The 72,089-nt window shown below is 42.4% G+C and overlaps 1 protein-coding gene, 1 long non-coding RNA gene and 1 other non-coding gene across 4 annotated transcripts in view; 1 reads left to right on the forward strand and 2 right to left on the reverse strand.

Annotated features, from left to right (window-relative positions):
• Nucleotides 1-41,722: 41,722 nt before the first annotated feature.
• LOC110521412 lies at nucleotides 41,723-49,101 on the reverse strand. Its single transcript, XR_002473133.2, has 4 exons — nucleotides 48,815-49,101; nucleotides 42,286-42,346; nucleotides 42,148-42,198; nucleotides 41,723-41,976 (listed from the first exon to the last, which is right to left on the reverse strand). It is a non-coding gene; the product is annotated as an uncharacterized LOC110521412 (long non-coding RNA).
• LOC118945895 lies at nucleotides 48,969-49,109 on the reverse strand. Its single transcript, XR_005041050.1, has one exon. It is a non-coding gene; the product is annotated as a U4 spliceosomal RNA (small nuclear RNA).
• Nucleotides 49,110-61,559: 12,450 nt separating this feature from the next.
• LOC110522748 (plexin-B2-like) overlaps nucleotides 61,560-72,089 on the forward strand; it is a 237,112-nt gene continuing 226,582 nt past the window's right edge. For both annotated transcript variants that reach the window (XM_036968738.1, XM_036968737.1), the window contains exon 1: nucleotides 61,560-61,996. The gene's annotated coding sequence lies outside the window, so the exon portion shown is untranslated. The remainder of the gene's footprint in view (nucleotides 61,997-72,089) is intronic.

Consider the following 72,089-nt stretch of genomic DNA (forward strand, 5'->3'; position numbering starts at 1 on the left):
GGCCCTTCAGATCCCTCACAATGATTCCTCAACGTTTTCCCGCAATTCCTGATAGCCATCAGTCATTTCCGGGCTGAATGAGTGTAGCAAAGCGGGCGATGTGACAGAGACTACTTCAATGTGGAGACTTATATCAAGGCCTCATTGATCCTTAAGGTCCAGTACAGGGAGGCACAAAGGGGGAAACCAACATCACATATCATATTTGATACAGTGCAGTAGAACAATGCTAGACAGATTTGGGGACCAATTCATAATGGGTCCTAAAGAATGAGAGATGTCTCTGCAGCCATTATATTGCTAATTCCGACATGTTTGATTTACATGGGTGGGAAAATGTACATGACTCATATGAATAAATAACTAAATAAATGGGTTTTCAGCACTGCCAAAAGCAGTAATCTGTGTTCCATTCTGCGTCATCTAGTCATTCTCATTGTTCAGTTCAGTTACTGATTTGTACAGGAGTTTGCCTGATTGAAAATGGCTGTAGAACGGCTGAATGTAGGAACCTCACTAATATATGGAGTTTGAGCTTCACAAATCAGATGTCAAGTGCTCAGAAAGTCAGCCTCTGTCTGCACAAAGTCAATGTCTGTAAATTATTACCAAGACTCAAAGGTCAACCCACACACACAGGGGCACATTTATTCCAGAAATGGAAGAATGGGTCATGCTTAGATAAATGAGCAGGGTCTGGTGAGGACTGCCTAACAGGTTTTAAAGCGGGTGAATGGTGGGAAATTCCACTGAATAGCACTAAAATGGAAACATACAGTATGATGTAATCCACAATTTTTGTCACTTTATATACCTCACACTGCTTTCAGTTTACATGAAGAAGCCGAACTCAAGAGTTTTGATGATTTTAAGTTATGCTTGTGATATTTTTGGTTTTGCATTAGAGTTTCAGATTCTTATAGGATTTGTTGGCACTTAAACTAGGGGTGTTTCTCAATATGCGTACTATTTGTGCTCCGAGCATGCAAATTGGAGCACCGAAGGTTATTTAAATCAAAAACATTTGTAAAAATGTACCTGTATGTAACTAGGCAAGTCAGTTATGAACAAATTCTTAATTACAATGATAGCCTACCCCAGCCAATTGTACGGCACCCTATGGGACTCCCAATCACAGCCGGATGTGATACAGCCTGGATTTGAACCAACTGTAATGACACCTCTTACACTGGGATGCAATGCCTTAGACCACTGCGCCACTCATAGCATGAGTCCAACTCAAAGTATGCATTGATAAAAGCTGAAAATATTCCCAGGATTCTTTGTGAAATATGACACGACCACGTAAAAAAAGAAAGAAAAAAATGTTTTTGAGCTGAAGCAAGAGAAAACAATCTCAGACTTGAAATTAAATGTTGCTCATTTACATCTCATCTGTTGCCTTACTATAATATGTTATCTTTATGTGTGAATAAATACATACTGTGTCCATTTTGGCATGTTTATTAACTCCCTAAAATATACAGTGCATTCGGAAAGTATTCAGACCCCTTGACTTACAATACACAAATACACATTTTGTTACTTTACAGCCTTACTCTAAAATGGATTACATTGTTTTTTTCCCCTCATCAATCTACACACAATACCCAATAATGACAAAGGAAGATGGGTTACCAGTGCGTGTACTCCAAGCATGCGTTGACCAACTGGCAAGTGTCTTCACAGATATTTTGAACCTGTCCCTTACTGAGTCTGTAATACAAACATGTTTCATGCAGACCACCATAGGCCCTGTGCCCAAGAACAGCAAGGGAACTTGCATAAATGACTACCGACCTGTAGCACTCACGTATGTAGCCATGAATTGCTTTTGAAAGGCTGGTCATGGCTCACATCAACACCATTATCCAATAAACCCTTGACCCACTCCAAATTGCATACCGCCCCAACAGATCCACAGATGATGTAATCTCTATTTCATTCCACACTGCCCTTTCCCACCTGGACAAGAGGAACACCTATGTGAGAATGCTATTCATTGAATACAGCTCAGCGTTCAATACCATAGTGCCCTCAAAGCTCATCAATAAGCTAAGGACCCTGGGACTAAACACCTACCTCTTCAAATGGATCCTGGACTTCCTGACGGGCCACCCCCAAGTGGTAAGACTAGGTAACAAAACATCCGCCACACTGATCTTCAACACGGGGGCTCCTCAGGGGTGAGTGCTCAGTCACCTCCTGTACTCCCTGTTCACTCATGACTGCATGGCCAACACCATCATTAAGTTTGCCGATGGTCCTAAAAATTGTCAAAGACTCCAGCCACCCTAGTCATAGACTGTTCTCTCTGCTAGGCAAGCGGTACCGGAGTGCCAAGTCTAGGTCCAAAAGGCTTCTTAACAGCTTCTACCCCCAAGCCATAAGACTCCTGAACATCTTATCAAGTGGCTTCCCAGACTATTTGAATTGCATTGCATCCTTTTACGCTGCTGCTACTCTCTGTTAATTATCTTTGAATAGTCACTTTAACTCTACCTACATGTGCATATTACCTCAATTACCTTTACTAACCTGTACCCCAGCACATTGAATCTTTACCGGTACCCCCTGTATATAGCCTCGCTATTGCTAGTTTAGTACTTTTTTAAAAACTTTTATTTGAAGTGTTTTCTTTTACATTTTTTAAACAATTCTTTTTTTTAAACTGGATTGTTGGTTAAGGGCTTGTAAGTAAGAATTTCACCGTAAGGTCTACCTACAACTGTTATGTTTGGCGCATATGACAAATAACATTTGATTTTAAAAACATTTTTTGAAATATTTTGCAAATGTAATAAACATTTTAAACTGAAAAATTACATTTACATAAGTACTCAGACCCTTTACTCAGTACTTTGTTGAAGCACCTTTGGCAGTGATTACAGCCTCAAGTCTTCTTGGGTATGAAGCTACAAGCTTGGCACACCTGTATTTGGTGAGTTTCTTCCATTCTTCTCTGCAGATCCTCTCAAGCTCTGTCAGGTTAGATGGGGAGTGTCTCTCCAGGAATGTTCGATCTGGTTCAAGTCCGGGCTCTGGCGGGGTCACTCAAGGACATGCAGGGACTAGTCCCGAAGCCACTCCTGATTTGTCTTGGCTGTGTGCTTAGGGTCGTTGTCCTGTTGAAAGGTGAACCTTTGCCCCAGTCTGAGGTCCTGAGTGCTCTGGAGCAGGTATTCATCAAGCCACTTAGTTATCACTTTTGCTTTATGGCAAGGTGCTCCATAATGCTGGAAAGGCATTGTTCATCACCAAACTGTTCCTGGATGGTTGGGAGAAGTTGCTCTCGGAGGATGTGTTGGTACCATTCTTCATTCATGGCTGTGTTCTTAGGCAAAATTGTGAGTGAGCCCATTCCCTTAGCTGAGAAGCAATCCCACACATGAATGGTCTCAGGATGCTTTACTGTTGGCATGACACAGGACTGATGGTAGCGCTCACCTTGTCTTCTCCAGACAAACTTTTTTCCGGATGCCCCAAACAATCGGAAAGGGGATTCATCAGGGAAAATGACATTACCCCAGTCCTAAGCAGTCCAATCCCTGTACCTTGTGCAGAATATCAGTCTGTCCCTGATGTTTTTCCTTGAGAGACGTGGCTTCTTTCCAGCCCTTCTTGACATCAGACCATCCTCCAAAAGCCTTCGCCTCACTGTGCGTGCAGATGGACTCACACCAGCCTGCTGCCATTCCTGAGCAAGCTCTGTACTGGTGGTGCCCCGATACTGCAGCTGAATCAACTTTAGGAGACGGTCCTGGCACTTGCTGGACTTTCTTGAGCACCCTGAAGCCTTCTTCACAACAATTGAACCGCTCTCCTTGAAGTTCTTGATAAATGGTTGATTTAGGTGCAATCTTACTGGCAGCAATATCCTTGCCTGTGAAGCCCTTTGCCTGTGAAACCCAAAGCAATGATGATGGCACGTGTTTCCTTGCAGGTAACCATGGTTGACAGAGGAAGAACAATGATTCCAAGCACCACCCTCCTTTTGAAGCTTCCAGTCTGTTATTCGAACTCAGTCAGCATGACAGAGTGATCTCCAGCCTTGTCCTCGTCAACACACTGTGTTAACGAGAGAATAACTGACATGATGTCAGCTGGAGCATATGAAAATTGCCATCATACAAACTGAGGCAGCAGACTTTGTGAAAATTTATATTTGTGTCATTCTCAAAACTTTTGGCCAAGACTGTATCTTTTTTTTTTTTTGTTTTTTTGCTACGTACATTTTTCCTCGATGCTGACTAGTCTCACTGCCGCTGAAGAACATCCCCACAGCATGATGCTGCCACCACCATGCTTCACCGTAGGGATGGTGCAAGGTATTCTCCAGACGTAACGCTTGCCATTCAGGCCAAATAATTCATCTCGGTTTCATCAGACAAGAGAAACTTGTTTCTTATGGTCTGAGAGTCCTTTAGGTGACTTTTGGTCAACTCCAAGCGGGCTGCCACGTGCCTTTTACTGAGAAGTGGCTTCCGTCTGGCCACTCTACCATAAAGTCCTTATTGTTGGAGTGCTGTAGAGATTCATTCTGGAATGTTCTCCAATCTCCACAGAGGAACTCTAGAGCTCTGTCAAAGTGACCATCAGATTCTTGGTCACCTGCCTGACCAAGGCCCTTCTCCCCGATTGCTCAGTTTGGCCAGGCGGCCAGCTTAGGAAGAGTCTTGGTGGTTCCAAACTTCTTCCATTTAAGAATGATGGAGGCCACTGTGTTCTTCGGGACCTTCAATGCTGCAGACATTTTTTAGTACCCTTCCCCCGATCTGTGCATCGACACAATCCTGACTCGGAGCTCTTCGGCCAATTCCTTCGTCCCCATGGCTTGGTTTTTGCTCTGACATGCACTGTCAACTGTGGGACCTATGGGATCTTATATACTGTAATCAGATGCGTGCCTTTCCAAATCATGTCCAATCAATGGAATTTCCTCAGGTGGACTCCAATCAAGTTGTAGAAACATCTCAAGGATTATCAATGGGAACAGGATGAGCTCAATTTCGAGGCTCATAGTGAAAGGTCTGGATACTTATGTAAATAAGCTATTTCTGTATTTTATTTGCAATACATTTTCTCAAATTTCTAAAAACCTGTTATTGCTTTGTCATTATGGGGTATTGTGTGTAGATTAATGAAGAAAAAGGTGTACTTAATCTATTTTAGAATAAGGTTGTAACATAACAAAATGTGGAAAAAGTGAAGAGATCTGAATACTTTCCAAATTCACTGTACGCTGCTGCTACTCTGTTTATCATATAATCTGATGCCTATTCACCTTAACCCTATATATACAGTGCATTCAGAAAGAATTCAAAAGCCCTTAACTTTTTTCCACAGTTTGATGTGTTACAGTCTGGATTTAAAATACATTGAGATTTGTGTTATTGATCTACACACAATACAGCATAATGTCAAAGTGGACATTTGTTTGTAGCACATTTTCTACATTAATAATGAATGAAAAAGTGAAAAGTCTTGAGTCAATAAGTATTCAAGCCCTTTGTTATGGCAAGTCTAAATAGGTTCAGGAGTAAAAATGTTAACACAACAAATCACATAATAAGTTTCATGGACTCATTCTGGGTGCAATAATAGTTGTTAACATGATTTTTGAATGACTTCCACATCTCTGTAATGCACACATACAATTACCTGTAATTATCTCAAAAGCAGACGCTGAATATCTCTTTCAGCATGCTGAAGTTATTAATTAGTCTTTGCACGGTGTATCAATACACCAAGTCACTGCAAAGATACAGGCATCCTTCCTAACTCAGTTGCCGGAGAAGAATGATTTTTATAGGATAATGGACAAATATTGTAAAATCCAGGTATACAAAGCTCTTAGAGACTTACCCAAGAAGCCTTACAGCTGTAATCGCTGCCCAAGGTGTTTCTGACTTGTATTGGCTCAGGGGGGTGAATACAAATTTAATCAACATAAAAATATATTAATATTGGCATTACAAAAATTACAATAAAATTGATTTTAATCCCAATTTGTAACACAACAAAATGTTTGATAAAGTCAAGGGGTGTGAATACTTTCTGAAGGCACTGTGTCTACCTATATCACTCCCGTATCCTGTATATAGCTTACTTACTTCTCGTGCTCTTCTTATTTTTTTACTTATTGTGGTTTTTTTTGTTCTACCTTGTTATTTGTACTACTACATTGATATTGATTACTGCATTGTTGGGATAGTAGCTGGCAAGAAATGCATTTCACTGTATTTATGCACATGATATGAAAACTTGAAACTCTCTTGTGTTAAACCCTGAATCCCAAGGCTTGAGAGATCTCGTAGTAAGCCCTGATTGTCAGTGTAGCTTTGCATTCTTAGAGCACAGCTAGCAGTAGAACCGGGCTGGCGGTGTGTCCCTATTGTCTGGCTGAAAAGCTAAGAGAACTTTCAGACATGGGTTATGATGGCTTAGGAAAAGCTAAGGCTAAGGGAATAGAGGTTGGTAACAGACAGGTCTAGGGTGCAGCTTAAGCATTACACAAAGTATCAAATTATAATTAACAGGCCTTTAAAAAGTTGGGCAATATTTTGCAGTACAACAATGCAATGTAACTTTTTTCTTGATTCTCCTCTTAAGGCTTTCTTACAATTCTCCAGCTGCCGCCTTCGTATTAGTCAATGTTCTTTTGCACTTTGGAAAACTCAGCCGTTTTGCAAAAAAATTCCATGGTAGACTAGTCATAGCTATGAATTGGCTTTCATGTGGTAAAGTTTATTAGTCAGTCTGTGTAACGCCTCACTAAGACACCTCTATAGACATACACATTAGTGGGCACCTCTCGCACCAGCAGTAGGATGGAGAAAGGAGATAGAAAGGGGATCAAGTCCTGGAGAGGGCTCCACTCGTCTCATGACACCTAGTTACTGGCACTGGCATTTAGATAGGCCAGTAAACAGAGAGATAGGTCTGAGGTGCAAGAATAATAGATGGACTTAGGAACTAGATAAGCCAGCAAATAGGGTTCTGTCTCCTCTCACTTCCATTAGTGTTCCTGGTAGGGTGTTTTTGCCAGGAATTGGGTTTTCAAAATGGTTCCAACAACATAAAATGATTTTCTGTCACAACATCGTATATCAAGTGTACTCGTTTAAAAATTGGAAGACCACTTGTAGCTTGGACTGTACATAATGTGCAGCCCTTTTAATGCCGTACAGCTCACTGATTTAAAAGTTATTTGAATAATACTCTGTAAAACAAAGAATGAACTGCATTTTAAAGTCACTGTTCAGAAGAGTGATTGGTCAACATTGTAGGTAATGAACCATGTGAGGTATACATAGATGGTCAAGGCTGAGTGGGCTGCGCAGCCAACCCTAACTTGGACACAGGCAGACAATACTGACACCAGACTCAAATTGATTTACCAGGGATGGATCACTGGCTGACAAAACAATTAGCACAGCTGTGCCACGGAAATATGGCCGCCCAGTTTGAGTTTAGTTCTTCCTGCCAGCCTGCTCTTCTCCTCTCTTCCTGCCTGAAGACAGATTCTACGTCCAAAATGGCACCATTTTCCCCATATAACGCACAACTTTTGGGCCCATATGGCTCTGGTCAAAAGTAGCCCACATTGTATGGAATAGAATGCCATTTGGAATGCACATACAGTGATGGAGTGATGGAAGGAGCGGGTGAACAAGTGGCCGCTAGAGCTGCCACTTAGTTGGTTAGTTCACCCTGTCTGTCTGACATTCCCCATCCGGCTCATTAGAGCCTTCTACACTTTGTGTGCACCCCAAATGGCAGCTTATTCCCTATATAGTGCACTACATAGGGAATATATGGTCAAAAGGGCCCTGGTCAAAGCTAGTGCACTAAATAGGGAATAGGGTGCCATTTGGGATGCAGTGCTGATGAGCTGTAATTAAAGCGTGTCTGAGTGTTTTAATTACTTAGTGAAATACCTCACCAGGACAAGGGTTACTTATGTTAGCCTCTAATACGTCCCAAACCTCGATTCAGATGTAAAAAAACAACTCGGGAGTACAAGAGAATTGGGCAGAAAGTAGACAATGGTTTCCAGACTAACATTTTGGGCCCACAGTAATGTTGATCAATGTTGATTCTTCCCTTGAAAGGACTCTCAGAGACAGGATATAGAAATGTAATTGTTCTCGGCAGGATGATTCATGTTAACGCAAGGGTTGTTTGTGTATGTTTTGTTATGAAGCCTGAAGCCCTTGCACAACAACATAAAATACATTAATTCAATATCGGGACGCAAAAAGGCTGCTCAATATCTTGAAACTTGAATCACAAATAACATATCTCAATGTGCAGGCACTCAGGGTTGAGTGTGATAATGTGGATGGGGTCGGGTTAAACTAACCAATGTGAGTATGGTTGAATACCCTCCTCATGTTCCTATTTGTTTCCCTGTCTTGGCAACAATCTACTTCTAGCCTCAAGGCCATTGTCACTTTGTCTCTATGATGATTTGTCTCCATGTCCTCCACATACTTCATATTAAAGGTGAAGTAAAAATAAATAAATAAAATATTTCATATTATTTCAAACTCAAATTCTTATTATCACGATTACAGGGAGGCTCTGCAAAAGCAGATACTGTCAAACAGATGTGTCATAGAGGCTGAATATGTAGTGATGACTGTCTGAACACATTCTCAGTAAGATGCACTTTGTTTTTGGCTGAAGTTTGGGTAATGTTTATATGATCCCCTTTCAAACAGCTCAATCTTTACCTCTTTCTTGCCGGCATTCACCTTTTATGTAGCCATTACTGAGGATGCAACTGAGCAAGAGACAATCAACTTTGACCCTGTTGTTGCGACCATTGTCGTGGTAACCTGATGCAGAGATCAATGGAAAACAGACCGTCGGGGGATAAAAGAAAGACGCGGGATTGGCCCACATTCAACAAATCTGATCTAACAAAGTGGATATTCGTCAAATCCGTCATGATTTGTATTTAATTTGTATTTAGTCTCACACTCACACACACTGACACTCCAACACACACATAACACTCATTCATACTGACTATACACATACACACTTACATACAATCATAATTTAATGCTGCTGCTACTAGACATCATGATGCCTAGTCACCTTACCCCTATACATATCTGTAAGGGGTGCGTAACCGATGGCAGGGAAGTCAGACGCAGGAGAGCAGAACTTGGTAATAGCCGGAGCAGTTTAATAGCAAAACCAACGGCATAAAAATAACAAGATATTGAGTAAAAAAACCCGTCGCGCACCAATAAACACGTGCACAAGCACTTAAAATAAACAATCCCACACAAAGACATGGGGGGAACAGAGGGTTAAATACATAACAAGTGATTGAGGGAATTGAAACCAGGTGTGAGGAAAAACAAGACAAAACACATGGAAAATGAAAAGTGGAAGACCAGCGACGCAGACCGCCGAGCGCCGCACCAAACAAGGAGAGGACCCGACTTCGGCGGAAGTTGTGACAGTCAATGAGGAAGAGACTTATTCTCTCCTTGTGACCCCCCTTGGTCATCATACCCAGAGGAGCGGTGGCTTCCCTAATCAACACTGACCCTAAAGGTTGACTGTCTAAGGCGTGAACGGGAAAGGGCACAGCCACGGGAACAATGGGAATCCCTAAACTAAGGGCGAACGATCTGTCTATAAAATTCCCAGCCACGCCTGAATCGACGAGCGCCTTATGCCTGGAATGTGAGAAAAACTCAGGGAAAGAAACATACAAAAACATGTCTGCAACAGAGTGCTCTGGGTGAGAAGGGTGCCAGCTCACCTGGGATGACGCCAGAGTGCCCTGCCTGCTGCCTCGATCCCCAGAGGAACCAACCCGGCACCGACCGGCAGTGTGACCTCTGCGGCCACAGATGGTGCACGAGCCGGAACCTCCTCCGGTCTCCCTACGCACAGCACCACCCAGCTCCATGGGTACCGGAGCGGCGGTGCTGGGGGATGGAACCAATAGAACCCGATCTGGACGTCAGGCCAGCAGGTTATCCAGCCGAATGGACAGGTCCACTAGCTGGTCAAACGTGAGGGTGGTGTCCCAACGGACGTCCTCGCGCAAACTGCTCGATCAGGGCCCTATCGTTCCATTCCGTGCCGGCGGCCAGGGTCCGAAAATCCATGGCGAACTCCTGGGCGCTCCTCGTCCCCTGCATCAGATGGAAGAGACGTTCATCCGCCGCTCTACCCTCGGGTGGATGGTAGAAGACTGCCCGGAAGCAGCGGGTGAAATCCTCGAAATGGTCCAGTGCCGCATCTCCTTCGCCCCACACGGCGTTGGCCAACTCCAAGGCTTTCCCAGAGAGGCACGAGACGAGGGCGGACACCTTCTCACAACCTGAAGGAGCCGGGTGGATGGTTACCAGGTAAAGGTCGAGCTGTAACAGGGAACCCTGGCAGCGTGCAGCCGTCCCATCATACTCCCGAAGAAGGGCGAGACGAGTCCCACTGGGACCGGGTGAAGGGGGGGCGAGTAGTGGAGACCATGGTTGTGCTGATGGAGGCGCTGGAGGAACTCCCTGTCTCTCCCAGCAGTCCATAGTTTGGACAACGCGGTCCATGGCGGCGCCGAGATGGAGGAGCATCGCCACATGCTCCCGGACACGCTCCTCCACCCCTATTCCAGTGGCACCTGCTCCCACTGACTCCATATAGTGGTGTGGGATTCTGTAAGGAGTGCGTAACCGGTGGCAGGGAAGTCAGACGCAGGAGAGCAAAACTTGGTAATAGACGGAGCAGTTTAATAGCAAAACCAACAGCATAAAAATAACAAGATATTGGGTACAAAAACCAGTCGCTCACCAATAAACAGATTGATTGAGGGAATTGAAACCAGGTGTGAGGAAAAACAAGACAAAACACATGGAAAATGAAAAATGGATTGATGATGGCTAGAAGACCAGCAACGCCGACCGCCGAGCGCCGCCCGAACAAGGAGAGGACCCGACTTCGGTGGAAGTCGTGACAATATCTACCTCTATCACTCCAGTGTCCCTGCACATTGTAAATAGGGTATATGAACTGAATCTGTATATACTGTACATCTTGATATTTTACCACACACATCAATCACAAAGATGTTTCCACTCTAAACCAGCCCAAATGTTCTCTGTTTTAATTAAAATTTTGTTTTGTCAATGATTAATGCCACACCGGACACAGAGTCCATTAAAATAAGTCTCAGACCACTGCAGGTGTTGTCCAAGGGACGCTTTTATAGAGAGAGAGAAAAGGAAAGCCCCAGTTAAGTTGATTTCCCTGTTGGCTAGCCTCAGATTTGGAGGGAAGTTCCCCAGTGACCGATGCTGCCATTTTAAATGGCATTTATTGTTCTTCTCAAGATGATTGTGAGCTCAACTGACTCATCCTGCAAATGAAATCCCACAGTGAAAGAGGGAATTAGAATATTATTCAAATAGTAAGGAGCTGTTAAAATTCAAGCAGACCACCCTAGTTCCTGTGCCCAAAAACGCCAAGGTAACCTGTTTAAATGACTATCGCTCACACAGTGTTGTAGTGGTGCCTGGAGAAGTGGGTATACTCTAATCTTGCCAAATGTTTCCCAAACGGCCTGCCAGGTGAAGGAAAGGTGGCCCGTGTGAAAGATTCTATGAGAAACATTGACATACACTCTAAAAGTCCTAAAATAATGAATCACACATTGGTCATTCAGTCAGTCCAACATCCCAAGCTGTAGGTTACTGTGCAAGTAAGCTAATAGTAGGCATATTATTGAAACAGATACATGAGTCTGTCAGCTGAGTCAGAAATTCACAGTCTTCAGTCACACTTTTTTTATTTTCAGAAAAACAACAAAATTGTATTTTCTAAGTTCATAACAATGCTTAAACCACATCAGGAGACCACTTTTGAGGTCTGGGAAACATCTAAGAAATGAATACTTTTTTTTAAAGTGTGCTAGTTAACATTTAGTAGAGAAGGTTTTTGGGAAAGCCTTTCCATCTACCAGACAGTTACGCCTAACACTGCTAGATTTAGTTTGAAACCTGGACATTTGACTTCATACTGAATTACGAGGCATACCTTGCTTCAAAGTAGCCAATAGCAAAAATAGCCCACCATAGAAATGTGGAGGCAATTCCTTTTATAAAGACTTACTCATATGCTGTTCTAATGGTTTTCTTTCAACTGTCTTTAATTGTCTAGCAGCCAAAGGCATTATCCTACTCATATTAGCAACCCCTGATGATTGTTGAATCTTTAAATCCCCTGCTCTTTTTATATTTCTAACAGATAACGGTCCAAGGAACCGTTCGCATGCGCATTTTAGAACAGTGTTTTCCCGCAAATTGCATTTTGGAACATTCACAGGTACCGCCGTGTACATTGCTGCGCCTAAAATATGAAGAAATAATAGTTTATTAACATGTTAAACATTCTGATCTGTTCCATCAGCCTTATTAATTGATACAGTGTATACCCCCACTACACTATTTTGATACATATCAGTGGGAATTTAGAAGTGAGTAGGCCTATATGCAATTCCCATTGAAAAATAAGTAGGTATACGGTGTTTACCTCCCTATTAGTGGTGCGAGGGTCAGCTGTTTGTTCTCCTGCCCCCACCTGCAGTGTTTACCTCCCTATTAGTGGTGCGAGGGTCAGCTGTTTGTTCTCCTGCCCCCACCTGCAGTGTTTACCTCCCTATTAGTGGTGCGAGGGTCAGCTGTTTGTTCTCCTGCCCCCACCTGCAGTGTTTACCTCCCTATTAGTGGTGCGAGGGTCAGCTGTTTGTTCTCCTGCCCCCACCTGCAGTGTTTACCTCCCTATTAGTGGTGCGAGGGTCAGCTGTTTGTTCTCCTGCCCCCACCTGCAGTGTTTACCTCCCTATTAGTGGTGCGAGGGTCAGCTGTTTGTTCTCCTGCCCCCACCTGCAGTGTTTACCTCCCTATTAGTGGTGCGAGGGTCAGCTGTTTGTTCTCCTGCCCCCACCTGCAGTGTTTACCTCCCTATTAGTGGTGCGAGGGTCAGCTGTTTGTTCTCCTGCCCCCACCTGCAGTGTTTACCTCCCTATTAGTGGTGCGAGGGTCAGCTGTTTGTTCTCCTGCCCCCACCTGCAGTGTTTACCTCCCTATTAGTGGTGCGAGGGTCAGCTGTTTGTTCTCCTGCCCCCACCTGCAGTGTTTACCTCCCTATTAGTGGTGCGAGGGTCAGCTGTTTGTTCTCCTGCCCCCACCTGCAGTGTTTACCTCCCTATTAGTGGTGCGAGGGTCAGCTGTTTGTTCTCCTGCCCCCACCTGCAGTGTTTACCTCCCTATTAGTGGTGCGAGGGTCAGCTGTTTGTTCTCCTGCCCCCACCTGCAGTGTTTACCTCCCTATTAGTGGTGCGAGGGTCAGCTGTTTGTTCTCCTGCCCCCACCTGCAGTGTTTACCTCCCTATTAGTGGTGCGAGGGTCAGCTGTTTGTTCTCCTGCCCCCACCTGCAGTGTTTACCTCCCTATTAGTGGTGCGAGGGTCAGCTGTTTGTTCTCCTGCCCCCACCTGCAGTGTTTACCTCCCTATTAGTGGTGCGAGGGTCAGCTGTTTGTTCTCCTGCCCCCACCTGCAGTGTTTACCTCCCTATTAGTGGTGCGAGGGTCAGCTGTTTGTTCTCCTGCCCCCACCTGCAGTTGCTAATAACCAATCTGCAACCGCTCAACTATATGTGATAAAGTGAAAATCTGAGGCCGGCAGCCAACCCTAACCCGCTAATACAGAAAATGTGCAGTAGGCTATAGTCAGAGATAGCAAAAAGTATTTTGGACAGGTGTTGTGGGATTGTGTTTTGACTGATTAATATGTTTCTGCTTATAATTTCCAACATTTTGGTAGGCTATTTGTTATCTTTTCTATAAGTAGATACATGCAGCGTCTCTTCTCTCATTATACCCTATGTTGCCCTAGAAGACTACATAAACTCTTGTTCATTAGAATAATGTCATACATTAATGGAATGAATGCATCAATCTAGTTGACATCGGTAAGGTTCTCATCTCATCTTCTTTCACAGAGGAAAGAGTTTAGGAACTGGGGAGAAAATGCAAAAGAATTGGAAAGATTTTCTGTAAAAAATGTCAAAGTTTGACTGATTGTACGGAAATAGATAGCTGTGAAAATGAACCAACATTTTTCTGATAGAATTTCAGTTTGGCTTGGATGAATATTGTATGTGGTTCAAATACTATGAAACCAAATCAAATTTTATTAAGACAAACACATATTTAGCAGATGTTATTGCGGGTGTAGCAAAATGCTTGTGTTCCTAGCTCCCGTGCAGTAGTATCTCACAATTCAATACACACAAATCTAAAATACACACAAATCTGCATTGACTAAAATACAGTAGAATACAGTATATACATGTGACATGAGTAAAGCACTATGTAAACATTATTAAAGTGACTAGTGTTCCATTGTTAAAGTGGCCAGTGATTCCATGTCTATGTATATAGGGCAGCAGCCTCAAAGGTGCAGGGATGAGTAACCGGGTGGTACCCGGCTGGTGGCTTTGAGATAGAAGCTGTTTTTCAGTCTCTCGATCCCAGCTTTGATGCACCTGTACTGACCTCGCCTTCTGGATGATAACGAGGTGAACAGGGCGTGGCTCGGGTGGTTGTTGTCCTTGATGATCTTTTTGGCCTTCCTGTGACATTGGGTGCTGTAGGTGACCTGGAGGGCAGGCAGTGTGTCCCCGGTGAAGCATTGGGCAGACCACAACACCCTCTGGAGCAAAAAATAAATAAATAATAAATAAAAAAAAGTTATAGAAAAATAACAAATAATTAAGGAACATCAATAAAATAACAGTAGCGAGGCTACATACAGGAGGTACTGATACAGAGTCATTGTGTGGGGTGTTTTACTTTTCTATTAGTTCTCTATTTTCTTCCACTCTGCATTGTTGGGAAGGGCCCATAAGTTAGCATTTCACTGTTAGTCCATACCTGTTGTTTATGAAGCATGTGACGAATAAAATATGATTTGAAATTCAAACTACCATCACCTTTATTGTAATTGGGCTGTTGTAGGCCTACTTGTGGGAAAAGTTTTTAAAGTTTTCCTAATCTAATTTCCATTGTATATAGAACGAATATTAAAACAGTAAACATTTTCATTATTTTGAATTGACTCTCTCAGCTTCTGCTTGGTTGAATAGGAACAATATTGTTGCTGCATTGTGAAACTAACATAGGGGTATTTTCTCAAATTGATTTTGTGATTGTCTCTCAGGATGAAATGTGGTGCCATACTTTGTGTGTGTCAGTTGCCACTCCACAATCTGACAGCAGCGCTCCCTCTAGCCACTCATGGAGTGGCTTAGTTAGATCGACAAAGGGCTTTGATCACCCAACAACAGGCTTATAAGAACAAGACACTCCACTTCCCAACAGCTAATTAACTAGAGTGTCCTAGCAGGACCTTGACAGAACCAGTGCCAAAGCAGTCAGCTGCCATGCTATCACTTGGCATCACAGATAACATACCTTTACTGAGCCATATCATTGTAGCTCAGGATGGTTCTTAATACATTTTCCATTTACTTATAAAATGTGTTGTTTTTGCCTCAAGAATGGATCATTTCTTCATTCATCATAGTTTCATCCTTGAGCCATGAACAAATTATTTTTAAAATCTCTTCGAATAACATCCTCCTGGGGTAGAAGTGCCGTTAAACCTATTAAAGGTTTGTGCCAGATCAGTGTTCGGTCATTACTTGCTGAGAGGCGACACAGATGAGAGTCACCACACAGCCCCAAACCCCAAGGCTCCAATTACACTACTGCAAGAGGTGCTGACAGAACCGGGTGAAAAAAGAGACGCGTCCAGACTAGTTCTAATGGGATTAGACTTTACTAGACATATTGTAGTATTAGTATAAATACTGCAGTAAGAAAACATTTGTAGTATATACTATAGTAATTACTGTGGGGGTTTTGCAGATTGTAGTATACTGTAGTGATTTTACAGACATTACTGTAGTATTTACTATAGTGTTTTTGTTGTATTATCTTTGACGTAGCAGTGGGGCTTTTTCCTTGAGGAAACCTCCCGGACAAAATACTCACAACAAATATTCCATAACCTGTAGGTAAGACTGAGGTCTGAAAAAACATTAAGAGAGTCAGTTGTACAACTGAATGCATTCAACTGAAATGTGTCTCATGCATTTAACCCAACCCCTCTGAATCAGAGAGGTTTAAGGGGGCTGCCTTAATCGACATCCACATCTTCGGAGCCTGGGGAACAGTGGGTTAACTGCCTTGCTTAGGGGCAGAATGACAGATTTTTACCATGTCAGCTTGGGGATTCGATCCAGCAACCTTTTGGTTACTGGGCCATTCCAGTATAGCCAAAGTCAGAGTTGGTATGGTTTCACCACAGATATAGAACTGATACATTGTCTATGGGTATTATGGCCACAGATCAATCTGTTTTCAGCAGTATTTATTTAAGTTGTGGAGGCATCATTGAATGACTGGCTATTCTTGGCTTTCTGTGTGTCATGCAGGGTTGACCATAAACATAATATACAGCTCTCTCTTGAGGCCTATGCAGAGTAAGATGAAGGACCTGACCTTCAACTGTCCATTAGTGTATGTGACATCACCAGTGTGGACAGGAGGGAGCCTTGCCTGTGGCCATTTCCCTGTGTGTGGAGCACACAGCCTCATCTCCCTCATCTCTCAATGTCAAAGCCAAAGGAGATCACCACTCAATCACTTCAGGCTTGACAACAATGTGTTGTTTTTACCAGCCTATGCTGTTTTAGCTGTTGTTCATTATGTGTTGTTTTTACCAGCCTATGCTGTTTTAGCTGTTGTTCATTATGTGTTGTTTTTACCAGCCTATGCTGTTTTAGCTGTTTTCATTATATGTTGTTTTTACCAGCCTATGCTGTTTTAGCTGTTGTTCATTATGTGTTGTTTTTACCAGCCTATCTTTTATCTGTTGTTTCTTCGCAATTCAAGTGGTTTAATTAAAGGTGTTAACATATTTTTTGTATTTTTATTTATTTAACATATCATAGCACCTTTTTGTGCTAAGTAGAACTCTATATGTAGAGTTTGTCATAGAATCCCCTGTAAATGGTTCTTCCTAGAACCCTCTATGAACAATTCCTTCAGCCTTATCAGCATTAAAATGGAACTCTTTATGACAATCCATTTATCATAAGATCTTTCTTTGAAGCCATAGTTATACTCCAACACAGTGGTGTTAGGAAACTCCTGGTTTACAGGCCACATCAGGTTTGAAGGTCACGTTATGCTGGCTTTCAAAGTGATTAGTAATTCCTATTGGATAGTGAGGCTATCCAACAATTTGAACTTTTAATCACCCGCAACCTGCATTCAGAATGACTGCCAGGGTAGAGAAGACTGAGTAATGAGACTACTTAAATCATCTAACCTGAAACCTGAAAGTATCTCGGTAATGGGTGCAATTTGTCTAACTACTAACAGATTGGATTAGTTCAGAAAAATATATGTTATTTATGTTTGTGTAGCATGACATTAATCAACCAACCAATGTACATGCAAAGACACAGATAGTGAAACAGACAACTGTGAATAGAGCATGCTGGGAAATGTGATAATGATGGCCAAGGTTTTGACTGTTTTACTCTACACAGTTAAAATGACACAATCGCAGAGGTCTGAGATACTGCATCGCAGTGCTAGCTGTGCCACTAGAGATGGTTCGAGTCCAGGCTCTGTCGCAGCCGGCAACGACATGGAGACTCATGGGGCGGCGCACAATTGGCCCAGCATCGTCCGAGTTAGGGGAGGGTTTGGGCGGCAGGGATGTTCTTGTCTTATTGCGCACTTACGACTCCTGTGGCGGGCCAGGCGCAATGCATGCTGACACGGTTGCCAGGTGTACGGTGTTTCCTCCGACACATTAGTGCGGCTGGTTCTGGGTTAAGCAGGCATTGTGTCAAGGAGCAGTGCGGCTTGGCTGCGTTGTGTTTTGGAGGCCACACGGCTCTCGACCTTCGCCTCCCCCGAGTCCATACGGGAGTTGCAGCGATGGGACAAGACTGTAACTACCAGTTGGATACCACGAAAAAGTGGTAAACATTTATTTTTTATAAATACAATGACACAATCACGCTCAACTCTGGTTATTAACAACAACACTGGGATTTTTTTACACTGTTGAGTGTTAAGTTCATTTAACTTCTGAATTAAAATTAGAAATGTTACACTGGAAAATCAACACAAGGTCAAATTTGCCAATGTGCTGTGTACCATACAATACACTGCCGGTTCATTCATACTCCCTTCTATTCTCTTACTCTCTGCTCAATAAAATCCCAGAAAATACTAATTTGAAAGACAGAAATCATGGCAAAGATATTTATGTCAGTACTGTATATGTAAAATGATTAAGGGAATACCAGATATGTGTACAAATATTCACATATAGCTACAGTTGAAAACATTCTCACACCTATCTTTTTAAACTGATCAGATTACTCAAACACCTGACGTTACGGTTTAAACACTGAGGTAAATACTAATGCTCAGGCACTATTTAAAAGTACAATGAAACAGCTTATTCAGATTCAGAAGGGTTCTTTGAAGAAAGAATCCTTCTTGCCTCCCAAAGAATCACCAAAGAACCCTTACTTCAAAAACGGTTGTTAGGATGTCAAAGGTTCTAGGTACAACACTTTGTCTTGCAAAGAACCCTCGTCTTCCAAAAAAAGGATTATTCAGATGAATATGGTTCTTTGTAGGACCCTATCCCTCTGCAAAGAACCATTTTGGATTTTTTTTTTCTAAGAGTGTACTAAGATAGGTTTGAAGCAATGAATCGCTCCCTAGAAAACTATTTCCGATAGGTTAACTAAATTGTGATTGTTATGACATTTACCACGGCAGAAAATGCTCCTAAAATTGCTTTCCCTCCCAGAGCTTCTTTTGTCAAATGTCAGTTGTTATTTTACCATCCTCCTGTACGTGATCATCATCAAGTTATCAGCGACTCTCTCAGTCCAGTAACAAACCAACGGCAAACAATGAAAATCAGTGAGATATGTCTGAGGCTGAATGTTCTACGGTAACAGCCACAGGTGATGCCATTTCTGGATCAATACACTGGACAGAAAATAAGCAGAAATTAGACATTTATGTTCGATATAGAATCCATTTATTTTTCATCTCTGAATTGATCTTACGCTCACCTTTAATTCTCTTCCCTAACAACTTTATAGATAGATATTTACCACTTGACCTGAAGACCTAATAAGAAGAGATGGAGTAGACAGAAGAGAACTGTGGCCAGGGGATGTGTATTGATGACATATCAGTGAGCGGAGCCAGTGACAGAGAGAGCAAGAGACATAGACAGACAGACAGCTGCTCTATACAACTGAGCCCTCTCTCCTGTTATTGAGAAGAGTCTGTTGACTGGGGACAGAAGACTTTGCCTCCCTCTGCCTTGATACACAAGCGCTGACACCAGCATTCACACTACAGGGTCACTGGCAGGATGACTGCTGACAGGACAGAGGGACTGTGGTGACTTCTTTACGAGTCAAACACAGTCACTACTCAAGCCTGATTGTGGTTGTTTCAGCCCACATTAAAAGTTCCCAAATGGGAAATCCAGGGATATGATGCAACAAAAATAGGATTTATTTTCTTTTAGATCTAACAAAAAGTATTCCCCGGTCAACTTAAAGCATTGATTACTGGAAATGAAATGACACTATATGGCCAAGAGACTTTACTGCTCCCACATCTAGCTAGGACTCCTCCTACAGAAGGCCCAACTTCCATTTATCCTACACCTGCACACTTGGCACAGTGCAATGAATGTGCAAGAGGGGGAGCCATATTCTAAGGTACACTGATAACCAAAGGAATGTACAGTACATGTATCAATCAGGTATAAATCATAAGAACACAATATTTCATCTCATAAATTCATATTCTTATTTCATAGATATACTGTACATGGTGCTCTGTATGTTTTCTGTGTTCTATACAATATGGCTAACCGGCTCTAACAGGACCCCATCTGTGGTAAAGCACAATATAGGACAGATGCACAGACCACGTTGTGGATCAGTGTAACTGGGATCTTCTTCTTTGTATGTGTGTGTGTGCTCTCAGACTGAGGCATTCATACAATTCTACTGTGTGATGAAAACCCAAGCACCCCACTGACAGGCCCATGTAAACTACAAGGATATAGTATTAAAACCCTGTCTGCAGTGCACACACCAATATTAGTAAATATTAATAATTCCGCTATGGCTCAGATCCTTACATATGAGAGGCCAGGATAGCAGGACCCTATCATATACCCACTTCCTCTGGAGAAATACAGGTAACTACCAAAATAAAGGAAACACCCAACATAAAGTGTCTTAATAGGGCGTTGGCCACCATGAGCCAGAACAGGTTTCAAAGCACCTGCACCTTGGCATAAGATTCTGCAAGTGTCTGGAACTCTAGTGGATGCGAAACACCATTCTTCCATGAGAAATTCCATCATTTGCTGTTTTGTTGATGGTGGTAGAAAACACTGTCTCATGCGCTGCTCCACAATCTCCCATAAGTGTTCAATTGGGTCATCTGGTGCCTGAGATGGCCATGAAATATGGTTTACATCATTTTCGTTCTCATCAAGCCATTCAGTGACCACTCGTGCCCTGTGGATGGGGGGATTGCCATCCTATGGGAGCATAGCCATGATAGCCAAATAATGGCCTGCCCAGCATTTTTATACATGACCCTAAGCACGATGGGATGTTAATTTCTTAATTAACTCTGGAACCACACCTATGTGTAAGCACCTGTTTTCAATATACTGTATGTTTTATCCCTCAATTACTCAAGTGTTTCCATTATTTTGGCAGTTACCTACATATATTGACTCCCAACATTGGGACTGGATAGAGGGAATATGTTGTTTCGTATGGCTGAAATAGAGTCTTTCAAATGACTGAAAGCACCAGTCAAAGGGCACTTGTCTGAAGGGTCTATAAGTGATACCCTATGTTATCTCTCAATGTACAGTCACCAGGTAGGACTTAGTCTCTCTTGACAGAAGGGCTGCCTCCCACAATGTACCAATGTTCCGTCACTGCTGTTGCCTAGGGTCTGGGTTCCTGAGACTAGGTAGGACTCGACATCCAGTAGCTTAACTGACAAGTGTTTGCACAGTAAACAGACTTCAAAATGTGACCCTCTAAAATGGAGCAGTGGTTCATTCCTGGAGCTGTGAGTTGTGACAGTTCTCTCCTCCACTCCACTGATAACTAATGAACTGTTGCAACAATGTCTACTGTATGAGTAGCTGCACCTACCTCCTGTAGCACCGCCCTGTTGTTTTTAATCAATTTCTCAAATTAAGGATTCCCTTTTCCCAAACTGGTTTGATCCTTGTTTGTACTTCACACCGAGAGTGAGACAACAGCAGCTTCTCACCTGTCTGTGGTTGAGCTTTGCTGCCTGAGGTGTTTATCTGGGCTATGACAAAGACAATATGTGGATGTGACATTGGGGATCCTCCATCACACATTGATTGTGTAAATTATTCACCAATGATCACGCTCTGACTGTATAATTAAACTGGCAGATATCTACACTTCCACACGGTCTCTTAGCAACTACTGTCTACTACTGCATCCACAACAGCAATATTAAATGGCTATTTTGTATCAAGAAACATCCAGGCCGTTAGCCCCTTCTGCTTCAAGAAGTCCACTATCATCCCCGTGTCCAATAAAGGGAAAGTAACTGAATTGAATGATTACCGACCCGTCGCACTCACTTTCGTCATAATGTGGTGCTTCGAGAGGCTAGTCAAAGACCATATAACCTCCTCTCTCCCCGACACACTCGACCCTCTCCAATTCACCTACCGCCCCGACAGATCCACGGACAACATAATCACCATTGCACTGCACACTGCCCTCACCCACATAGAGAAAAGGAATGCATACGTGAGGATACCATTTTTATTATTTTTATTATTGTTCATCCATTTCACTTTGACCTGCACTGTTGGAGCTTGGAGCGTAAGAATTTCACTGCCTGCTATTACATCGACGGCCCTGTACATGTGACTAATAAAATCTAATCTAATCAATTGCCTAATGCTAATAAATCCTCTACTTTGACAAAGTGTCTCAATGTTTTGTCATTACTACTTAAGAAGTCATAACTACTGTTATCAAACAAAAATCTGTTTAGCAAACATTCACTTCAGTCCAGATGCTGGAGCTCCAGACAGACGCCAGCGAAGTAACAGTTCTGTTTTGTAGTTTGATCCAAACATCCCTAGCTGCCTTCTTCCATTACCCCTCTTCTCTGTGGAGTAGGCCTGGGGTCTCTGGACCCTGTGTGTCAGACTGGCTGGCAGGCAGACATCCCCAGAACAGGGAGCTAGACTGCAGGCATGCTGTGGCAGACAGACACAGACCAGCCTAGGTCTTAGTCACTACACACCCTGTTGGTGTCTCAGAACACATGGCATCTCTCCAGTGGATGGGAAAGGATCAGACTGTAGCGAGGATCAGTCAGAGAGATGGCTATGGAAAATGATAAGGCTATGATTGGTGTTCTGGATCAGTGGAGAGCAACTGAGGATGGATCAGTCTTCAGTCACCCCTGTGGTTACTCTGTGGAGGTGAGTCCCATCAGAACATGTGTGGGGGGTTGTCAACAGCATGCTTCACACTGCTCTCATTTCATGCCCTGCCATCTCTCCAAATGGAAGACATTTTTAGAACTTCAAAGTTGTCCTCATTTTGGCAAGTCCTTTCTCTTGTTTTGATTGAAATAATCAGCCTTTTAATTGGGCAGAAATTCTGTTCTAGCTTTGCGGCGTCCTACACAGATTTTCTCTCAAACACACACACACACACACACACACACACACACACACACACACACACACACACACACACACACACACACACACACACACACACACACAAACACACACACACACACTCTTATTGCATGTCTAGCCGTCGCCACCGGGGGGGGACTCCCTCCTGTGAGAGGAGCTCTGTGTCCCCATATCAGGAAGATCTCCTTTTTGGCATGTAAAGGATTGTCTTACCCAGAATCAGACACACGGCTGTGTAATTCCTTACCAGCCTTTTCCCAGACTAAATAAATTGCTTTTCATAATCTGATCTAATTGTTGGTTTTCTTACAGCTCTTCACAGGTTTTCCCCATTTAGACAAAGACCAATAAGTTTACACAGCCAGCCCAATTCTGATACTTTTTTCACAAATTGGTCTTTTGAGCAATCAGATCAGCCCTGAAAAAGATCAAATGTGAAAAGATCTTGTGATTGGTCAAAAGACCAATTAGTGGAAAAATTATCAGAATTGGGCTGCCTGTTTAAACGCAGCCTTAGTGACTTGAATGTGTTGATTGTTTTCCTACCTAGAAACGTTAGAAAAATGTAACCATGTGTGACAATAAACACTTCCAGAGCCTGGCTAACTCAATCGCTAGACTTTAATCTCCCTGCAACTTGGACAATATTGTTTGAAATGTGCAATTCTGTCCCAGACATGACTATATAGTGAATACATCAATAAATACATTAAAACATGTTGGGGTGTTGTTCATTTGGAATGGAAACATAGCTGATTGATTATTATTAATGAAGATGATCTAATTCGGAAAATGGGATTCTCCTGAGTCGGTGCTTAAGAGAGCATAATGAAAATGTGTGCAATTAACATGTCATTACTTTTTCCATCTTGTTTTTTTAGACACTGGTCTAAACCCAATTGAGACTATTGTTTAGCTGCATTTCAATCTGAAACTGGTCAACACCGTAGAGGACGATAGTGGATGTATTTATCCTGCTATTTGAAGTAGGGTTCAATTATATCACATCTCTATTACTTATACCTATTTTCTTTCACCTAGAAACAATATGAGATAGAAACAGTGTTTTAGAGTGGATGGGTCCAGAAATGCGTCATCAGTGCTTAAGCCCCAGCAGCATAGAAATAGAAGTGAAGACAGATGGTGTTGATGATGTTTCTGCAGTTCCTCATGTCTTTAACTGTTAACTTTGTTCCCAATCAGAAGAAATCACAAGAGTTCAGCAACAGTCAAGTCATAATGATGTAGCTATGTTCATGTTTGATCTGTGAATTATTCAGTAATCAAAATTGGACGGTTACGATTTAGCTTTTCTCCATAGCATTTTCGACATATAATTGCGCTCTGAAAAAGCCTTGAAGCACTCCAAATTAAGTGATATAATTTACATAATATTGACCTTTCGACCATGGTTGAAACCATGGTCTACTGCGTTTGTAGTAATATGACAACCACTTGCCTAAAGATGTCTGATCTCTCTCTCTCTCAGGATGTGTGCATGGCAGAGCCTGTTTCTCAGGGTAATGGCCCTGAGTATTTAGCAGACTGGGTGAGGACCTGTCTGACAGAGGATTGTTATGGATGTTGACCATACGCTGTCACTACATATCCCATCTGTTCTCCCTGTGTGTGTGTGTGTCCTGTTCATGTGTGTGTGTGTCCTGTTCGTGTGTGTGTGTGTGTGTGTGTGTGTGTGTGTGTCCTGTTCATGTTTGTGTGTGTCCTGTTCGTGTGTGTGTGTGTGTGTGTGTGTGTGTGTGTGTGTGTGTGTGTGTGTGTGTGTGTGTGTGTGTGTGTGTGTGTGTGTGTGTGTGTGTGTGTGTGTGTGTGCGACCCGCCAGACCTGGAGAGATGCCTTGAACCAGCACCCCACACCTGCACTGTGGGTAATAATCTCAGAGCTCAGGGGGTCAGGGGAAAGGTTGCAAGGCAAAGCCTTTTATAGACCTGTTTGATTCCCCTGCCGCCTGTTCCCTCTATTGACTTCCCGTCTTTCACTCCCACCACATGTCAATAGATCTCCTTGACGATAGCACTGATCCTATAGAAGCTTTTCACTGGAGAGCATTTGTGTGTAATGTCAGCAACAGGTGGCTTTATTGATTAATCGCGTCCACTGACGCTACAGAGTGGAGGCTATTAGCTAACAATAATGCTTTTTAAAGATTGCGCTGTTCTGGCTCAGTCAACTCAGGAGGCACTGTCAGAAGGCGTTAAATGTCATATCTGATTGCAGCTTTTTTTCTGTCATTTCTACTGCATGTTCAGCTTCTAAGAGTTTCAGAATACACATTCATCTGTCACGCTCTCCAAGAAAGAATCATCCCTCAACTCAACCACAGCGGAAATAATCTGAATAGGTGTCTTACCATACACATTATACATCAATGATGTCACTCTTGCTGCTGGTGATTCTCTGATCCACCTCTACGCAGACGACACCATTCTGTATACTTGTCACGCCCTGGTCGAAGTATTTTGTGTTTATCTTTATTTATTTGGTCAGGCTAGGGTGTGGCATGGGTTTTTGTATGTGGTGTGTATCTATGGGGATTGTAGCTAATGGGGTGTTCTAGTTAAGTCTATGGCTGTCTGAAGTGGTTCTCAATCCGAGGCAGGTGTTTATCGTTGTCTCTGATTGGGAACCATATTTAGGCAGCCATATTCTTTGAGTTTGTCGTGGGTGATTGACCTTAGTGTCCTTGTTCCTGTCTTTGTTAGTCTACACAAGTATAGGCTGTTTCGGTTTTCGTTTCGTTCATTACGTTCTTTTGTTTTGTAGTGTTTGTATTAATTCATGTTTACGTTTGTTCATTAAACATGGATCGCAATCTACACGCTGCATTTTGGTCCGATCCTTGTTCCACCTCTTCGTCAGAGGAGGAGATAGAAGAAAGCCGTGACAATACTTCTGGCCCTTCTTTGGACACCGTGTTAACTAACCTCCAGACAAGCTTCAATGCCATACAACTCTCCTTCCGTGGCTTCCAAATGCTCTTAAATGCAAGTAAAACTAAATGCATGCTGTTCAACTGATCGTTTCCCGCTCCTGCCCGCCCGTCCAGCATCACTACTCTGGACGGCTCTGACTTAGAATATGTGGACAACTGTAAACTCTCCTTCCAGACTCACATTAAGCATTTCAAATCCAAAATTAAATCTAGAATCGGCTTCCTATTTCGTATCAAAGCATCCTTCACTCATGCTGCCAAACATACCCTCGCAAAACGGACTATCCTACCAATCCTTGACTTCGGTAAAGTAATTTACAAAATAGCCTCCAACACTCTACTCAGCAGATTGGATGCAGTCTATCACAGTGCCATCTGTTTTGTCACCAAAGCCCCATATACTACCCACCACTGTGACCTGTACGCTCTTGTTGGCTGGCATTCGCTTCATATTCGTCGCTAAACCCACTGGCTCCAGGTCATCTATACGTTTTTGCTAGGTAAAGCCCCACCTTATCTCAGCTCACTGGTCACCATAGAAGCACCCACCCGTAGCACGCACTCCAGCAGTTAAATTTCACTGGTCACCACCAAAGCCAATTCCTCCATTGACCGCCTTTCCTTCCAGTTCTCTGCTGCCAATGACTGGAACAACTTGCAAAAATCACTGAAGCTGTAGACTCATATCTTCCTCTCTAACATTAAGCGCCAGCTGTCAGAGCAGCTCACAGATCACTGCACCTGTACATAGCCCATCTGTAAATAGCCCATCCAACTACCTCATCACCATACTGTTATTTATTTTTTTGCTCCTTTGCACCTCAGTATCTACTTGCACATGTATCTTCTGCACATCATCACTCCAGTGTTTAATTGCTAAATTGTAATTATTTCATCACTATGGCCTATTTATTGTCTTAACTCCATTATCTTACCTCATTTGCACACACTGTATATAGTCTTTTCTATTGTGTTATTGACTATATGTTTGTTTATTCCATGTGTAACTCTGTGTTGTTGTTTGTGTCGCACTGCTTTGCTTTATCTTGGCCAGGTCACAGTTGTAAATGAGAACTTGTTCTCAACTGGCCTACCTGGTTAAATAAAGATGAAATAAAATGTTTAAAAAAAAACATCACCAGTACATCACATATTACCATACTAATGAGATGTAATGACATGGGCTAATTCAATAAATGTAATGAAATGGGCTATTTCATGAAATGTAATGACATGGGCTATTTCATGAGATGTAATGACATGGGCTATTTAGGAAAATGTAATGACATGGGCTATTTCATGAAATGTAATGACATGGGCAATATCATGAAATGTAATGACATAGGCTATTTCATGATATGTAATGACAGGCTATTTCATGAGATGTATTGACATGGGCTATTTCATGAGATGTAATGACATGGGCTATTTAGGAAAATGTAATGGCAGAGGCTATTTCATGAGATGTAATGACATGGGCTATTTCATGAGATGTAATGACATGGGCTATTTCATGAGATGTAATGACATGGGCTATTTAGGAAAATGTAATGGCAGAGGCTATTTCATGAGATGTAATGACATGGGCTATTTCATGAGATGTAATGACATGGGCTATTTCATGAGATGTAATGACATGGGCTATTTCATGAGATGTAATGACATGGGCTATTTAGGAAAATGTAATGGCAGAGGCTATTTCATGAGATGTAATGACAGGCTATTTCATGAGATGTATTGACATGGGCTATTTCATGAGATGACACGGGCTATTTCATGAGATGTAATGACATGGGCTATTTCATGAAATGACACGGGCTATTTCATGAGATGTAATGACATGGGCTATTTCATGACATGTAATAATGAAATTGGCTATTTAATGAGATGTAATAATGAAATGCGATATTTCATGAGATGCAATGACATGGGATATGTCTTGACCATTCCTGAAAGCTGAAAGAACAGCTGCTTTTAAAATAGCTATACATTCACTTACCCACTTAGCCTAAAAGAGGCTATTTCCCCCCAAAGTTCCTTGGTAAAAGGATTCTCCTGCCGTAAGCTACATGCCAGACCAATGTCATACAGCAACACTGGAACAAAAAATCACTTCCTACACTTTCCTCCCTCACCTCTCCTTGTTAGCAGACTTTGCCAAACTGTCCTTGAGGGAACAGCAGGACATCCTAACAAGGAATAGAGACTTCAAGGCGCTGGTGTCAGACCTCATGCAGTTCTGTCGGTCTTGCCTACTGACCTACTGAGGTCCCAGCCTTGAAGTTGCTATACCTCGTTAGGACCTCCTGCTGTTCCTTGAACAGAGCATGTCTTTCTTATTGTTGCTCAGCAGTGACTGACTGACTGACTTGCTCGCCAAAGGTCTGGGGAGGTACATATAGGACCAGTCCTTCAATATTTTCAGCACAAACACACATTCACATATAGACAAAGTTGGAGACATGAGCTGTTGCATATGTTCTACAAAAGAAATACTGTAAAACTGCTGTTAAAGGCTAAGTTCATTAGAGCCAACATGACAACGTTGTGATACCAGGTATCGTAGATGCCAGTAGTGGCTGCTGAATTGCCATTGTTTCTTTTCAAGGGATTCTATAATGCAATCAGAGCTACGCTTCCCAAAATATTGCCGTCTACTCATTATCACTACAAGTGCTTATTCAGAAGAAGAAATTGTATGTACTTCCTAAGAATTGAGTGCCTTGACCTTTCATGTTCTGTCATAATGGGATTTGCAAGAAGCGTTTCTCTGGGGATAATAGGGTTTGTGTGAGTGTGTGTGCCTACAGTACACTGTAGCTTTGAGAAGCCAGTTTTCATTTTGGAGGTTGGAGCTTTTGAGTGGTCTGGTTTCAGGGAATAAAAAGCTGTTATTCTGTCTGCACACACTGGGGGATTTTCATTCAATGATGGGACTTATTATCAAAGGCCATGGGTCTAGAAATATCCCATATTCTAAGTACTGTCATGACTGTCCTGATCAGGTCAGGTTACAGGAGACCACAACTCTACAGATGATCTCTCAACCCCAACAGAGGAGGAGAGATCTAAGGGTCTGACGATGTGGGGGTTTTATGACCCCTCACGCCCCTGGTAAATCTCAGGCCACAGACAAATTCCTTTGTCATGTTACTATGGAGAACCAGCCTCAGAACATTAAACATGAAATAAAGGGACTTTGGAACAATGGTTTCCATCAGCCACAATGGTGGTCATGACGATAGATGGAATATGAAAATGTATGTCATTTTTGTTTTGTTATTAAAGGTTAATAGATTACGTTATTACGAAAACATTGTAACATCAACAGTTTTCCTAGTATATGTTTGATGTTTATACATTGTACGTTGTGTGGAAAATGTCCAAATCATAGGGAATGTTTTGGTAAAGATGAAATGTGAAGTTAGTTGTCTAAAATTGGATTTGAGAAAAACCTAGACCTTGCTCATAACTTGGTACGCCCAGAGAATTGCCCTAAAGGCGGTTACGCCCACTTCTCACCCAAGGGTATAAAACCTGTGAGTAAAGAATTTACAGACAAGACTACGTGACCCAAGCTGCAGCCAAGGTCTAAAAAGTCAACGAACCCAGAACGCAACACAAGTTTGAAGAAAAATAAATATATTTCTACCCAAGCTACGGATGAGTAGCTGTGCCTAAGCGGGTGAAATCAAGCCGGACCCCCTAGCATCCAATCCCAGCGAATTGTGGTATCTAAAAGGTTTCATTCCTATGCTGTGAGCTCTGAGCTACAGAGCTGTCTGTCCTCAGAAGACCCCTTCCAGAGCAAGGGTGAGGGAACAGACTCCTAAGCCAAAAGGACACTGACATCGTGAGGATGACCAGAAAGGTGCGCCGGAGAAGTGCGTCAACGAGCAGCCTGAACGGTCTATGCAGAGAATCCTCAGAGACCTTCCCCACGTAATTACATCATTATATTCTGACCCATAAGAGTGGCAGTTTGGGGCAAGGCTAGGGTTAGAATAGCATGGCTGACAAATTCACCCAAATGTATATTTCTCTTGTGTACTTTCTTTCTCTCTCTCTCTTTGAAATCCCCATTTTGGGTTACAGGCGCAATAGTGTGATGGCCCGTTATACTAAGTTCTAATCAATAGCCTATAATGTGTTTTGTCTATGTGTATATTTTATCATCATTTAGCTTTCTAGTAAATAAATAGTAAACTAAGATTGGTGTGGTACGAACTCATTGGTGTGACCCGGGTCCGTGCAGATTCACGGACTATACGACGTTCAGAACGAGATTGTAGAGGTAACTGGTTAATAGCGCCTGTTGTAAAATCCATATTCTGACATTCTTCGAGTTAATTTGGGAAATAGAAACTCAATAAAAACGAGTTTTCCCATGGTGCCCCAGGTTAATGAGTTAATAATTGCTTTATTCAGTTGATCACGCAATTAGAAACGTTTAATCATTTGATGAGCAACAGTCGTCATATTAACTAATACAATGTCACCCCAGTACATATAGCAGAAATGTATGTACTTTTTCAAGACCCAAACAAAAATTGACGGTACAACTTGGTGACACACACCACCAATTGTCAAATTACTGCATTTGACCACATTCATTTTGAAAACTGCTTCAGAATCAGTGGCTGGGTGTTGTTCTGAAGTGTGTTTATGAGGAGTTCTGATGCTAACAGTAGTCTGGTAACAGAAATCCAATTAAAAGCACCTGGGCCCTGAGGAAATGGGGGAGGCCGATACCTTTTAAAAATACACCACAGATCCTAGCAGGCTATGAGTGGGGCTACTGGGCCCTTGACTGACTGCTTCTATAAGTCTGAAAGGACTTCTCTCTGCCAGTCCATAAAGACACACCCACACGTGCAGTCCACAGATACACAGGTGTACACACACAGATGCTGCAAACATGTGCAATCACACTATCACGGTTGTCGTAAAAACGGGACCACAGCGCAGCGGATGTTGAGTTCCACATATTTCATTCAAAGTGGAACTTAAAGCAAAAACAATAAATCAATAAATGAACAACAAAACGTGACTACGTGGTGCACACGCACAAAGCAATATCCCACAAACACAGGTGGGAAAAATAGCTACTTTAAATATGATCCCCAATTAGAGACACCTATTACCAGCTGCCTCTAATTGGGAATCATACAAACACCAACATAGAAAATATAAACTAGAACACAACATAGAAATTATAAACTAGAATACCCCCTAGTCACGCCCTGACCTACTACACCATAGAGAAACAAGGGCTCTCTATGGTCAGGGCGTGACACACACAAACACATCTAACACACACAAATTAATATGCATACACACACCTGAACCCGACCCTGTCCATAGACATCTTCACTGACTTCAAAGGCCTTTAAAAAAAAGCCTCAATGCTCAAAATTAGATGGTTGAAGAGTGCTCAAAATGAAGAGGGCTCACAATGGCACGTGATGAACAGCTTCCTACTATGAGGTCTGGACTGTCAGCTCCAGGTCTATGTGAGTGAAATAGGATGATTGACAGATCTTTTATAATCCACTGGTATGAATGAATGTCCTTCAGCCCCTTACCAACACGCACACGCACACACAATCATCTTTCCCTGGGGGATTGTGAGGTTATTAAAGCTAAAATATAATAATGGTGAGGCGGGATGACAAAGATCAACATGAGCCAGTTAATTGGGGGTGACCCGTCCTGCGTTGTGAAGTGATTAAGAGAAAGACAATATTAAAAGAGTTCAGGGGATGTTTAATTGGTGGCGCTGAATCATTATCACGCTTGTTGTTGAAATTCTGAAGTTGATTCCTGTGATCTTGAATCTAGTTCTCAGGTATAACAGTGTGTAAACAATGGGGTAATTTCTGGTCACCATCTGGTCACCAGATGATGACTCATATCGGAAAAGGTGATATTTATCCATAATTGGACACACAAAGTTTTTTTCAGAATTGCACCTGGTGTTCTTCATAAGTGAATGTGCTGCGTGCCTCTCTTTGATGACATAGCTGATGTTCAGACTATTTTAATGTGCTTGTTAACGGAGGTGTGCTTTATTGTTGTTGAGCATATCACTAGAATAAAGATTACTGTTTTCTCTCATTTTGAAACATTTTCTAATTAGGTTCATTTAGATTTTAGATCACTATTCTCATATGTTCTACAATGTTATGTAGAAGAGTAGAGGATAGCTGTATTGTAAAATGAGCGCATAACAGTACATAGCTAGGCAGTATCAAACACAGAATCTTGGAGAGCTTACTGTACATCTATTCTGCAGGGATAATACCAAGCACCTAAATACTTCACACAGCCTACATAGTTGTCACCATATTAGCTAACGTCAAAGTCAACATAGCTACTAGAACTAGTGCATTAGTGAACCCGCTATAATCATGCAATACAGTGTACAGTCAGCAAGGAGTTTAGCATTTACACCAGCGGGCACTTGGAAGAGCTCCGGTGTTGAATAGCCATAACCAGCTAGCTAACATAGCATCCCTCTCTGTCTGAGCCAGGTGTTTGAGTAGTCTAAACTAGCTATCTGCATTCGCTTGTTAAGTGAAAGTGAGAAAAAAAATACAACAAAATACAGCTAGCACTACCTATCTCTCTCTTGCTTCTCCTTCATTTTTGACAAAATGAATTTGTAAAGGACTTTTCAACTATTGTCTTTCTCTTTCTTTGAGTCAACTACTCACCACATTGTATGCACTGCAGTGCTAGCTAGCTGTAGCTTATGCTTTCAGTACTAGATTAATTAACTGCTCGTTTGATTAGGTGGACAACATGTCAGTTCATGCTGCAATAACTCTGATAGGTTGGATGATGTCCTCCAGAAGTTGTCATAATTACTGTGTAAGTCTATGGAAGGGGGTGAAAACCTTGCGCCTTCTAGGTTTGTATTGATGTCTATGTACCCAGAGGTGGACGGAAACTAGCTGTCCTCCGGCTACACCATGGTGCTACCCTACAGAGTGCTGTTAAGGTTACTGTAAACCTTCATTGCAAAACAGTGTGTTTTAATAAATTATTTGGTGACGTGAATATATTTAGTATAGTTTTAACTAAAAATGGCAACTTTTTTAATCACTATTTTGATTTTTATAAAATTCACTGAGGATGATGGTCCTCCAATTCCTCCTCTGAGGAGCCTACACTGCTACACATGCACACATTTACACATTGCGTTTGTCATACAAGGCTGGTAAAACGATTTAGGACATTAAAGAGACAGCGCGTCAATGGGAGAGGAACGTCTTTTGAAAAGCTACTAGGAATGTAGTGACTGGGTCTTCACAACTGTCAAACCCTGACTTAGGGAGTGGTAAAATAATTTAAACACTATTCACACACAGAGAATATTATTGCACATTTCCTCAAAGAAATGAGCGAGGTTACATTGGTTACCATAGCAATTGTCGACAGTGTCAAATGGTTACCTAGAAACTAGTCCTAGAGCCTATCTATTTTTATGGAGCATGCAGCCTCTACATTTGCTGTCTGTTTGGTCAGAGTAATGTCAGAGAGATGTAATTGCATTGTCAGATGCTGGGAAGGGACAAGGCCTATGTCACATCCTACAGGGTTACATTGAGGTCAGTTGGAACCCAATGACAACATTAACCCTGTAAAATTATGGTGGCAGATACCCTAGCGGTTAGAGCATTGAGCCAGTAACTGAAAGGTTTCTAGATTGAATCCCTGAGTGAACAAGGTGAAAATATGTCTGTACCCTTGAGCAAGGCACTTAACCCTAATTGTTCCAGGGTTGCCGAGGGTCAATCCACCCTATCCCATACTCACGGGAACTTTGTGAGATTGATCCGAGGCACGATTACTTGTGAAATAGGACAAATGTAAGTACCCACCAAATAATTGCTATTATTAATTAAATAATCTCAGTAAAGATTGATAAATGGTAATTGGCAGCATGCTGTAGATACATACTCTATATAGAAATGCAAGAGGATGAGTAGGTTAAATGCGAGAGTAAATATAGTGAATTTAACCTTTATTTAATTAGGCAAGTCAGTTAAGAACAAATTCTTATTTACAACGACGGCCTGCCAAGACTCTGAATACAGTGCCTTCGGAAAGTATTCAGACCCCTTGACTTTTTCCAAATTTTCTTAGGTTACAGCCTAATTCAAAAATGTCCCTCATCAATCTACACCCAATACCCCATAATGACAAAACAAAAACATGTTTTTAGAAATGTTTGCAAATATATAAAACAAATAATGAAATATCACATTTCCATAAGTATTTAGACCCTGTATTCAGTTCTCTGTTGAAGCACCTTTGGCAGCGATTACAGCCTCGAGTCTTCTTGGGTATGACACTACAAGCTTGGCACACCTGTATTTTTTGGTTTCTCCCATTCTTCTCTGCAAATCCTCTCAAGCTCTGTCAGGTTGGATGAGGATCATTGCTGAACAGCTTGTATTTTCTGGTTTCTCCAGATATGTTTGATCGGGCAATTCAAGGACATTCAGAGACTTGTCCCACAGCCACTCCTGCATTGTCTTGGCTGTGTGCTTAGGGTCGTTGTCCTGTTGGAAGGTGAACCTTTGCCCCAGTCTGAGGTCCTGAGTGCTCTGGAGCAAGTTTTCATTAAGGACCTCTCTGTACTTTGCGCCATTCACCTTGACCTCAATCCTAACTAGTCTTCCAGTTCCTGCAGCTGAAAAACATCCCCACAGCATGATGCTACCACCACCGTTCTTCACCGTAGGGATGGTGCCAGGTTTCCTCCAGACGTGGCACTTGGCATTCAGGTTTCAGGTTTGTTGGTTTCATCAGACAAGAGAATCTTGTTTCTCATGGTCTGAGTCTTTAGGTGCCTTTTTGCAAACTCCAAGTGGGCTGTCATGTGCCTTTTACTGAGGAGTGGCTTCTGTCTGGCCACTCTCCATAAAGGCCTGATTGGTGGAGTGCTGCAGATATGTTTGTCCTTCTGTAAGGTTCTCCCATCTCCACAGAGGAACTCTAGAGCTCCGTTAGAGTGACCATCGGGTTTTTGGTCACCTCCCTGATCAAGGCCCTTCTCCCCGATTGCTCAGTTTGGCCGGGCGGCCAACTCTAGGAAGAGTCTTGGTGGTTCTAAACTTCTTCCATTTAAGAACAATGGAGGCCACTGTGTTCTTGGGGACCTTCAATGCTGCAGACATCTTTTGGTACACTCCAGATCTGTGCCTCGACACAATCCAGTCTCGGCGCTCTACGGACAATTCCTTGGTTTCCTTGGTTTTTTCTGTAGTCCCACTGTCAACTACGTGACGTTATATAGACAGGTCTATGGGATCTTATATAGTGGAATCAGATGCGTGCCTTTCCAAATCATGTCCAATCAATTGAATTTACCACAGGTGGACTCAAATCAAGTTGTAGAAACATCAAGGATGATCAATGGAAACAGGATGCATCTGAGCTCAATTTCGAGTCTCATAGCAAAGGGTCTGAGTATTTGTGTAAATGAGGTATTTCTGTTTTCTAAAAAACAGTTTCTGCTTTTTCATTATGGGGTATTGTGTGTAGATTGCTGAGGATATTTTTGTATTTAATCCATTTTAGAATAAGGCTGTAACGTAACAAAATGTGAATGCTTTCTGAAGGCACTGTATGGGGTAGCGTTCCATGACCTAACTTCTCAAACCATTAGGAGTGGCCTGACACTGACTGAAAGTCAATTTATTATTTCCTGTATATATCTCAAACCCCACTGAAGATGGCAATCACACATCTACCAGGCCATACATTCACAAAGCCGCAGGGCCAGTCGGATTACCAGAACATGTACTGCGAGCATGCGCTGACCAACTAGCAAGTGTCTTCACTGACATTTTCAACCTCTCCCTGTCCGAGTCTGTAATACCAACATGTTTTAAGCAGACCACCATAGTGCCTGTGCCGAAGAACACTAAGGTAACCTTCCTAAATGACTACCGACCCGTAGCACTCACATCTGTAGCCATGAAGTGCTTTGAAAGGCTGGTCATGGCTCACATCAAACCATTACCCCAGAAACCCTAGACCCCACCCTAATTTGCATACCACATCAACAGATCCACAGACGATGCAATCTCTATTGCACTCCACAGTGTCCTTTCACACCTGGACTGAAGGCACACCTATGTGAGAATGCTAATGATTCACTTACTACAGCTCAGCGTTCAACACCATAATGCCCTCAAAGCTCATCAATAGGCTAGGGACCCTGGCACTAAACACCTCCCTCTGCAACTGGATCCTGGACTTCCTGACGGGCCGCCCTCAGGTGGTAAGGGTAGGTAATAACACATTCACCACGCTGATCCCCAACACAGGGACCCCTCAGGTGTGCGTGCTCAGTCCCCTCCTGTACTCCCTGTTCACTCATGACTGCACGGCCAGGCACGACTCCAACACCATCATTACATTTGCTGATGACACAACAGTGGTACAGTAGGCCTAATCACTGACAACAACGAGACAGCCTATAGGGAAGTCAGAGATCTGGCCGTGTGGTGCCAGGACAACAACCTCTCCCTCAACGTGATCAAGATAAAGGAGATGATTGTGGACTACAAGAAAAAGAGGACCGAGCACGCCCCCATTCTCATCAACGGGGCTGCAGTGGAGCAGGTTGAGAGCTTCAAGTTCCTTGGTGTCCACATCACCAACAAACTAACATGGTCCAAGCACACCATGACAGTCGTGAAGCGGGCACGACAAAACCTATTCCCCCTCAGGAGACTGAAAAGATTTGGCATGGGTCCTCAGATCCTCAAAAGGTTCTACAGCTGCACCATCGAGGGCATCCTGACAGGTTGCATACAGAGGGTAATGCGAACAGCCCAGTACTGGGTCCAAGCTTCCTGCCATCCAGGACCTCTATACCAGGCAGTGTCAGAGGAAGGCCCTGAAAATTGTCAAAGACTCCAGCCACCCTAGTCATAGACTGTTCTATCTGCTACCACACGGCAAGCTGTACCGGAGCACCAAGTCTAGGTCCAAGAGGCTTCTAAACAGCTTCAAGCCATAAGACTCCTGAACATCTAGTCAAATGGCTACCCAGACTATTGATATTGCCCCCCCCTCTCCACACCACTGCCACTCTCTGTTGTCATCTATGCATAGTCACTTTAATTAACTCTACCTACAAGTACATACTCTCTCAACTAACCAGTGCCCCCACACATTGACTCTGTACCAGCACCCCCTATGTATATTGTTATTTTTTTACTGCTCCTCTACTTCTTATGGCTGGGGGCAGTATTGAGTAGCTTGGATGAATAAGGTGCCCAGAGTAAACTGCCTGCTACTCAGGCCCAGTTGCTAATATATGCATATTATTAATATTTGGATAGAAAACACTCTGAAGTTTCTAAAACTGTTTGAATGATGTCTGTGAGTATAACAGAACTCATATGGCAGGCAAAAACCTGAGAAAAAAATCCAACCAGGAAGTGGGAAATCTGAGGTTTGTAGTTTTTCAACTCTTGGCCTATGGAATATACAGTGTCTATGGGGTCAAATTGCACTTCCTAAGGCTTCCACTAGAGGTAAACAGTCTTTAGAACCTTGTTTGATGCTTCTACTGTGAAGGAGGAGGGAATAAGAGGGGATTGAGTCAGTGGTCTGGCAGAGTGGCATGAGCTGACCACGCGCGTTAGCTTGAGTTCCATTGCATTTCTGAAGACAAAGGAATTCTCCGGTTGAAACATTATTGAAGATTTATGATAAAAACACCCTAAAGATTGATTCTATACTTAGTTTGACATGTTTCTACGGACTGTAACGGAGCTTTTTGACTTTTCGCCTGCTCGCGGGTCATGAATTTGGATTACTGGGCTAAAAGCGCAAACAAAAAGGAGGCATTTGGTCATAAATTATGGACTTTATTGAACAAATCAAACATTTATTGTGGAACTGGGATTCCTGGGAGTGCATTCTGATGAAGATCATAAAAGGTAAGTGAATATTTCTCATGTTTTTTCAGACTTCTGTTGACTCCACAACATGGCGGATATCTGTATGTTGATTTGTTGTCTGAGCGCTGTACTCAGATTATTGCATGGTGTGTTTTTTCAGTAAATCTTTTTTGAAATTTGGCACAGAGGTTACATTAAGAAGAAGTGTATCTTTTATCAATGTTTATTATGAGTATTTCTGCAAATTGATGTGGCTCTCTGCAATATATATGTATATAAATATGAACTTTATCGAACAAAACATACATGTATTGTGTAACATGAAGTCCTATGAGTGTCATCTGATGAAGATCAAAGGTTAGGGATTAATTTTATCTCTATTTCTGCTTTTTGTGACTCCTCTCTTTGACTGGAAAATGGATGTGTGTGTTTTTGTGACTAGGCTCTGACCTAACATAATCATATGTTGTGCTTTCGCTGTAAAGCTTTTTTGAAATCGGACACTGGTGGGATTAATAACAAGTTTATCTTTATAATGGTGTAAAATACTTCTATGTTTGAGGAATTTTAATTATGAGATTTCTGTTGTTTTGAATTTGGCGCCCTGCACTTTCACTGGCTGTTGTCATATCGATCCCGTTAGCGGGATTCAAGCCATAAGAAGTTACTTGTTACTTTTATCTCTTATTCTTATCCATATTTTTTGAAACTGCACTGTCTGTTAGGGGCTCGTAAGTAAGCTGTAAGGTCTACACCTTTTGTATTTGGAGCATGTGACTAATAAAATTTGATTTGATTATACTGCACTATCAGTATGTTCTGTAGCCAAATACCCTACAAATGTAACAAGGTGATTTAAGAGGTCGCACTTGCATCGTAAATGTGCGCACTCATTTAATTGGGTGCCTGATTGCTTCCCATCGTCATAGTGAAGAAGCCCTCTCTTGAAGGAAGCCATTCCTAATCATCACAGCCCACTACAATCAGGGCTCCTCTCTCAGACCACATTACTGATTGGCACCGAGGGGCACTAAGCACACTTTTACTAATGTCACCATTCCCAAACATATCATTCGTAGATTCTATAAAGAAGAAGCAATCAATAACAATGCTCAACTATTCTGAATAAAGGTGTAATATTTGTACGAATGGAATGCATGCACGCACAATACTACTCTGTCGCTTTTTGATGAAAGTGTCTTGCTACATGGTATATTATTACTATTATATTATTTTAATACAATGGCAATGTTAAATACTAATTTCTGATTGTTTTGAAGGGCATTCTAGAGCGTGCATTATTTAAGCAACAAGGCCCGAGATGTTGTGGTATATGAAGCAACGCGGAGTGCCTGGATACAGCCCTTAGCCATGGTCTATTAGCCATATACCACAAACCCCTGAGGTGCCTTATTGCTATTATAAACTGGTTACCAACATAATTAGGAGAGTGAAAATTAATGTTTTGTCATACCCGTGGTATAATATGGTTTGATACACCATGGCTGTCAGCCAATCATCATTCAGGGTTCGAACCACCCAGTTTATAATTTCCTATAAAGCACGTCATGGTAGAATTCAATGACTATAGTTCATTCTTACATGTTCTATGTTTGAGCTGCTTTGGAAAGCAAAAGTCAAATTGAAAATATTATTGGCCTCGTTGAATTCGATTTTCTTAATAGCAAGACATGGACGGTTAGTTCCACTCCACTAGCAGGTAGTGGAACACATCTGCTCCATCGTTCTTTATTTTGCATAGAACATATCGTTGATTATCCCTTATTTTATACCATGGCATTGTTGAATACTCGTTTCTGATTGGCTTGAGGAGCACTAGAACGTACATAATTTCACTATAACGCGGCGTATCAGCAAGGTAGAATCCAATTGCTATAGTTCATTCTTATATGTTCTATGTTTGAGCTGTTTTGGTAAGCTTGCGCTTCGTAGAACAAACCTTCCACGTAGTTTATATTTTCCCCTCGTTGATGGTTTATTCTTCTTCTGGTGTTTCAATACATTCTCATACAATACAATACTGCCCTCACCTGGTTGCTGAACGTCACTACATAACCAAAGTATTTTGGACAATGGCATGTACTGGTCATTATAAGGTACGACACCATCACTTTGCATACACACTATAAATGGTAAAAAGGTGGGATGACTTTAAATTCCATTGAACTTTTGAGCCCCCCCCCCCCCCCCCCCCCCACACACACACATCAAATAAAATCAAATGTTATTTGTCACATGCGCTGAATACAACAGGTGTAGTAGACCTTACAGTGAAATGCTTACATACAAGCCCTTAACCAACAATGCAGTTTTAAGAAAATCCCTAAAAAATTAAGAGATAAAAATAACGAATCATTAAAGAGCAGCAGTAAATAACAGTAGCGGCGATATATACAGTGGGGCAAAAAAGTATTTAGTCAGCCACCAATTGTGCAAGTTCTCTTACTTAAAAAGATGAGCGAGGCCTGTCATTTTCATCATATGTATACTTCAACTATGACAGACAAAATTAGGAAAAAAAATCCAGAAAATCACATTGTAGGATTTTTTATGAATTTATTTGCAAATTATGGTGGAAAATAAGTATTTGGTCACCTACAAACAAGCAAGATTTCTGGCTCTCACAGACCTGTAACTTCTTCTTTAAGAGGCTCCTCTGTCCTCCACTCGTTACCTGTATTAATGGCACCTGTTTGAACTTGTTATCAGTATAAAAGACACACACTCCAAACTCCACTATGGCCAAGACCAAAGAGCTGTCAAAGGACACCAGAAACAAAATTGTAGACCTGCACCAGGCTGGGAAGACTGAATCTGCAATAGGTAAGCAGCTTGGTTTGAAGAAATCAACTGTGGGAGCAATTATTAGGAAATGGAAGACATACAAGACCACTGATAATCTCCCTCGATCTGGGGCTCCACACAAGATCTCACCCCGTGGGGTCAAAATGATCACAAGAACGGTGAGCAAAAATCCCAGAAGCACACGGGGGGACCTAGTGAATGACCTGCAGAGAGCTGGGACCAAAGTAACAAAGCCTACCATCAGTAACACACTACGCCGCCAGGGACTCAAATCCTGCAGTGCCAGACGTGTCCCCCTGCTTAAGCCAGTACATGTCCAGGCCCGTCTGAAGTTTGCTAGAGATGATCCAGAAGAAGATTGGGAGAATGTCATATGGTCAGATGAAACCAAAATAGAACTTTTTGGTAAACACTCAACTCGTCGTGTTTGGAGGACAAATAATGCTGAGTTGCATCCAAAGAACACCATACCTACTGTGAAGCATGGGGGTGGAAACATCATTCTTTGGGGCCATGTAAAGGAAAGAATGAATGGGGCCATGTATCATGAGATTTTGAGTGAAAACCTCCTTCCATCAGCAAGGGCATTGAAGATGAAACGTGGCTGTTTCTTTCAGCATGACAATGATCCCAAACACACCGCCCGTGCAACGATGGAGTGGCTTCGTAAGAAGCATTTCAAGGTCCTGGAGTGGCCTAGCCAGTCTCCAGATCTCAACCCCATAGAAAATCTTTGGAGGGAGTTGAAAGTCCGTGTTGCCCAGCAACAGCCCCAAAACATCACTGCTCTAGAGGAGATCTGCATGGAGGAATGGGCCAAAATACCAGCAACAGTGTGTGAAAACCTTGTGAAGACTTACAGAAAACGTTTGACCTCTGTCATTGCCAACAAATGGTATATAACAAAGTATTGAGATAAACTTTTGTTATTGACCAAATACTTATTTTCCACCATAATTTGGAAATAAATTCATTAAAAATCCTATAATGTGATTTTCTGGATTTTCTTTTCTCATTTTGTCAGTCATAGTTGAAGTGTACCTATGATGAAAATTACAGACCTCTCTCATCTTTTTAAGTGGGAGAACTTGCACAATTGGTGGCTGACTAAATACTTTTTTGCCCCACTGTACCTCAGTGAAATCACACTGTGCCTCCATTGCAATGAACAGGGCGTACTATAAGTTAAGAAATAATAGGTTGTTAAGTTTGATAGATATGATAACAACAATAATGATAATAGCAAATAATAATAATACCACTCCCCTCCAGGAATATATTTCAGGGTGTAGAAGACATCCCCCCCATTAAGTCACAGCATGTCACATCAGCGTCCAGCTCTGCAGGAGTTTGATGTATGAATTGTGTGTGTAGTGTAAAGACTGTAGGAAATAGGTCCCAAAAAGTGTCAAGAATAATACAAAAGAAAATGTATGAGCAATAACAGTAGTGTGCTTTGCATGCTGCAAGCACAGAAATAATAATAACTATTCATATGTTATAACAGAAAATAGGACTAATATAATACACTGAATAGCATCTTACCATCTTACCATCAAAACAAACACCCCACAGTTGTTTGAGAAACCTTGCTTTGGTAGGCCCTGTGGTGTGAACAAGGTACCATTTTCAATACAGGAATGACAATCAAATGGTACAGTTCAGTGGAATCATTTAAAGGAATATCCAACCTGAACATCATCCACACCAAAAGTCCTCCAAGGTCCAGGGAACAGGATCCGAGCAATGTTTCTGTGAAAGTGAAGAAAAAGTACAATTCAACACCTTTTTATACTCCAGCATGCATAACAGTTTTGAACACAGTTGGAACTGAATTAGCTCAAGTATTTTTCACAACATGTATGGGTGTTGCTGGTCCATAAAATGTATTTTCAACTGCAAACACACCATTTCTCACATCAATGCACTCACATGCCAAAACTCTTTCCCTGGACACTGTTTCAAAGAAATGTGTAGGCTTTCTTCGTAAATGTGTTTTCAAGTTTTTCTTACTTAACTTCATTTTGCAGTGTGGACAAGTTACAAAGACTTTTCTTGACTTGCCATGCATGTTGGAACCAGGTGATTTCATTATTGTATTTACTATGTGTAGGCCGTGTAGACTCGCTATGTGTAACTAAGGGAATGGCCGTCGGCATCAACGATACACATTTAGAACCAGCCAAACACAACAAGGCATACATTGAAGAAACACAGAAAATCAGTGATCAAATCGATTACATAACTGTACATGGCTTACTAGGCTTACTGCTAAAGTAGGCAAATTTGTCCAAATAAGATTCCCTCATTGTAAGCAATTAGCTAGCTCACATTCAAAAGGGTGCTATTGCTAATTAGCTAGCTCAAGTGCAAATTGGTGCTAATTAATGCTATGCTAATATCGGTGTGGTAGTTGGTTATATAAAAATATACCACTGCACTGGTATAACATTAACATTAGAAAGTACATTACAAGGCGTCCCGGGTGGCACAGTGATTAAGGGCGCTGTACTGCAGCGCGATCAGAGTCTGTGCCATCAGAGTCCCTGGGATCGCGCTCAGGCTCTGTCGTAACCGGCCGTGACCGGGAGGTCCGTGGGGCGACGCACAATTGGCCTAGCGTTGTCCGGGTTAGGGAGGGATTGGTCGGTAGGGATCTCCTTGTCTCATCGCGCACCAGCGACTCCTGTGGCGGGCCGGGCGCAGTGCGCGCTAGCCAAGGTTGCCAGGTGCACGGTGTTTCCTCCGACACATTGGTGCGGCTGGCTTCCGGGTTGGATGCGCTGTGTTAAGAAGCAGTAAGGCAGGTTGGGTTGTGTATCGGAGGACGCATGACATTCAGCCTTCGTCTCTCCCGAGCCCGTACGGGAGTTGTAGCAATGAGACAAGATAGTAGCTACTACAACAATTGGATACCACGAAATTGGGGGTAAAAATAAATAAAAAAATTTAAAAAGTACATTACGCATAATGACTTCCATGGTTGATATTTTATTTTTATATTTTATTTTTTTAGATTAAGATTCGATATCTTCAACATGAGGGTGAGCTTGAAGGAGACGGGACAGGAAGGGTTTGGGTTAAACACATTTGACTACGCCCACATTGAGCCCGGCCCCGAACTGCACACTACAGTCAGGTGCTTCTCACCACATCCCACAAGCATCGGAGCCGGTGTAGTACGCTTTGCCTGTTTGATGGTTCATCGGGGGTATAGCGGGATTTCTTATAAACTTCTGGGTTAGAGTCCCGCTCCTTGAAAGTGGTAGCTCTACCCTTTAGCTCAGTGCGAATGTTACCTGTAATTCATAGCTTCTGGTTGGGGTATGTACGTACGGTCACTGTGGGGACGATGTCCTCGATGCACGTAATGATAAAGCCAGTGACTGATGTGGTGTACTCCTCAATCGATGCCATTGGAAGAATCACGGAACATATTCCAGTAGTTTAGCACTGTAGTTTAGCATCTGCTTCATCTGACCACTTTTTTTATGGACCGAGTCACTGGTGCTTCCTGCTTAAATTTTTGCTTGTAAAGCAGGAATCAGGAGGATAGAGTTATGGTCAGATTTGCCAAATGGAGGGTGAGGGAGAGCTTTGTACACGTCTCTGTGTGGAGTAAAGGTGGGGTAGACCTTTTCCCTCTCTGGTTGCACATTTAACATGTAGGTAAAACTGATTTCAGTTTCCCTGCATTAAAGTCCCCAGCCACTAGGAGCGCCGCCTCTGGATGGGCATTTTCCTGTTTGCTTATGACGGAATACAGCTCATTGAGTGCAGTTCTTCCGGTGCCGACAGAGATGGCCGCCTCGCTTCGCGTTCCTAGGAAACTATGCAGTTTTTTGTTTTTTTACGTGTTATTTCTTACATTGGTACCCCAGGTCATCGTGGGTTTCATTACATACAGTCGAGAAGAACTACTGAACATAAGAGCAGCGTCAACTCACCATCAGTACGACCAATAATATGACTTTCGCGAAGCGGATCCTGTGTTCTGCCTTTCACCCAGGACAACGGAATGGATCCCAGCCGGCGACCCAAAAAAAAGACTTCGTAAAAGAGGGAAACGGAGCGGTCTTCTGGTCAGACTCCGGAGACGGGCACATCGTGCACCACTCCCTAGCATTCTTCTCGCCAATGTCCAGTCTCTTGACAACAAGGTTGATGAAATCCGAGCAAGGGTAGCATTCCAGAGGGACATCAGAGACTGTAACGTTCTTTGCTTCACGGAAACATGGCTCACTGGAGAGATGCTATCGGAGTCGGTGCAGCCAGCTGGTTTCTCCACGCATCGCGCAGACAGAAACAAACATCTTTCTGGTAAGAAGAGGGGCGGGGGCGTATGCTTCATGGTTAACGTGACGTGGTGTGATCATAACAGCATACAGGTACTCAAGTCCTTCTGTTCACCTGATTTAAAATTCCTCACAATCAAATGTCGACCGCATTATCTACCAAGAGAATTCTCTTCGATTATAATCACAGCCGTATATATTCCCCCCAAGCAGACACATCGTTGGCTCTGAACAAACTTTATTTGACTCTGTGCAAACTGGAATCCATTTATCCGGAGGATGCATTCATTGTAGCTGGGGATTTTAACAAGGCTAATCTGAAAACAATACTCCCTAAATTTTATCAGCATCTCGATTGCACAACCAGGGCTGGAAAAACCTTGGATCACTGCTATTCTAACTTCCGCGACGCATATAAGGCCCTGCCCCGCCCTCCTTTCGGAAAAGCTGACCACAACTCCATTTTGTTGATCCCTGCCTACAGACAGAAACTAAAACAAGAAGCTCCCGCGCTGAGGTCTGTTCAACGCTGGTCCGACCAATCTGACTCCACACTCCAAGACTGCTTCCATCACGTGGACTGGGATATGTTTCGTATTGCGTCAGACAACAACATTGACGAATACGCTGATTCGGTGAGCGAGTTCATTAGAACGTGCGTTGAAGATGTCGTTCCCATAGCAACGATTAAAACATTCCCAAACCAGAAACCGTGGATTGATGGCAGCATTCGCGTGAAACTGAAAGCGCGAACCACTGCTTTTAATCAGGGCAAGGTGACCGGAAACATGACCGAATACAAACAGTGTAACTATTCCCTCCGCAAGGCAATCAAACAAGCTATGCGTCAGTATAGAGACAAAGTAGAATCTCAATTCAACGGCTCAGACACAAGAGGTATGTGGCAGGGTCTACAGTCAATCACGGATTACAAAAAGAAAACCGGCCCCGTCACGGACCAGGATGTCTTGCTCCCAGGCAGACTAAATAACTTTTTTGCCCAGCCGACGTGAGGAAAACATTTAAACGTGTCAACCCTCGCAAGGCTGCAGGCCCAGACGGCATCCCCAGCCGCGCCCTCAGAGCATGCGCAGACCAGCTGGCTGGTGTGTTTACGGACATATTCAATCAATCCCTATCCACCATTGGCCACCATTGTTCCTGTTCCCAAGAAAGCTAAGGTAACTGAGCTAAACGACTACCGCCCCGTAGCACTCACTTCCGTCATCATGAAGTGCTTTGAGAGACTAGTCAAGGACCATATCACCTCCACCCTACCTGACACCCTAGACCCACTCCAATTTGCTTACCGCCCAAATAGGTCCACAGACGATGCAATCTCAACCACACTGCACACTGCCCTAACCCATCTGGACAAGAGGAATACCTATGTGAGAATGCTGTTCATCGACTACAGCTCGGCATTTAACACCATAGTGCCCTCCAAGCTCGTCATCAAGCTCGAGACCCTGGGTCTCAACTCTGCCCTGTGCAACTGGGTACTGGACTTCCTGACGGGCCGCCCCCAGGTGGTGAGGGTAGGCAACAACATCTCCACCACGCTGATCCTCAACACTGGGGCCCCACAAGGGTGCGTTCTGAGCCCTCTCCTGTACTCCCTGTTCACCCACGACTGCGTGGCCACGCACGCCTCCAACTCAATCATCAAGTTTGCGGACGACACTACAGTGGTAGGCTTGATTACCAACAACGACGAGACGGCCTACAGGGAGGAGGTGAGGGCCCTCGGAGTGTGGTGTCAGGAAAATAACCTCACGCTCAACGTCAACAAAACTAAGGAGATGATTGTGGACTTCAGGAAACAGCAGAGGGAACACCCCCCTATCCACATCGATGGAACAGTAGTGGAGAGGGTAGTAAGTTTTAAGTTCCTCGGTGTACACATCACAGACAAACTGAATTGGTCCACCCACACAGACAGCATCGTGAAGAATGCGCAGCAGAGCCTCTTCAACCTCAGGAGGCTGAAGAAATTCGGCTTGTCACCAAAAGCACTCACAAACTTCTACAGATGCACAATCGAGAGCATCCTGTCGGGCTGTATCACCGCCTGGTACGGCAACTGCTCCGCCCACAACCGTAAGGCTCTCCAGAGGGTAGTGAAGTCTGCACAACGCATCACCGGGGGCAAACTACCTGCCCTCCAGGACACCTACACCACCCGATGTCACAGGAAGGCCATAAAGATCATCAAGGACAACAACCACCCGAGCCACTGCCTGTTCACCCCGCTATCATCCAGAAGGCGAGGTCAGTACAGGTGCATCAAAGCTGGGACCGAGAGACTGAAAAACAGCTTCTATCTCAAGGCCATCAGACTGTTAAACAGCCACCACTAACATTGAGTGGCTGCTGCCAACACACTGACTCAACTCCAGCCACTTTAATAATGGGAATTGATGGGAATGATGTAAAATATATCACTAGCCACTTTAAACAATGCTACCTAATATAATGTTTACATACCCTACATTATTCATCTCATATGTATATACTGTACTCTATCATCTACTGCATCTTTATGTAATACATGTATCACTAGCCACTTTAACTATGCCACTTTGTTTACATACTCATCTCATATGTATATACTCGCATTAACATCTGCTAACCATGTGTATGTGACAAATAAAATTTTATTTGATTTGATTTGGTTTAGTGCCAGCCTTGGTCTGTGGTGGTATGTAGACAGCTACGAAAAATACAGATAAAAACTCTCTAGGTAGATAGTGTGGTCTACAGCTTATCATGATATACTCTACCTCAGGTGAGAAAAACCCTGAGACTTCCTTAGATATCGTGCACCAGCTATTGTTTACAAATATGCATAGGCCCTGTGTCTTCCAAGAGGCTGCTGTTCTGTCCTGCTGATAGAGTGCATAACCAGCCAGCTGTATGTTCTTAATGTCGGCGTTCAGCCACGACTCTGTGAAACAAGATATTACCGTTTTTAATTTCTCGTTGGTAGGATATACGTGCTTTCAGTTCGTCCCATTCATTTTCCAGCATTTGAACATTAGCTAGCGGAATGGAAGGCAAGTGCAGATTAGCCACTCGTCGCCTGATCCTCACAAGACATCCTGATCTCTTTCCTCAAAATCTATGCTTCCTTTTCCAGTGAATCACAGGGATCTGGGCCTGGTCGGGTGTCCAAAGTATATCCCTCGCATCCGACTCATTGAAGAACTCCTTGTCCACTTTGAGGTGTGTAATCCTAGTTCTGATGTCCAGAAGCTCTTTTCGGTCATAAGAGATGGTAGCAGCAACATTATGTACAAAAACAAACAAAATAGCATAGTTGGTTAAGAGCCAATAAGACGGCAGCCATCTTTAGCGCACATAAGGGTAGTTACTTGCTACATTGGTCATGTTCGAGAGGATCAAAACCGAAATGTATAATTGGTCAATTGTAAATGACTGACTGATCTACAAATAATAATGAGTAGTTATTTATTTTATCCCTTTTCGTGGTATCCAATTGGTAGTTACAGTCTTGTCCCATCGCTGCAACTCCCGTACGGACTCGGGAGAGGCAAAGGTCGAGAGCCGTGCATCCTCCGAAACACAACCCAGCCTCACTGCTTCTTGACACAATGCCCGCTTAACCTGGAAGCCAGCCGAGCCAATGTGTCAGAGGAAACACCATACACACCTGTCAACTGTGTCAACGTGCATTGCGCCCGGCCTGCCTCAGGAGTCACTAGAGCGCGATGGTACAATTGTTCGCCGCTCCATGGGTCTCCTGGTTGCAGCCGGCTGCGACAGAGCCTGGACTCGAATCAGGATCTGTAGTGGCACAGCTAGTGCTGCGATGCAGTGCTTTAGACAACTGCGCCACTCTGGAGGCCCATGAGCAGTTATTTCTGATGCAAGGTTCTCTGTAGATCAGTTAGTCATTACTCACCTGCACTGTCGGCTGCATAGTCGAACAAACCCAGTGATCTCCAACAGAGATCATTTCAGATTTCCATTATGAATAGCGTTTCATGCGCTCGTACAGGTAGCATTATTAATTACGCTGAGTACGATTCAGGGTTTATATTTCACAAGCATATCAGTCTCCTGAGAGACCATCAAAAATTGCCAAAGCCAACTATATTTCAAGTCGTCTTGGCGGGGTATTGGGTAAAGTTTTCAACTAGCAATAATCGCGCCTCGGATAAACCTCATAGGCTACGATACTGCCACTGCGCAAAGATAAATCAATTGTAGGATTGGGTGGATTTAGTTTCGACACAATGATGATTCCTATCACGGTTTCAATAAAAAAAAAGATAGACAATACACAAATAGACATAGATTAGGGAAACGTGTAAAATGATATTGTGATGTGAACGCAATTATAAAAAAAAGTTTTACATTTTTTATTTAAAATATTCAAAGATTCAAAGACTTTGCCGTGCATTGTGGGATACATTGTGAAAACATGTGGAGAACTGGAGATAACTGATCAGTTGCCTACAGACTGGATAAAACAAGAATAGGCTTAGGGGCTTTCCCACAAAATGGCTTTGTAGCGGTTTTTCCGAATTGTGGCTCGTTTTTTACCGTTTATTTCCTATTTCCACAATCGTCACTCGGGAGCGCACTAAACAACGCACCGTGGTTTGTTTAAAAAGGGTTGTCTTGTGTGGTTCGCTGCAGAACCAGTCCGGACCAAACACAGGAAAAAGTATTATCAGACAGTACAGTATGCTTTAGAGACTCTGTTGTATTATTGGTTGTTTGGCAGCGAGCAGTTGATGAAATGCACACAGCGCAGTAACGTAATTTAATATATCTTAAATATTATATGATTTGCAGCGCATTTATGAATGCTTCCGATGCAGATTAGGCTACATGGGTGTTGTACGCCTATTCACGTCGCAGTTTAGTTAGAGCGGCTATTGTTGGAAGACCAAAGCGAAAGTAATATGTAACATGGAATACAAGTTAGGCTTCTTGATCATTATAATGTGAGCATTTTTCTCCAATGAACAAATTACTTGCATGAACACTTGGTTTTGTTTAGGCATTTTAGGTGGTTTGACATTTGACAATGTGAAACCAACCGGACCAAATGAAAAAAGTACAATGTAACAAATAATCGAACTCAGACATATGTGTGAAAACGCCCTTACTGGGTATTCAGATAGGAATCTATTTATATGTAGAAAATGTTGAGATTTTTCTGCAGAATTTAGAAGCATGTCCTGTCAGCTACATTTTACATTTCTGATTGCAATGTTCTCATTTGACGCAAGTATGGTGGGCCCATAGGATGCATGGCGCTTGTATCCTTTAGTGGTTGAAAACGGGACCATTTTTGTCTCACGGATAGTACCTTCGTTCTATCCTTGAGGTGTTGTCACTTCTATTTAGACACTAACACTAGGCGGTTCATTGATATAAAGAACATATTCATTGACTGACCACCAAACTATCCCTAGCTACCACAAACTCATGAAATGAACAAGCCCTATCAGCGTTCTCTAGTCTGATAGATTGCTTCCGTAGTGTGCCATTCAAACCACCAGATGGCAATCTAATCCATGCAAAGTGGCATAGTTTAAAGATTATTTCTGTGATTACCTCCAAGTTAAAAATATATATAATTGAATCCCTTTTTAGATTTCATTTTAAGTCGGCAAATGTGAAGACTGTGCAAGGGGTGTGTAGACTTTCACTAGCAACTGTATATTTCCCTAAGAGTTGTCCAAAGTTGCTAGAATCTAATTCAAAATTATTCACAGCTGCAATGCCTGCCAAAGGTGCTTCTACCACTGGTGTGTAGACATGCAGTCAAGACATCTTAATTTTGTATTTGTTATTAATTTGGAAAATGTTCTGATTTTTCTTTCACTTTAAAAATGTGGAATAGGTTGTGTAGATCGGTGTGGGGGAAAAAATCTAATGTAATCTCTTTTTACATTTAATTTAAGGCAGCAAAATGTGAAGACTGTGCAAGGGGTGTGTAGACCGTATGACTGTAGGCTCCATTTGTAACTTGATGATTCTGTTCCCTGTGTTTCCACCCCTGAAGGAGACCTCTCACATAATCAGTTGAAGTATCCACTTGACTACAGCATGACAATTTCAGCTATTATAAGAACTGTCATTTCTATGCAGAAATTATGGAAAGGGTAAGCTACATATTCTTGCATATCAATGCAAAAACACTGCGCTGTGTAGTTTTGGCCTCTTAGCTACCCATATCTCTCATATCTCCTACAGTAAAGGTTCATTTCGTAGTCAGATTGATACCAGTTTAGATGGATAGGTAATAATGCCTAATACACTAAGCTTCTTCTAAATATCAATAAAAAGCCGGATAATAATAATAATAAACCCTCATTTCCTATGGAGAGTGAACATTAAAAGCATTTCTGTTGTTGTGAAACCTCAATGGGATAATGCCATTTACTTTATATAATGTAGGCTCAGCAGCAGATAACCAGTAGCATGCCGGTTGTAAAGCAGCCTGTCCTGTGCTGTGCTGCTGACACAATAGGGAGGATTTGCTCCTGCCAGTCATAGACAGGTGCAATTAGTCTTACAGTGGCAGGATCACCGTCAGGGACAGGACAGGTAAGTATGTAGATAAAGGGATTACACTGTGTCTGGGCCACATAATCTGAAATGAATCCGGTAAGCTTCTGTTTCATTCTGAGCCTAGCATGGCAATCCATTTTCATCATCACACTACAAACTGGCTATTACTTCAGTGCAACCCAAGAAAATATGAGAAGAGCTGTGTTCACTTTGCCAGATGAACGATCTCTCAAACCAGGCATGTGTGCCACACCTGTATGCCAGTTGTGGACATTTGATAATGGTGGTGGTCAGGGGGGATAATACGCTTTAATTCTCTTGAGGTGCCTTGATTACTTTTCTCTGAAAGCCCTATCAAGAATCTTACTGCATTTCCAGCCATTCACTCGGGGATGTGTGATTTTATTCATCACCTGTGACATGCTATAGATTAGATCTGGTCCAGCTGACATAATACCCTGCTTTCCAATAGGGCCCAGTGGTAGTCCATGGTCTTAAACACACTGGCATCATCCCTTTTTTGTTTAGTGTATTCAATTGTAGAGCTTTGTTTTTAAGTCAATGCCATCCAGTACAAGGATAAGCTTATGTCATGTGTAGCAGCTTCTACTAGGTTAAGTAGGAATTTTTGTCTGGGAAATGTAAGTATGGCTTTCCGGTAAAACCCTTAGACTGGTGTGTGCCAACCAGGCTGATTCAGCTTAGACCCAACCAATCACACTCTCAGACCTCTGTCCACCAACACACTCAGCCTCCTTAAATCACTGATCAGTGATTCATCAGGATCAGCGGGTATAATGAGGTGTGTGCTTGTTTGTAGGGAGGGAGTACCTGTTTACCTGTGTACGTGTGTGTCTCTGTTTGTGTGTGTGTGTGTCTGTGCCACTCAGAGTGCCACTGTGTGTGTGTGCCATGTATGTGTCTGTGTGTTTGTATGCCGTGTGTGTGTGTGTGTGGTCCGATTTATATCACAGCAGGCTGGGGGACAGACAGGCAGGCATTGATGCTGGCCAGCCCCTCTCTCTCTCTCCTCTCCCTGTGTCACACTATGCTTTACAGTACAGACAACCAGCCAAGGCTCTAGTCTGCACACAGTAAAGTTAGGTCACTCAAAACATCCCCGGCCGTCACAGGCTTCCACTGCAATAAGTCATATTGGCAGACAGTGCTGTGCTCTGCTAGGTCATGGAGCCATTCAAATCAAAGGATGCATTCCAAATGACACCCTATTCCCTATATAGTGCACTACTTATGGAACCTGGTTAAAAGTAGTGCACTGTATAGGGATTAGTGTGCCAATTGGGACGTAACCAAACTGCTCCTTTAAATAACCTTCTTCTGTCTCTCTAGCGAGTCTTCACGCCCTGCATCAGCCACCCCCTCCCCCTGTGACAGCTTCCTGTGTCCACGAGCAGCCTCCATCTGTTATCCCCATGTCTCCTGTCTTCTGAACTCCATCCCAGAGATGCTACATCTGGCAACCTTCAGACACTGACACAGAAAGTCATAATAGTGCATGTGTTTTTGTATAAGCTGATACTACTGTATCGCATAGCAATGTTGAATATATTTGGAGATACATAGTAGCACAATGCAACGATATCAATACTGGTCACAAAGTTATTAAATGTGCACAATTTTAATGACGATATAGTACTACCCACATGTACAGTAGGCAGAGTTAACAGTACGTAATCTATACATCGTCCCAAAGATAAGCATGCATGCATTATAACAGAAGCACTGACACCTAAAATGTATATGTCGGCAAAACACAGCTCTCTCACCGAATGAAGTACAGCACTAACATTGTGCATAATTAATGCAGGCACTTGAACACATGCACTGCAATAAGGAACCAGCAGAGTGCACTCTATCCATATGACAAACAGGTGCTGAAGCATGCTACTGAACTACAAGTTTTGGTTAGACCTTTACTGAACACTCAAGAAGAGAGAATGAACTCACTGACTTCAATACTAACATTGCGTGAATAGAATAATTTATTATCGGGTAAATGACTGAGCAAACTGATCTAATATTAAGATACCGAGTGCTGCAATCAAATCAAATGGTGTTTGTCACATTTCCGAAAACTAGACTTTACTGTGAAATGCTTGCTTACGAGCCCTTCCCAATGATGCAGTTAAAAGTAATAAAAGCATAGTAACAGAAGAGGAATAAAATATACAAGAATGGATCTATGTTCAGGGAGTACCAGTACCAGATCAATGTGCAGGGGTATAAGGTATTTAACGTAGTAGATATATGTATGTACATGAAGGCAGAGTAAAGTGACAGGCACCAAGATAGATAATAATAAGTCAAATAAAGAGTAGTAGTGGCAGCATATGATCAGTGTAAAATTAAGTGTGTTTGTGTTGTGTAGGTATGCTTGTGTGTTATGCGTGCGCATGTAGTGGAGGTGTAGTGTGTGTAAACACTGCCTTTGGAAAGTTTTCAGACCCCTTGACTTTTTCCACATTTTGTTAGGTTACAGAGGAACTCTAGAGCTCTGTCAGAGTGACCATTGGGGCCCTTCTCCCCCAATTGCTCAGTTTGGCCGGGCGGCCAGATCTAGGAAGAGTCTCGGTGGTTCCAAACGTCTTCCATTGAAAAATAATGGAGGCCACTGTGTTCTTGGGGACCTTCAATGCTGCAGAATTTTTTTTGTACCCTTCCCCAAATTTGTGCATCAACACAATTCTGTCTCGGTGCTCTACGGACAATTCCTTCGACCTCACGGCTTGATTTTTGCTCTGACAAGCACTGTCAACTAAGTGACCATATGTACAGATGAAGACGGAGGTTTACATACACCTTAGCCAACTACATTTAAACTCAGTTTTTTCACAATTCCTGACATTTAATCCTAGTAAAAACTCCCTGTCTTTGGTCAGTTAGGATCACCACTTTATTTTAAGAATGTGAAATGTCAGAATAATAGTAGAGGGAATGATTTATTTCAGCTTTTATTTCTTTAATCACATTCCCAGAGGGTCAGAAGTTTACATACACTCAATTAGTATTTGGTAGCATTGCCTTTAAATTGTTTAACTTGGGTCAAACAATTTGCGTAGCCTTCCACAAGCTTTCCACAATAAGTTGGGTGAATTTTGGCCCATTCCTCTTGACAGAGCTGGTGTAACTGAGTCAGGTTTGTAGACCTCCTAGCTTGCACACACTTTTTCAGTTCTGCCCACAAATTGTCTATAGGATTGAGGTCAGGGCTTTGTGATGGCCATTCCAATAACTTGACTTTGTTGTCCTTAAGCCATTTTGCCACAACTTTGAAAGTATGCTTGGGGTCATTATCCATTTGGGGGACCCATTTGCGACCAAGCTTTAACTTCCTGACTGATGTCTTGAGATGTTGCTTCAATATATCCACAACATTTTCCTACCTCATGATGCCATCTATTTTGTGAAGTGCAAAAGTTCCTCCTGCAGCAAAGCAACACTACAACATTCCCCTTTTTCCTCCAAACGATGGTCATTATGGCCAAACAGTTCTATTTTTGTTTCATCAGGCAAGAGGATATTTCTCAAAAAAGTGCGATCTTTGTCCCCATGTGCAGTTGCAAACCATAGTCTGGCTTTTTTAAGGCGGTTTTGGAGCAGTAGCTTCTTCTTTCCTGAGCGGCCTTTCAGGTTATGTCGATATAGGACTCGTTTTACTATGGATATAGATCCTTTTGTACCTGTTTCCTCCAGCATCTTCACAAGGTCCTTTGCTGTTGTTCTGGGATTGATTTGCACTTTTCGCACCTAAGTACGTTCATCTCTAGGAGACAGAACATGTCTCCTTCCTGAGCGGTATGACGGCTGCGTGGTCCAATGGTGTTTATACTTGCATACTATTGTTTGTACAGATGAACATGGTACCTTCAGGCGTTTGTAAATTCCTCCCAAGGATGAACCAGACTTGTGGAGGTCTACAATTATTTTTCTGAGGTCTTGGCTAATTTATTTTGATTTTCCCATGATGTCAAGCAAAGAGGCACTGAGTTTGAAGGTAGGCCTTGAAATACATTCACAGGTACACCTCCAATTGACTCAAACTGTGTCATTTAGACTAACAGAAGCTTCTAAATCCGTAACATAATTTTCTGGAATTTTCCAAGCTGTTTCAAAGCACAGTCAACTTAGTGTATACAAACTTCTGACCCACTGGAATTGTAATACAGTGAATTATAAGTGAAATAATCTGTCTCTAAACAATTGTTGGAAAAATGACTTGTGTCATGCACAAAGTAATGTCATAACCGACTTGCCAAAACTATAGTTTGTTTACAAGAAATTTGCGTGGTTGAAAAAGTGAAAAACGAGGTTTAATGACTGTATGTAAACTTTCGACTTCAACTGTAGACAGGTGTGTGCCTTTCCAAATAATGTCCAATCATTTGAATTTACCACAGGTTGTACAAACATCTCAAGGATCTTCAATGGAAACAGGATGCTGCTGAGCTCTATTTCGAGTCTCATAGCGAAGGGTTTGAATACTTATGTAAATAAGATATTTCAGTTTTTGCTTCATCATTATGGGGTATTGTGTCTAGATTGTTTTTATTTAATACATTTTAGATTAATGCTGTAACGTAACAACATTTTGAAAAAAGTCAAAGGGGTCTGAATACTTTCCCGAAGGCACTGTATATAGCCTTGTGAGTGTACACAGAATTAGTGCAAGATTGGGTCAGTGCAGATCATCCGGGTAACCTTTTAATGAACTATTTAGCAGTCTTTTGGCTTGGAGGTAGAAGCTGTCTCGGAGCCTGTTGGTCCGAGAGCCAATGCTCTGGCACCGTTTGCTGGATGGTAGCAGGTTGAATAGTCTATTGCTTGGGTAGTTGGAGTCTTTGACCATTTTTTGGACCTTCCTCTGACACTGTCTGATATAGAGGTCCTGGATGGCAGGGAGCTCAGCTCCCGTAATGTACTGGGCTGTCCACACAACTTTGTGTAGCTCTCTGCGGGGATGCAGCCAGTCAAGATGCTCCACGACTGTGCGGGTGTGTGTGGACTATGTTAAGTCCTTAGTGATGTTGACGGCAAAGAACATGAAGCTCTCGACCAGCTCCACTACAGCCCCGTCGATGTGGATGGGGACGTGCTCTCCCCTAATCACCACCTTCCACTCATCTCCTTGTGTAATGAACCATGTAGTCAGTCTCTGTCAGTCCCAGTGCGTTACGTATGAGAACAGTAAGCGGCTGACTATCATTCGCTAGTCAATATGTAATGAGAAAATGATCAAATACAAATATGCTATCAAATATGCTATCATCATACAAGTATACAGGCTACAAGATTATTCCTTGCTTACCAGTTGATCATATTCACAAGAACGATCTCCATTCAAATCAAATCAAAGTTTATTTGTCGCGTACAAACTTTTGTATATACTATCGCAGGTGCAGCGAAATGCTAATGTTTCTAGCTCCAACAATGCAGCAATAGCAATACAATAACAATACACACATAATTCCTTCCCCCAAAAATAAGAAGGAACAAGAAATGAAGACATACAGAAGTGTGTGACAGCTTCCCTAGCTTGGTGTGGTCAAGCCTATAACCTACTTCCAAGACTCATTACTCCTGAACACTTAGACAAACAGGTCAAGCATTGTGAACTCAAGCATCATATAGACAGCAGATTTGGCTCTGCTTGTTTTGCTGTATCCACTATCCTAGCTGTGTTTCTTGAGTGTTCAGTTTCTGCTCTGATAGTAGTGTTCTGTTTGTCGATCTCACTCCATCTCTCTGTGTCTGTTTACCTGACATTAGTTTCCATCTCATCGGTCAATGTGAAAACCTGTGAAGGCCATCTCCCCCATCTCCCTCAGCCTCTCTGCTGCATCTCTGCCACTCTTCTTGCTGTGTCAGCAGTAAGGGGCTGACTCACACCCCCTCAGCCCCATCGTCCCTCAGGGCCCTTCGGGCAAAGACGACACGTCGCTCCCCCAGACAGACAGGCTCATTTGCATGGCCGTAAATCACTTACAAAACTGACACCCAACCAGAGCACAGCAAGGATTATGAGACAGGGCCATAAAACTATTACTCCATGTGCCAAACTGCAGTGTTATGTGAGATGAGGCTCCCAGGCAGGAATATAAACTCTTCAAGTGGTTGGTGAGGTGATGATGTTTGGTGGTTGAGAAAACTGATCTGGGTTCAGTCTCACATGCAGCTACGTTTTAGCCCCTGGCTGGAATGCGACAGCATTCAGGAGAGGTGTGTTTGGAAAGGTCAGGGATCCCAAGTTTCTTCAAAGTTGTCTAGTATAGCCTACAACTAACAGTGCATGATGCAACCTCACCTTCTGAGGTGAAAAGCCAAGACAGCCACTGCTAGTAACTGTGAAGGATTGACTATTTCATTATACAGTAACAGGCAGGCCTAGGCTTGATGGAGTCAATACAACAAGAAAAACAAATGGTTTCATCATTCATCATATGGGTTTTAAAATCAATTAAGTTATCTAAACATTATCTTACAATTTCAATCCTTCAAGCGGTGTATAGGCCTACAACACTGTAAAAATAGAAAGACTCAAAACACCATGATTGTCTAATAAAACCATGGAAAGTAGTACACCTAACCTAAGATCTGGTGTTTGGATTGTGTTTGAATGTAAACCCAAAGTATGTTTTATGATACACAGAAAGTGTTTTAAAACAGAATACAAGTATTCTAAAACGCCCAAATTGTTCTTCAGTCTGAATAAAAAAAAATGTAAAGATTGTTTTCAGCGCATGTAAAAAGGCAGCATCAAAACACACACACAAAAAGCTGTGTGTCTCGTACAATCAAACGGTTAAGAAATGCAAATAGTTTGTAGTCTAAATTTTGATTGATGATAAGGGCATATTGAGAATATTTTTTATGGAACTCCTCCTTTATTTAGACATTAAAAACAGGTGACAGAGAAGAAGGAAAGTGGGACAGGCGAAAGCGGCATTGAATCCCCGACTTCTGGGGCAATAATATGGTACATTTCAGTGGAATTTCATTGGAATATTACACACTCAAAAATACTGCCACACTGTAAAAAATATTCTGGAGTGAATTAAAATGGATTAAAAAAAAAAAATGACAACCAATTTATACTTAATGAACGCAGGTCGTTTCAATTATTTGTTCATTTCAGTTTACTCCCCAAAAACATCCTGCTTAATATGTTGCTAAAAATGTTACTATCTTTTATGAGGATAAACATAGATCTAAGAGAGTGAATTAACTGATTTGAAGCCTGGTTTCAATCTCCTTGCACTTCCTATGTTGCCACTTCGCTCTGTTTTCATAGGATTGTGGGTAATTCAATATTTTTTTTACATTATTATTATTTTACACAATGTTATAAGCATGTTTGAATAAATAAAATTGTACTTATATATTAGTAGTAAGCAGCTTGTTGTGCTATGAGGTGTAATGATTCAGGATGAACGGATATCAAAACCTTTAGACACAATTACATTAATGATGACACAAACCATTCCCACATGTGCATACTTTAATACTAGAGGCAAATACAGAATCTTGCTATGTTTGCTGTAAAACCTTAGGTGGATTGTTGCATAAATCAACATTGAACATTACAATACTCCAGAAGAAGATATCTAACTCTGCATTATACAGGGTTTGAGGGCACCACAACAGTTTTAGATGTTTTAGAGAGAGGAAAGGACAACAAAAGAGAATGTATCTAATTCTGCACTAAACAGAACTCAAACATCAAACTACTGTTTTCAACCTTTTCTGTTAGTGCTCCCAGTCCCTGGCAAGGTGTTGCACTACAATTGATTAAATAGTGTTACAACACCATGTAATGTTTCAAAACATATCAGGTGATGTGCGTAATTCTAAGACACTCCATTTAGTATAATATGTTATGTTTTGTATGGTATCTATTCATTTGTGTCCATCACCCATTTCATATGATATGTTACAAATTACAACTCGTATAATGTTACGAATTTTCAAAACGTACAATATATTACACATTTTCAAAATGCGGTATATGTAACAAATTAGCTAAACTTAAGATATGTAACGAATTCTAGCTAGATAGCTAACGTTAGCCTCTGGCTAATGTTAGCTAAAATAGGGTTTAGGATTAGCAGTTAGGTTTAGGAGTTAGGTTAAAGGGTTAAGGTCAGGGTTAGCTGAAAGGGTTAAGGTTAGGGTTAGGGGAAGGGTTAGCTAAAAGGGTTAAGGTTAGGGTTAGGGGAAGGGTTAGTTAAAAGGGTTAAGGTTAGGGTTAGCTAAAAGGGTTAAGGTTAGGGTTAGGGGAAGGGTTAGCTAAAAGGGTTAAGGTTAGGGTTAGGGGAAGGGTTAGCTAAAAGGGTTAAGGTTAGGGTTAGGGGAAGGGTTAGTTAAAAGGGTTAAGGTTAGGGGAAGGGGAAGGGTTAGCTAAAAGGGTTAAGGTTAGGGTCAGGGGAAGGTACAGCTAAAAGGGTTTGGGTTAGTTGTAAAGTAGCTTAAAAGTTGTAAGTAGTTAAACATTTGCACAAGTTATCCATGATGAGATTCAAACTCGCAGCCTTTGGGTTGATAGAAAGTCGCGTAATACACCCACCCAACCACCCTGATTTTGCCTTAAGTAACCATCTTTCTTGTGTAACCATACCAAAAGTAACATATCATACTAATTTGAGTACCCTGGATTTCTTTATGTCTAGTCTATGAGACCTGGCTGGTGTACACAAGAATAATAGTGAAGACATCAAACAATGAAATAACACATATGGAAACATTTATTTGGGCTGAAATCTGAGGCTGGTCTTCTTTCCTGTGGCGGTCCTCATGAGAGCCAGTTTCATCATAGCCCTTGATTGTTTTTGCTACAGCACTTGAAGAAACTTCCAAAGCTCTTGATATTTTCCAGATTGACTGACCTTCATGTCTTAAAGTAATGATGGGCTGTCGTTTCTCTTTGCTTATTTGAGTTATTCTTGCCATAATATGGACTTGGTCTTTTACCAAATATGGCTATCTTCTGTATACCACCACTACCTTGTCACAACACAACTGATTGGCTCAAACGCATTAAGAAGGAAAGAAATTCCACAAATTAACTTTTAACATTCCACACCTTTAATTGAAATGGATTCCAGGTGACTACCTCTTGAAGCTGGTTGGGAGAATGCCAAGAGTTTGCAAAGCTGTCATCAAGGCAAAGACTACTTTTAAAAATCTCAAATATAAAATATATTTTGATTTGTTTAACACCTTTTTAGTTACTACATGATTCCATTATATTATTTAATCGTTTTGATGTCTTCACCATTATTCTAAAATGTAGAAAATAGTGACAATAATGAAAAACACTGGAATGAGTAGGTGTCCAAACTTTTGACTGGTACTGTATGTGATTGGATTTGCCCTTGAAACTGCAAAGAATAAGCTATGTCATAGTCATAAATACTTGATTTATCATGACCTCCATCTTGAAGACATTAGAGTTGATTTATGACATCATGAGGCAGTTATCATTATCAACCATGGTCCCCCATGACCCTAGGGACAAGTTTGGACAAGCAAATGCTTTTGGGTGGTTTGAATCGTTGGTTGGATTTAGAATATACATTTTTACATCCGAGGAATAAAACGGCCATAATCTTCCTTTAGACATTAATCTGCAACAGATTAAAAAAATAAAACCACTTTAAGATTTTGAAATAAGCATCAAGGTTAAGACAACTATGCCATACTGGGCATAGGGCGGCAGGTATCCTTCTTGAGGTTGGAGCGTTGAGCTAGTAACCAAAAGGTTGCTGGATGGAATACAAAAACGAACAAATTGAAAAATCTGTCGATGTGCCCTTGAGGAAGGCACTTAACCATAATTTGCTCCAGGGGTAGCGTACTACTGTGGCTGACCTTGTAAAACAACACATTTCACTGCACCTATCCGGTATCTGTTCCAATATTATTTTTTAACTGAATGTGAACTCGCATGCATGAGCTATTTCAATACCTTCCCTTCATTACAATGATTTGAAGCCGGTGGCGACCGAATACCATATTAAACTACTTGCTCCTTCGCTTTTCTTGATATTTTGTAACCATTGCCTGGCAGTCAGTGAACTATACAGTCTTTTGCGTTTTGGAAGGGGGAGGAGAATAATTCCTCTCTCGTCCCGGTCGATGTTGCGTTCTTCCTCTCCACGCATTCCCCACTATAATGTCATGGTTCTCAAATGCAATGTCACTCAAGGCGGATGTGAGCGGATCTCACAGGTGTATTGCCAATTTAGCCAGAGTTCGAGAAGAAACACCTGGAATCATCATGTGATCCTGTACCTGGGCGTGGAGAAAGTGCCTGTTATTTTCTGGACTCTTGTTGAGTGTCGTCTTTCCGTAGGAATTGTCAACCAGTGCCCCACTGTATTTTCTAAGGAACAGTGCCTTTCTGTAACCCTTTCCGCGCGAATTCAGGAAGAGTAAAATGTGAACTTTACATGCATTTTGCTTGGGGGTTATTTTACATTTTTAGGGGGACTTTGAAACCCAACGGCTTGTGTTTTTGCAACTATACTGTTCTTCCAAGGTGAGTTTGACGGGTGTTCTCCCGCTACAGCAACGGACCCAGTCTGTCTTTTATATTCTATACATTTTAGAAGCGAATTCAAATACATCTTCGGGTCAGTTAGAATATAGCTGGCTGTATACTCATTTGCTGCGTAAACATCTGCTGAATTTACAATTGCGATGATAGTAGTACATGTATTACTTCCGATAATAGCGCCGCTGTACAACAGACATGACACGATGAGACACGCATGTTTTGCACATTTGTCTTGAAACCTCAGAAAACGTATCCCTTGAATTCACATATAAATGTAGGTTACATATTGATTGGAAGTATTGTCTTTGTCAGATTAAATGTTTTTCCTCCAGCATTATGAAGTGATGCAACTGTATGGAAATAATGCTTTATGAATGGTGAACCTGAGTTTTGTTTGAGTAGTTTAAACACGAAATGGATTTCTGTAGTCACTCAGTACTAGTTGCTAAACCGCCCATAGCACATGCACTTGTATGAGTAGATACAGTCTAGCCTACATTTAACCCATTCATAGCTAACTACATTTAGCGCCTATTGACAATAGTATCTGCTTTGGGAGTTTGGTTAAGAGCCCCGACTCTCGTAATGAATCTTAAATCGCATCGCTTGTGGTAGGTGCGGTTTTGAAAACGTAACATGCAGCCCAAACCGCAAGTGTTGCGTGCGAGAGCGTTGCAAAATAATTGTACAAATACATGTTATTCAATGATTTCACCCACACTGCTCCGCACGTCAAGGTGCGTCTGCGTAGCCAGGCGCTAAAAAACTAACTAGGTTTCCCCTTTTATCTGTGGATTAATTGTCTGAGTAGAGAACACTCAATTTCGTGTGACTCAAAATGGGTAAAAATTCTAAAATTATCCAGCAAAAAAGGGACCATGTGCATTTCAGGTAAAATAATAACCCAGTGTTTATCTCCTAGGACAAATTAGCTAGCAACAGTAATCTAGCTAAATTTCCATAAATATTTAATGTGTGTTTCGACCTGTCCCCAAATTAATATAGTTGGTTCACAGTTGGTTTTAGTATTCCTGCGAGTCATGAACGCATCTGGTGGGGATAGACAAAATCGATGGCGCATGCGGATGCATGTGCGAGTCAGTTTGGTCAACATATAAGGAAGGTATCATTCATATCAGCAAGAAATACTTTTAAAAAAAGGTTAAATTACTACACACCTTTATGGGTTTAGGGTGTTCCCACACGGCCATATATCCATGTTACAGTACTTGTTTACAAAAGACAGAGGTGGCCACCTGTGCTAATTAATCAGCACTCTCTTAAAACCTGTGTGTAAGCTTAACTGGGGAGGAAGTGTAGTTTGTCAACTGGAGGCACACAGAGCAAATGGATCTGTGCAAATCTGCTACAGTAAGTGTGTCTTTTTTATTTTAAAGATTATTTCTCACTGATGTGAAAGATCTGGGGCATATCGGCATGTTTCAAAAACCGTTTTGGCAAACAAGGATTATTGACGTTTCTAAACGTTAAAACACAGCTTTGTAGTTCACACGCGGCGGAAGCTAATGGAGAAGGGTGTTCGAGAGCTAGCCTACAGTGAATTCTGAAAATATTCAAACCCCTTGACTTTTTCCACATTTTGTTACATTACAGCCTTATCCTCAAATGGATTGCATATTTTTCTCCCTCATCAATTTCCTCACAATAACCCATAATGACTAAACAAAAACAGGTTTTTAGAAATTTTTGCAAAATGTATAAAACTTAAAAATAACTGATATCACATTTTACATGCAATACCAGTCAAAATATTGGACACACCTACTCATTCAAGGGTTTTTATTTATTTGTACTATTTTATACATTGCAGAATAATAGTGAAGACATCAAAACTATGAAATAACACACATGGAATCATGTAGTAACCAAAAAGTTTTCAACAAATCAAAATACACTGCTCAAAAAAATAAAGGGAACACTTAAACAACACAATGTAACTCCAAGTCAATCACACTTCTGTGAAATCAAACTGTCCACTTAGGAAGCAACACTGATTGACAATACATTTCACATGCTGTTGTGCAAATGGAATAGACAACAGGTGGAAATTATAGACAATTAGCAAGTCACCCCCAATAAAGGAGTGGTTCTGCAGGTGGTGACTACAGACCACTTCTCAGTTCCTATGCTTCCTGACTGATGTTTTGGTCACTTTTGAATGCTGGCAGGTGCTTTCACTCTAGTGGTAGCATGAGACGGAGTCTACAACCCACACAAGTGGCTCAGGTAGTGCAGCTCATCCAGGATGGCACATCAATGCGAGCTGTGGCAAGAAGGTTTGCTGTGTCTGTCAGCGTAGTGTCCAGAACATGGAGGCGCTACCAGGAGACAGGCCAGTACATCAGGAGACGTGGAGGAGGCCGTAGGAGGGCAACAACCCAGCAGCAGGACCGCTACCTCCGCCTTTGTGCAAGGAGGAGCAGGAGGAGCACTGCCAGAGCCCTGCAAAATGACCTCCAGCAGGCCACAAATGTGCATGTGTCTGCTCAAACGGTCAGAAACAGACTCCATGAGGGTGGTATGAGGGCCCGACGTCCACAGGTGGGGGTTGTGCTTAGAGCCCAACACCGTGCAGGACGTTTGGCATTTGCCAGAGAACACCAAGATTGGCAAATTCGCCACTGGCACCCTGTGCTCTTCACAGATGAAAGCAGGTTCACACTGAGCACATGTGACAGACGTGACAGTCTGGAGACGCCGTGGAGAATGTTCTGCTGCCTGCAACATCCTCCAGCATGACCGAGATCCTCAGACCCCTTGTGAGACCATATGCTGGTGCGGTTGGCCCTGGGTTCCTCCTAATGCAAGACAATGCTAGACCTCATGTGGCTGGAGTGTGTCAGCAGTTCCTGCAAGAGGAAGGCATTGATGCTATGGACTGGCCCCAGAAAAAAGTATTTAATAAGAATATTTCATTCATTCAGATCTAGGATGTGTTATTTTAGTGTTCCCTTTATTTTTTTGAGCAGTGTATATTTTATATTTGAGATTCTTACAAGTAGCCACCCTTTGCCTCGATGACGTCTTTGCACATGCTTGGCAATCTCTCAACAAGCTTCACCTGGAATGCTTTTCCAACAGACTTGTGAAGGAGTTCCCACATATGATGAGCACTTGTTGGCTGCTTTTCCTTCACTCTGTGGTCCAACTCATCCCAAACCATCTCAATTGGGGTGATGTCGGGTGATTGTGCAGGCCAGGTCATCTGATGCAGCACTACATCACTCTCCTTCTTGGTCAAATAGCCTTACACAGCCTGGAGGTGTGTTGTGTCATTGTCCTGTTGAAAAACAAAAGATAGTCCCAGTAAGCGCAAACCAGATGGGATGGCGTATCACTGCAAAATGCTGTGGTTGTCATGCTGCTGAAGTGTGAATTCTTGAATTCTAAATAAATGACCAACAATGTCATCAGCAAAGCACCCCCACACAATCACACCTCTACCTTCATTCTTCACAATGGGAACCACACATACGGAGATAATCCGTTCGTCTCACAAAGATACAGCGGTTGGAACCAAAAATCTCAAATTTGGACTCATCAGACCAAAGGACAGATTTCCACCTGTTTAACCCCATTGCTCGTGTTTCTTGGCCCAAGCAAGTCTCTTCTTATTATTAGTGTCCTTTAGTAGTGGTTTCTTTGCAGCAATTTGACCATGAAGGCCTGATTTCACGTGGTCTCCTCTGAACAGTTGATGTGGAGATGTATCTTTTACTTGAACTCTGAAGCATTAATTTGGGCTACAATTTCTTAGGCTGGTAACTCCAATGAACTTATCCTCTGTAGCAGAGGTAACTCTGGGTCTTTCTTTCCTGTGGCGGTCCTCACGAGAGCCAGTTTCATCATAGTGCTTGACGGTTTTTGCGACTGCAAAAAAAGAAACTTTCAAAGTTCTTGACATTTTCCGTTTTGACTGACCTTCATGTCTTAAAGTAATGATGGACTGTCGTTTCTCTTTGCTTATTTGAGCTGTTCTTGCCATAATATGGACTTGGTCTTTTACCAAATATGCCTATACAACACAACTGATTGACTAACACATTTAGAAGGAAAGAAATTCCAGAAATTAACTTTTAAATGTTTTTTTTTTTTTTTACCCCTTTTTCTCCCCAATTTCATGGTATCCAATTTGTTAGTAGCTACTATCTTGTCTCATCGCTACAACTCCTGGGCTCGGGAGAGACGAAGGTTGAAAGTCATGCGTCCTCCGATACACAACCCAACCAAGCTGCACTGCTTCTTAACACAGCGCGCATCCAACCCGGAAGCCAGCTGCACCAATGTGTTGGAGGAAACACTGTGCACCTGGCAACCTTGGTTAGTGTGCACTGCGCCCGGCCCGCCACAGGAGTCGCTGGTGCGCGAAGATGACAAGGATATATATCCCTACCGGCCAAGCCCTCCCTAACCCGGACGATGCTAGGCCAATTGTGCGTCGCCCCACGGACCTCCCGGTCGCGGCCGGTTACGAAAGCCTGATTCTCTGATGGCACAGCTGGTGCTGCAGTAGAGCGCCCTTAACCACTGCACCACCCGGGAGGCCCCCACAAATTAACTTTTAACAAGGCACACCTGTTAATTGAAATGCATTCCAGGTGACTGTTGACTGATTGTTAAACACTTTTTTTGGTTACTGCATGATTCCAATTGTGTTATTTCATAGTTTTGATTACTTCTATTATTCTACAATGTAGAACATTTGTAAAAATTAAGAGAACTTTGAATGAGTAGGTGTGTCCAAACTTTTGACGGGTACTGTAAGTAGTCAGACCCTTTAGTCAGTACTTTGTTGAAGCACCTTTTGGCAGCGTTTACAGCCTCAGTCTTTTTGGGTATGATGCTACAAGATTGGCACACCTCTATTTGGGGAGTTTCTCCCATTCTTCTCTGCATATCCTCTCAAGCTCTGTCAGGTTGGATGGGGAGTGTTGCTGCACAGCTATTGTCAGGTCTCTCCAGAGATGTTCGATCGGGTTCAACTCCGGGGTCTGACTGGGCCACTCAAGGACATTCAGAGACTTGTCCCAAAGCCACTCCTGCATTGTCTTGTCTGTGGGTTGTTGTTCTGTTGGAAGGTGAACCGTCATCCCAGTCTGAGTTCCTGAGCTCTCTGGAACAGGTTTTCATCAAGGATCTCTCTCTACTTTGTGCCGTTCACCTTTCTCCATTCAGGTTTCCTCCAGATGTTCGACTTGGCATTCAAGCCAGAGAGTTCAATCCTAGGTGCCTTGGCAAACTCTAAGCTGGCTGTCATGTGCCTTTTACTGAGGAGTGGCTTCCATCTGGCCACTCTACCATAAAGGCCTGATTGGTGGAGTGTTGCAGAGTTGGTTGTCCTTCTGAAATGTTCTCCCATCTCCATAGAGGAGCACAGGAGCTCTGTCAGAGTGACCATTGGGTTCTTGGTCACCTCTCTGACCAAGTCCCTTCTCCCCCGATTGCTCAGTTTGGCCGGGCGGCCAGCTCCAGGAAGAGTCTTGGTGGTTCCGAACTTCTTCCATTTAGGAATGATTGAGGCCACTGTGTTCTTGGGGACCTTTAATGCTGCAGACATTTTTTGGTACCCTTCCCCAGATCTGTGCCTCGACACAATCCTGTCTTGGGTCTCTACGGACAATTCCATTGACCTCATGGCTTGGTTTTTGCTCTGACATGCACTGTCAATTGTTGGACCTTATATAGACAGGTGTATGACTTTCTAAATCATGTCCAATCAATTGAATTTACCACAGGTGGCCTCCAATCAAGTTGTAGAAACATCTCAAGGATGATCAATGGAAAAAGGATACCCTAAGCTCAATTTCAAGTCTCATAGCAAAGGGCCTGAATACTTATCTAAATAAGGTATCTGTTTTTAATTTTTTATCATTAGCAAAAAATTCTATAAACCTTTTTTCTCTTTTTCACTATGGGGTATTGTGTCTAGATTAATGACCCCAAAAAAGATAATCCATTTTAGAATGAGGCTGTAACGTAACTAAATGTGGAAACAGGAAGGGGTCTGAATACTTTCCCGAATGCACTGTATCTCATTCATTTGTACAAAGTGATCCATGCACTATGAAGTTATACAGTTCACTAAGAAGGCATTTGCCTAGATCCTTATGATGACCACTTCATGAATGCATTTACCTTCACAGGCTTCATTAGTATTGCATGTGTAGTAAACCATGCTGTGATTAACTACGTTGGTTGTGGAGACATGTCTAATTTGACTAGGCTGTTCTCTGCTTGTCTCCTTCTCACAGTAACATGTGAAGACAGAATAATGGTCCTGGCAGCCTGTAAACTGTAGAATAGCTGATTAGTCATCACGACTCCACAAGAAACATCTCTCACACAGTCTCATACAGGCAATCTCGCTGAGCCTGACCATGTGAAACACTTCCCTGCCTCCGAGTCGGCATGTGATTATGTATTTTGATTGGTACTGTTTGTTTTTAACTTTCTTGTGGAGAACATGTAGATAGTCGTCCCATTCATGTCCTCCTCGAATCTCCTGAGTAGTGCTGTGAGTCTGTGTCTCTCTGGCCCCGGCCCTCTGCTCTGCTCTCTCACTGTATAGCCTTGTTGTCTGTCTAAATCGTCCTTTGATTCCATTTCGCTGAGCCACCCACCCCTCACATACAGACCTACTGTACATGGGATGCTCCATCTCCTGGGGATTATCCCCATTAAATGACATTAACAAACGTTGTCGTGGTGGAAATTGATTAGTCCGGGTCGGGGTTACTCCACTCGAGGGGAATCAGGAAGGGTGGTCGGGTGGGCATAGTTGGTTGGTAGTTTTTTTTTGTTGTTGTGGGGGGCGGTGTCACTCGGCCCGAACTCCTGACACAGCAAGTCTGGGTTTCCAATAAGGGCCATCTGCTCAAAGGAACACACAGTGAGGCAACCTAAAACCAGGTCTCTCTGTCTCTCTGTCTGTGACCCACAATGCCTCATTCAGGGATTATCTCATCCTCCCTGAATAAATAGACACATTATCTGTGTGGAGGGGAGGAGAGCGACCGGTCAGGGATAAATTATTTTTCCTGCTCCCCACAAGCGTGAAAAATACAAACATACCACACTTGTTCATTACATATGCTCTTTTCATTTTGAAGATGCCACATTTCTCATAGGGTTTTGAGGGTTTTGTAATTCTCGTCAGTCAAATCGAAGCTCATACTATGTATCTAACGCAAGTTATAAAAAAACTCAGGGAATAGCAGACATTACAACATGCCTAAACAGCGTAATAAATCTTGGAATATTGTACCACTGTAGTCATGGTTGGTGTTAGCTTTGTACATTGATTTTTTGTGATGTCCATTCCACTGCACTTATTTTGGTCTTGTGAAATCCAACATTGCAAAATGTAGAAACTTTCCTATGTGACTTGTTTAATTGCTCATAGCTTCCCTTATATGTACTCGCCATCTGAGGACACAACTGTTCAGCGTAGGCATAAATCATACAGCATCTCTCTATCCAGATAGTTTAGTCTCTTGTCCTGCTGGTCTGCTGCTGATATGCTATACTTCATTTCATAGACTTCCGGCTGGTCAAATGTAGTTAAATCTATCCATCCTTTGTCTCTTTGTATGCGTTCTACAGAATTAGTAGGCATAACCTCTTGGTCCTTTTCATTTCTATAAAGTACAGCCTTAATCCTGGTTAGCTATGTAAAGCCCGTCATCACCACCCTACCCCAATGCAGCCCAAACCCAGTCGCTGTACTGCTAGAGCATCTCATGATGATGACCCCAAATGTTCCATATATCCTTTTCAAAATGGGCGCAGAATTTTAAACATCAAATACCATGCTATTACATGTGTACAATATATGGCTAGGTGGCTGATGTTAGCCTGGCTTGTTCTTATTTGTCTGTCAGAACTAGGCCTACACCTTTTATATTGTGGCGGGGGTGAGAAATAGGGTATGGTTATGGGGGTGTCGATTTTGCATTAATTCAGGCTCAGGAGAATAGCGATTTCCTTCAGATTGGAGATCGTCTTTTTTATGTTGGGTGGATTCTCCTGTGATGAGGCGGCATCATGCTGAGGTGCTTCTGTGATCTCATCTCTTAGCATTTGCTGCTGCCACCCCTTGTCCTAATGCCCTTGGCCTTACTGGGCACCGTCCCAAACGCTGGCCTCCTAACCTCTCCCCTTCTGGCTCTGTCATGTCGCTGCCTATGCTTCATGGTGAATCACTTTAGAAGCTCAGTAAATAAAAATGTCTCTTGCAAAATCAGGGATAATCCAAAAACACGAAAAAGCAGACTGCGTGCACAAAGAAAGACAGTTCACTGAACTATTTTCATGTTATTTACTATATTTAGAGCAGATCATTTGGGTTAGTGGTTGTAACACAGCTATACAGTACATGTCTATACACCACAAAGCCCCTGCCTTTCTATCCCCGTCCCCTCCACCACCCCTGACTCTTGAGATCTGTTACAGCTGATACCAAAGCCGTTGTAGTAATGACAGGCCCACAAGGTGAGATCACATTCATTCTCACACTTCCTCTCCAACAGCTGGCAGCTCAGCTGGGCTGTGACTGTGTTTGCTTGCAGGGGGCGGGGTAGGGGCATGCCTCTGTCTGTAGTGTAACTTCCTCCCCACCCCACCATGCTGCTCAGAGACCCTCTAGTTCCTACCACCCAACCCCACACAGCCAACACCATCCAAGGCTTTAGCTCCTCACTACTATTGACTCTCAATACTGTAGGGGTCCACTTAAGCCCTCGGCCTTCACCATAATGGCTTCATCCACACTCTGCAGGGTTCGCTTTACCCCTCAAACAACCTTGACACTCTGACTCAACCCACACTGCTTTCATCCTATGCCGATGCTCTCCACAGTGCTCTCAACCTACCCATGGCTCACTCCACACCACTTCTCATCGCATGCTGATTCTCGGAACACTACCCACTCTCGCCAACTTTGACTACTATCATCTTTAGGTCTTTACCTTGAACTATTCTGAGTCTGACTCTTCTCACAGAGGAGTTCATAAGAGTCAGAGAGAGAACGAGAGAGATAATGTGTCGTAATTCTGTAATGCACACATGTTCTGGAAATATATACATTATTTGGGAAGGATGAGGGAGGGAGATAACTTAATTGCTCGGTTGAGAGATTATACATTGTTATGCGTGGGAGTGAGCAGTAATAATATTTCATAGGGATAGAGCCAAGAGGGAGATAGTTGATATGATATAAGGTGGGGTGTAGGACTGGGAATTGTCAGGGACCGCACAATACTAGAGGTCATGGGTAGATTGGTCGTCTGACAATTCTGGCAAATGCCAGAAGGGCCGGACCATCTTTTATTGGGGTGGGCTGGTCAAATTTTTTTTTTTTTTTTTATATATATTTATTTGATAAAAAATGACACAGCTGGCAGAGTGGCCCTGTTTTTTTTTTAATGACTTTTGCACAGTTCCTCTGCTGGCATAATAATCTGTAGTATATGGGGCATTTGTCTGACCAAGCTGGGCCGGCCTGGTTTTCTGATTGGCTGAGCTGAGGTGGCGCAAATTCACATTCAAAGTCAAACGCGCATCATCAAAGAATTTCCGAGCCGGTTTTCGAGCTGGTCATGGGTGCACCTCAGCCACGCTCAAAGTCCTAAGCGATATCATAACCACCATCGATAAAAGACAATACTGTGCAGCCGTCTTCATCGACCTGGCCAAGGCTTTCGACTCTAACCGCATTCTAATCGGCAGACTCAACAGCCTTGGTTTCTCAAATGACTGCCTCGACTGGTTTTCCAACTACTTCTCAGAGTTCAGTGGGTCAAATTGGAGGGCCTGTTGTCCGGACCTCTGGCAGTCTCTATCGGGGTGCCACAGGGTTAAATTCTCTGGCTTTTCTCTGTATACATCAATGATGTCGCTCTTGCTGCTGGTGATTCTCTGATCCACCTCTACGCAGACGACACCATTCTGCATACTTAAGGCCATTCTTTGACACTGTGTTAACTAACCTAAATGCATGCTCTTCAAACGATCGCTGCCCACGCCCGCCCGCCCGTCTAGCATCACTACTCTGGAC

Source organism: Oncorhynchus mykiss, chromosome 30 (assembly GCF_013265735.2).
Source record: "Oncorhynchus mykiss isolate Arlee chromosome 30, USDA_OmykA_1.1, whole genome shotgun sequence".
NCBI lineage: Eukaryota > Metazoa > Chordata > Actinopteri > Salmoniformes > Salmonidae > Oncorhynchus > Oncorhynchus mykiss.